Genomic DNA, 72089 nt, shown 5'->3' with positions numbered 1-72089 from the left:
ATGCTCTATTGGGTTGAGATCTGGTGACTGTGGGGGCCATTTTAGTACAGTGAACTCATTGTCATGTTCAAGAAACCATTTTTCCAGTCTTCAACAGTCCAATTTTGGTGAGCTCGTGCAAATTGTAGCCTCTTTTTCCTATTTGTAGTGGAGATGAGTGGTACGAGGTGGGGTCTTCTGCTGTTGTAGCCCATCCGCCTCAAGGTTGTGCGTGTTGTGGCTTCACAAATGCTTTGCTGCATACCTCGGTTGTAACGAGTGGTTATTTCAGTCAACGTTGCTCTTCTATCAGCTTGAATCAGTCGGCCCATTCTCCTCTGACCTCTAGCATCATCAAGGCATTTTCGCCCACAGGACTGCCGCATACTGGATGTTTTTCCCTTTTCACACCAGTCTTTGTAAACCCTAGAAATGGTTGTGCATGAAAATCCCAGTAACTGAGCAGATTGTGAAATACTCAGACCGGCCCGTCTGGCACCAACAACCATGCCACGCTCAAAGTTGCTTAAATCACCTTTCTTTCCCATTCTGACATTCAGTTTGGAGTTTAGGAGACTGTCTTGACCAGGACCACACCCCTAAATGCATTGAAGCAACTGCCATGTGATTGGTTGACTAGATAATTGCATTAATGAGAAATAGAACAGGTGTTCCTAATAATTCTTTAGGTGAGCGTATATATGTGTATGTATTATATATATATATATATATATATATATATATATATATATATATATAATCTCTATCTATCTAGCTATCTCTTAGGGTTATTCCTGCAGTATGTAAATCTTTTGCTAGTAGTAGTTGTGTGTGTGTAGATAATGTGATATTTTTATAGAGCAGGTCGTAACGACGCGGCGATACCTAATATGTCTATTTTTTAAATTTTATTTTGGATTTACACAAAAAAAAAATTCTAATAAAAATCATGTTTTTGTGTTTCCATTTTCTGAAAGCCATATTTTTTTTTATTTTTTGGGCGATTGTCTTATGTAGGGGCTCATTTTTTACTGCAAGAGGATGGTTTGATTGGTACCATTTTGGGTCACATGAATTTTGATCGCTTGGTATTACACTTTTTGTGTTGTAAGGTGATAAAAAAAATGGCTTTTTGGCACAGTTTTTATTTCATTTTTATTTTTACGGCGTTCACCAATCGGGTTAGTTCATGTGATATTTTTATAGAGCAGGTTGTTGCAGACACGGCGATACCTAATATGTATTTTTTTATTTTTATATATTTTGGTTTTACACAATAAGAGAATTTTCAAAACAAAAGGCTAATTTTTTGCGGGTTAAGATGATTGTTTGATTGGTACTATTTTGGGGGTACATATCACTCTTTCGATCACTTTTTATACCATTTTGTGGGAAGTGCGGTGGGAAAAATTGCAATTCCATCATAGTTGTTTTTTTTTTTAATGGCATTCACCGTGCGGTAAAAGTAACCTGATCCTTTTTTTATAGATCAGGTTGTTACTGACTCGGCGATACCAAACATGTTTAGTGTTTTTTATTTTTTACATATTTAACAAATTATATGTGCGAATATAGGAAGTTAGATTTTTTTATACTTTTTTTTTTTCTTTACACTTTTTTGACTCAGACCCACTTGGTTCTTGAAGATCCAGTGGGTCTGATGCCTCTGCAGTACACTGTATAGTGTACTGCAGTGTATTGTCATTCACAGTAAGCCTGATCAGGCTCAGCTATACCATGGCAATCCGGATGCCTGTGAAGGCATCCAGTTGCCACGTTAACCATCGGGACGCTGTTACAGCAGCTCAGCGGCCCGATGGGGGAGGGAGCTCCCTCTCTGTTTACCCTTCAAGCATCAGGAGGTTATCCCCTCCATGCTGCGGTCCCTAAGGACCGCGGAATGGAAGGGCTTAAACAGCCGACATCAGTGCCAGCACCGATGTCGGCTGTTTCAAGCAGAGTGTCTGCTGTATGTTACAGATAACACTCTGCCCCGCTGCCGCTCTGCTAACCTTGACTTGAGGGGGGAGGCGAGGGGGGCTTGTTGCGTTGCTAGCCATCCTGAAGGAAAGTGGTGGGGCTTGTTGCAGGCCTGCAGCGTCGGCCATCCTGAAGGTGGGGGGGGGGGGGGGGGGGGCTTGTTGCGTTGCCGGCCATACTGAAGGAAGGTGGGGGCAAGTGGGGTTGTTGCGTCGCCGGCCATCCTGAAGAAAGTTGGGGGCAAGGGGGGTTGTTGCATCGCCAGCCATCCTGAAGGAAGTTGGGGGCAAGGGGGGCTTGTTGCGTCACCGGCCATCTTGAAGGAAGAGGGTGGGGCTTGTTGTAGTGCCGGCCCTCCTGAAGGGGGGGCTTGTTGCCGCGCCGGCCATCCTGAAGGAAAGGGTGGTGATGGCTTATATGGAGGGGAGGACGGCCATCCTACATGGCGGGTGAAGGCGGGGAGGAGAGGGACGGCATCGGGCCGCTGCCACAGCAGAGCAGCGGCCCGATGGTTAGCCCCTTCCATACAGCGGTCCCTAAGGATCATGGCATGGAAGGGGTTATGTCTGCATTTTGAAGCAGACTGTCAGCTGTATGTTACAGCTGACAGCAGAGGTCGCACTACATTTTTTCCAGAAGAGTAAAAATACTATTAGCCGAGGAGGAGTACAAATTTTGCGGTAATTCACATATATAATGCATAGGCTCACATAACGTTATGAGGCTGTTATTTCTGCAGGGAAACCATTGCTAGTGTCCCATGCATTAATAAATGTAGACAATTTTACATTTATCCAACATCATACACTAAACATAAGACCACTGCTGCCATACACAAGGCCCACCTGACACTACTATATACATTATTACATACATAGCTCTGCTAGACAGAACTACAGTGTGCACATTACACACAGAAAACTGTACAATAGACTGGTTACACTGACATAGCCCTGCTTTATACACACCTTCCATACATAAAGTACCTCTGCATTTTCCACCAGCACAGTCCTACACAGAGCCTGTGTTCCCCTAACTCCTCCCACACACATGGCTGATCACATGACTGTGACATCACCACAGGTCCTGTAACCACAATGTAGTCTGGAGCTGCTCCTGGTAAGAGAGAAGTCCGTGAGGGGTGGGACTTCTCAGGAGAGGGGCGGGGCTTCATGTGTGCCGGACCTGACAGCTTCTAATGCGGGGGAGGGAGGCAGTGCGCGCTCCCGTGTGCACACAGGAGGAGTTACAGAAAATCCAAAAAAATAAAAATAAAGACAACCAATTGGAGAAATGATTTTTTTTTACAAAGGTGTCCATATCCTTTAAATATTGCTACAACATCTGCTGCCCTGTTACAAGAGAGTCTATCCATTACTGAGCTTAATTTCCTCAGTACCCATGGATGAATGCTGTCTGGTCGAGGGGCTTTATCAATATTTAATTTTCACAGGTGCAGTTGTACTTGTGTTAAATTAGTGATATTTGGTGGAGAATCTTGATTACTTTCATTCTGGGGGCCCACTGCCTGGCATACCTCAGTACTTAGACTTCCCAGTTTATTATTATAGACGCATTGGTTGGCTGAAATGACTTCTGTTAGACTTTCAAATCTCTTATACGAACATAGGCTCGTTGAGATGGTGTATGCTGCTTATCTATATGTAGTGCAGTCAGTATAGTGGGTTATGTGCTTCTTGCGGAGGGGGTGGGAGACTAGGGGCCCACTGGGGGATTCACTTGTTCCCCTGTCGACCAGTCCGAGCCTAATACATGATATAACTGCAGATATTTGTAGAATTGGACAAAAGGCAAGTCAAAGTCTGATTGCAAGGGGCATTCACGCTACCGTATCCTTTTTGCAGTTTACAAATTGCGATTCAGCACGTCCTACTCGTTCCTAGAAATGCCTATTCTTTTCCACAGTTCGGACAAGAAAAGAACAGGGTCTATTTTTTGTCGCTGTCTGCATCTTTTGTGGTCCTATTGAAATGAATGGGTCCGTATCTGATCTACAAAAGATATGGATGCGGACAGAAAATACACAGTAATGTGAATGCCCCCTAAGGGCTCATGCACACGACCGTATCCATTTTGCGGACCACAAAAAAATTTCAAGTGCGTGCCTTTTTTTTTTTTTTTTTTTTACTCCTGGAGAAATGTCCTAAGACTCCTAACATTGTGAGCAGAAGTATAGGACATTTTCTTTTTTCTGGGGCCGCAGAACGGACATACAGATGAGACAGCACACGGGTTCGCATCCAATCCGCAAAAAAATGAGGATTGAATGTGGACTGAACTTATGGTCGTGTGCATGAGCCCCAATTGCCAGAATGATTTTAGTTGTATTATTTGCTCTAGACATCTTATACAGTGGATATAAAAAGTCTACACACCCCTGTTAAACCCACACACCCCTGTTAATGTGATGTAAAAAAAGAGACAAAGATAAATAATTTCAGAACTTTTTCCACCTTTAATGTGACCTATAAACTGTACAACTCAATTGAAAAACAAACTGAAATCTTTTAGGTGGAGGGAAGAAAAAATATAAAAATAAAATATGGTTGCATAAGTGTGCACACCCTTAAACTAATACTTTGTTGAAGTACCTTTTGATTTTATTATAGCACTCAGTCTTTTTGGGTATGAGTATCAGCATGGCACATTTTGACTTGCTAAGATTTGCCCACGCTTCTGTCACGGCCTACGGTGTATGCCGTGAAACTTTTGCCACACTTGCTGTTGCCGGTGGCATGTTGTGGCAGTGTCACAGGTTTTGCTGTGTGCGCCGTGACTTGCTTGGCCTTCAGTTGCTTCTTCCTTGTGTTTGGTTAACTTGGGGTTAATGTGTGTTTTTGGTGTGGTCGCGGTCGCTTTGGGCTATTTAGCTTCTGCTGGATACCTGTGGCTCAGTGTTCCTCCAGGCTTGGTGTGTGCTGGTGCTTCACTGTCCTGGCTTTACCATCTGTCCAGTGAGGGCCACTCTTGTGGTCATACTGTCACAGTGGCGGGGGGTGGCGGGGGGGCGGAGACTCCTCACCGTATAGTGGATACTGTTACTAGGCCAGACTACAGTGAAGGGAGTAGGCCACAATCTACAGCCGCCCTAATCCTGACCCTTATCTCCTGACCGCATTAGCGAACCCTAAAGATGGAAGGGCTCATGCACTGGAACCTGGATCCTGCTGACCCTGACGGTCCCTGGCATAGGGGTCAGGAATAGGAGACAACTGGTTCTTCAGGGACTCAGATGAACCGTAGTCTCCAGCTGCCTAGTAACAGGTGGAAGGGAAAAGACCATATGCAGCAACTGGATCGGCAGGTAAGAACACCGGAAAACTCAATTACCTGCCGCTGCCACCATGACTGGAATCTGTGCATACGAACCAGAGCCCACACACCAAACAGGGCACAACACAAACAACGCATAGAGGACACCAGCATACCAGTTACTGCCTGGACCCCCATGCAGCAAGGTGCACGGCAGCCCCAGACATACAGGCTTATGGTTCACCCCTCCGGAAAACCAGCCCCCTCACGGAGGTACAACATACAACAGGGGAATATCTAGCAGACATGCTGGAAACATAAACAGACCAGACAGTCACAACACACTAGACATAAATACACCCTGGACAAAACCCACACTAATCAACAAAGGGTAGGATGGGAAGGAGACACCAGGAAGACCTGGATGACCCTCACTGGACAGCTGGTAAAGCCAGGAGCAGTGAACCACCAGCACACACCAAGCCTGGAAGAACACAGCTACAGGAATCCAGCAGAAGCTAAATAGCCCAAAGCGACCACACCCACACAAAGAACACACATTAACCCCAAGTTAACCAAACACAAGGAAGAAGCAACTTAAGGGGAATTGCACACACAAGCAAAAGGCCACAGGTTGCCGCAGGCAACAGCATGCGTGGCAAGCAAGTCACGGCGCACACAGCAAAACCTGTGACACTGCCACAACAGCAACAGTGTCACAGCGTACACCATAGGCCGTGACATCTTCTTTGCAAAAACACTCCAAATTTGTCAGATTGCGAGGGCATCTCCCGTGCACAGCCCTCTTCAGATCACCCCACAGATTTTCAATCTGATTCAGGTCTGGGCTCTGGCTGGGCCATTCCAAAACTTTAATCTTCTTCTGGTGAAGCCATTACTTTGTTCCGCTTCATGTTCTGCTTTCTAGCAGAGGCCTGAAGGTTTTGTGCCAATATTGACTGGTATTTGGAACTGTTCATAATTCCCTCTAGCTTAACTAAGGCCCCAGTTCCAGCTGAAGAAAAACAGCCCCAAAGCATGATGCTGCCACCACCATGCTTCACTGTGTGTATGGTGTTCTTTTGGTGATGTGCAGTGTTGTTTTTGCGCCAAACATATCTTTTGAAATTAAGGTCAAAAAGTTCAACCTTGGTTTCATCAGACCATAACACCTTTTCCCACATGATTTTGGGAGACTTCAGATGTGTTTTTGCAAAATCTAGCCTGGCTTGGATGTTTTTCTTTGTAAGAAAAGGCTTTCGTCTTGCCACTCTACCCCATAGCCCAGACATATGAAGAATACGGGAGACTGTTGTCACATGTATCACACAGCCAGTACTTGCCAGATATTCCTGCAGCTCCTTTAATGTTGCTGTAGGCCTCATGGTAGCCTCCCAGACCAGTTTTCTTCTCGTCTTTTCATCAATTTATGAGGGACTTCCAGTTCTTGGTAATGTCACTGTTGTGCCATATTTTCTCCACTTGATGTCTTCACTGTGTTCCATGGTATATCTAATGCCTTGGAAATTCTTTTGGACCCTTCTCCTGACTGATATCTTTTAACAATGAGATCCCTCTGATGCTTTGGAAGCTCTCTGTGGACCATGGCTTTTGCTGTGGGATGCGTCTAAGAAAATTTCAGGAAAGACCAACTAGAGCAGCTGAACTTTATTTGGGGTTAATCAGAGGCACTTTAAATGATGGCAGGTGTATGCTGACTCCTATTTAACAGGATTTTGAATGTGATTGCTTAATTCTGAACACAGCTACATCCCCAGTTATGCAACCACATTATTTTAGTTTTTTTTTGTTTTCTTCCCTCCACCTAAAAGATTTCAGTTTGTTTTTTAATTGAGTGGTACAGTTTATAGTTCACATTAAAGGTGGAAAAAGTTCTGAAATTATTTATCTTTGTCTCATTTTTTTTACAGCACAGAAACCTGACATTTTAACAGGGGTGTGTAGACTTTTTATATCCACTGTACCCAAAAGTCAGAAGCTGTCAGATTTCAATTGTGGCAGCCACGCAGCCAGGGTTGTCAACCAGAATTTTAATTACCACCAAAATAATATAGTCAAGTACCGCCAGCCTAAAAAAAAATAAAAAATCACGGACACGTTTTTTTTTTTTTTTTTTTTTTTACAGACGCAGGAAAAAAAAGTCACCTATTTCTAAGGACTGTCCAGAAATTTCTTGACGGTTGGCAACCATGCACGCAGCGTCTCATATAGGGTTATACGGTGTAAATCCCTGGATGCCCTGTGACTGTCTGGGGTCATTATTAACTCAAGTTCCTTTTTAACCGGCTGTGTGAAAAATATCTAGAGACATGGCCCATTTCACACCACATTCGGCAGTTGGGCATTTACTAACATTTACGTCTGTAAACAGGTGTAAATGTTGTGAAAAACTATGCCTGCCAGGGGCTTGAGTAGTTTTTTCGCCAGGCGCAAGGACTGCCATAGATGCCTACAATTTATAATGAGTTGCATGCCTCTTCATAAATTAGGTGCATCCTTTTGGCGGTTTTTTTGATATGCTGTATCTATAAATATGTACCTTTCTGTTTTTTTATTGTATCATTATGAAACCTGATGAAGGGGAGTTTTTAATCCCCGAAATGCGTTGTTTCTATTAAATCAAGAATAGCTTTTTGCATTAAGATCGTCTACTCCAGTGATTTTGCGCCGAGGCAGAAACCTCTTCTTTCTCCGTTTTTCTATCTTCATAAATTAGATGATTCTTAACGGCAGCGCAAGGGGAAAACTAAGAGCAGTGTAATTGTGCCCCTGTAACTTTTCACCAAACTTTGTGCATAAGTGACATTGAGGGTATTATCTCCAATGCCTTAAATAGGTGGGGGGACCCCCAGAAAATGCTTGGGTACTACAGAGCTGCTGTCTCCCAAATCACTAGTGTCCCATCCTCTAAAATGTTGCATCTGATGCGAATACATATTAGGTTTGGGGACTGCCAGCCCTCCCTCCTCCTTTGCCAGCTGCAGAGTCTAAAGATTGACAACCAGATGGTTTCTGCACCAAATCAGACTCCTGAATACCTCGTGATCCAGACTGATGAATTTTAAAGTTTGTACAGTAGCTGAGGCATCCGTTAATTACAGCTGACTGTCCCATTCAAGTGCATGGGAGAGGAAGCCGAGATTACACTGCACCATGGTAGACGGCGCAAAAGTAAACAATGAAGAGGACACGGCACTCCCAAGAGTGCCGCTAACCCATTAGGGATCAGGAGTACCAGGTGTCAGACCCCACCAATCTGGTACTGATGTCCCATCCTGACCTGTCACACCGACCTGTGTGTGACACCAGTCTTATTCAGACAGATTCCCCTGCTTAAAGGGTTTTTCCAGAAGTAAGATATTTCCAACCTACTCTGAGGATAGGTCTTCAATATCTGATCAGCGGGGGGCAGGAGGGTTGTCCAACTTCTTGCAACCCTGCTAACCAGCTGTTTGAAGAGACAGTGGTGCTCGGCTGGGCCGTCTTCCTAGGCCACTGACATCAGGTCCCTTGGTCACATGACCTATGGCAATACCAAGCACAGCAGCTACACAAGGTGCTCTGTACTTGGAGTGCGGTGAGGAGGCCGCGGCACTCACTGGAAACATCTCAAAGGGGATCAAGTGAAATCGGAGGCCCCCGGAGCAAAATATCAAGTGTTATAGCAAAGGGTCGGAATACTTATGTCCATGCTAAATTTTAGTTTTTCCTTTTAAATAAATCTGGAAGCATTGGTAAAATTCTGTTTTCACTTTCTCATTATGGGGGGGATCAGCCCCTTGATTGACAGTGTAAGACATCTAGCCTGGCCCTGTCAATCTTGTGCCTGCGCTGTTGCTCCAGGTCATGGTGCAGCACAGATGCTTACTGTGCATGCGCCGCTACACTTTCGGGTGTACCCATACATAAGTGGTGCATGTACACAGCACAGCCTCTGAGCTTGTTCCAATATTCAGGACGACAGCGCAGGCGCAATATTGACAGGTATTGGATAGAGGTCTGGCCCTATCAATCAAGGGGGAGAGGAGAGACTCTTGAACAGCAGGACCAGTCCCTGATTTTTTTTAACAAATTAGATTTGTATAAATTGATATGCTCATCACTACTTCCTATGAATATTGTCCCGATTGTGAACACCATCGTGGACAGGGACTTTAAAGTGATGGCAATCTCTCTACGGCGCTCTCTATATTGAGGCATATATTAAAGCTTTATTTTTCTCAGCAATGAGGAGATATGAATATGGGACCAACACAGATGCCATCAGCTGCCAAGTGCACATGTAACAGGTCAGCTGGTGTCCGAGGGAAAAAACTGCTGACAGATGCCCTGCTTGCATTTCATACATAGTGGTTGGACAAATATGAAGGGTGGGGGTTAGTTACTTTCTCAACACTTTGTATGAGGAGTGAAGAACCTGTGAATAGATGTGATCACTGTGGGAACTTGCAGCTGTTGGGTTTTGAAGTAAGGTCTGCGGGCGAGAGAAAACACTTGCCACTTCCCACACTGCACCTGTTCTGGAGATAAGCTGATTTTGCATGACACGGTGTTTACCTCTCGTGCTGGCAAAGCTGTTTCACGCTAAGATTTTTCATGAGCTGCTTATGCTGCCAAAAAAAATAAATAAATCACATTCAATTGTTTTCTGAAGAAAATGAAGCTAGGTTACTTCCGTCAATAAGACAATGTTCACACTTTTGCTGTCCGCCATTCATAATGTAAGGCCTCTTTCACACAAGTGATCAGTTTACGTCAGTGTTTTAGGTGCAGATAATCAGAATAAGGGCTCATGCACACAAACGTATTTTCTTTCCGTGTCCGGTCCGTTTTTTTTGCGGACTGTATACAGAATCATTCATTTCAATGGATCCACAAAAAACCACAGAAGTTACTCCGTGTGCATTCCGTTTCTGTATGTCTGTATTTCCAATCCGCATTACGGACAAGGATAGTACTGTTCTATTAGGGGCCAGCTGTTCCGTTCCGCAAAATAAGGAATGCACACAAACGTCATCCGTATTTTTTACGGATCGCAAAATACATACAGTCATGTGCATGAGCCCTAAGGGCCATTCGGGCATTGGGGACCGTAATTTGCAGTCCACAATGCTCAGGCAACATCCGTGCGGCTGCTGCAGACGGATCCGTGCCTCTGTTCCGTACCGCACCTTCTGGATTGCAGACCCATTCAAGTGATGCGGGCACAGCCATGCAGCGGTCTTATGCATGAGGCCTAACACATAGTATCTCCTAGCAATCTCACACAGACGCCGTCAGGGACAGATGGTCAGTGAAAACCAATGCTCATGTGCACGTACCCACTGAAATGAATGGGTCAGGGTTCAGTGTAGTTGCTATCCATTTTATTTATTTATTTTAAATAAAGGACCACTTCTGGGTGGAAAGATAATTTGTGTGAAATAAGGCCTCATGCGCATTGCAGCCGGCCGTGTGCATCACGGATGCGGACCCATTCACTTGAGTGCTTCCGTGGTGTTTCTTTCCGTTGTTCCGCACCACAAATAAATTTGACGTCATATTTTTTTGGGGTGCGGACAGACCACGGCCCATTCAAGTTGAATGGGTCTGGCCCGCTGCACGGATGCTGCCCATGCATCGGGGACCACAATTGCGGTCCCCAATGCACGGAACGGTCGCGTGCACGAGGCCTTAGTCTTAGGCCTCTTGCACACAAACTTTTTTTTTTTTTCCCCGTTTACGTTCCGTTTTTTGCGTTCCTTATACGGAACCATTCATTTCAATGGATCCGCAAAAAAAAAAAAGGAAGGTATTCCGTATGCCTTCCGTTTCTGTATTTCCGTTCAAAGATAGAACATGTCCTATTATCGTCTGCATAACGGACAAGGATAGTACTGTTCTATCAGAGGCCAGCTGTTCCGCTCCGCAAAAAAAACGGAATGCACACAGACGTCATCCGTATTTTTTGCGGACCGCAAAATACTGAAAAAGCCATACGGTCGTGTGCAAGAGGCCTTAGGGCTCATGCACACAACCGTATGCATTTTGCGGTCTGCAAAAAACGGATCTGCAAAAAATAACGTCAGTGTGCATTTTACGGAACGGAACAGCTGGACCCTAATAGAACAGTAGTATCCTTGTCCGTAATGTGGACAATAATAGGACATGTTCTATTTTTTTGCGGAACGGAAATACGGACATACGGAAACGGAATGCACACTGAGTAATTTCCGTTTTTTCCGTCTGCAAAAAAAAATTGAACAGAAAATGCGTTCGTGTGCATGAGCCCTTAGCCGGACCCCGTGTACAACTGACCCAAATGATTCATGGGATTTAGTGTTAATTTCACAGCGAAAAATGCGGACAGCACACTGTCCGCATTAGTATGCCTAAAACAGACAAGAATAGGACATGTTCTATTTTTTGGTAGGGTTACGGAACAGACATACTGATGCGGACAGAACACAGTGTGCTGTCTGCATATTTTGCGGACCCATTTAAACGAATGGGTCCGCATCCCATCCGCAAAAAAAACGGAACAGACATGGAAACAAACAACGTTCGTGTGCATGGAGCCTTATACAGTTAAAGAGGTTGACTGCTTTATTTATATTGAAGATCTATCCTCTGGATAGGTCATCAATATCAGATCGTCAGGGGTCCAGCACCCAGCTCCCCCCGCCGATCAGATGTTTGAAGAGAAAGCAGCATTCGTACCAGCACCGCCTTCTCTTCTCTGTATACCTGCTCGCCGTTGCAACTGCAGTGGCAAGAAGGTGTAATTCCTCGACCCATGATCTCTTATAAGCCCAGCAGGCTTGATGATGTCACTGCATCTCGCAAACAGAGGAGAGTACATTACGGTCCAGATCTTGCCTGCCATTGGACACCAACAGTAATCATTACTACTGTATGTGTACTGGCAGGCAGGGCCTGAGCCATGCAACTGCTGGCGCTGTATCAGCCATTACAGCGTTGGCTTTGGTTGAAAAAGAAGGCTTAGTTTAGGTCTTTTTAAAACAGACAGATTTAGTAGGCAATTGTCAGGAGAAAAGAAACTGTACCCAAGAATTGCCTGATCATCAGGGAGATGAGAGCTGCATTTACATGCCCATGTAAGAAATAAACTTTATTGATTATGCAAAGTATAAATAAATTGATGAAAACAAAAGCAATTTGAGGGGCTCTCCAGGATTTTCACACTGATGGCCCATCTTTGCCGATCAGTTGTTCGAGCAAGCTGCGGCTCTCACCGGACCTCTGGTGAGCACTAAGCCTTCTCAGTTTACCAAGCACAGCACAGTCGATTGGATGGCAGTTGTCCTTGGTATTGCAGCTCAGCCCCATTCACTTGACAGGGACTGAGCTGCGCATAGCCCATGTGACTGATAAACGTGACATCACAAGGCCTAGGAAGGAGAGAGCACCACAGCCTCTTCATACAGCCGATCTGCAAGGGGACCGGAAGCTGGACCCCAGCCAATCTGAAACTGATGACATTTCCTGAGGATTAGCCATAAATATCAACATTCTGGAGAACCCCTTAAAGATTGAGGAGGACAGTCAAGGCCAGAATCAGTGAACACCAATCTCCAACTACATGACTTGTTATAGAGCTGCCGGGGATATATGATTCATTATAATGATCAATGTGTATACACATCAGGGAACACGCATGAGATTGATGCTTTTTGATTCTGAACCCTCCCCACTGTTAGGGCTCATGCACAAGACCGTCGCTCGGCCATGCCCATATTGCGGCCCACCATATACGGGCCCCGGCTATTTTTGCACTAATCCAGAAGGTGCGGAACGGAGGCACAGAACCCCATTGAAGCACTATGGAGTGCTTCCGTGGGGTGTCTCTCAGTGCATCCGCACCGCAAGAAACAATAATTACGCTTACCGGTAATTGTTTTTCTTGAAACCCATGACGGCACTCATACGACTAGGACCTCCCATCCAGGACAGGAAACCTGAAGAGATAAAATGGTTCAAACCCCCACCAAACCTCAGTGATTATATTAAACAGACAACCACCAAGAAAAAGAAGGTTGAAAACAGAAATCAACTCACAAAGTGGCAAAGAAGAGAACCAATCTGGTAAGTTATATCCCTTCTAATACTGTCATGGCTGTGTCATGGTCTGGTATTGTGGACCATGACACTTTTGCCGTGCATTCTTGTTGCTGGTGGAAACATGTTGTTTTTGCATGTTTTGACACTTCCCCTTTAAGTTGTGTTTCCCTTCCTATTCTGGTGTGCACGGAGTTAAGGTGGGTTTGCTAGGTGTGGTGGGTGGGACCTCAGGCCTCCTTATATGTTGGGGTGGTGGAACCTGAGGTCAGTTTGATTTTGGTCGTCAGTCTGTGTAGGAGCTCTGCTCCCTGGCTGTATGTTTTAGTCTGTGTGAGCCACCCTTATTTGTTATATTGTTTCCCTTGCTCTGTCTGTGTGTCCCCTCCGGCGTGTTTCTGTTTTCCCTCTCCCACCTGGTGTATGTTGTTATGGTGTGGGCCTTGTTTGGAGGTTATTGTGTTGTGGTGCGTTTCCTCCGAAAGGGGGTTGCTTTCCCGGAGGGGGTTTAAGCAAACATCTAGACAGTGCGTTTCCGGTCCATCTCGTCAGCGGCAGGTAAGTTCTGGTAACCTAGGTTGTCTGTTGCCTTTTGTTACTTACCTGTCGTTCGGCTGTGAACCCTGCCTAGTTAGTGGCCAGCTGCTGGGCTTCTGGAGACACCATGCATCCGTTGTGTAGGATGAATGGGTGGTCTCTGCCCTGTCTTCAGGCTTAGGACATAGCAGGGATACCTAGGGTTCTAGGTTGGTGAGCATGAGCCCCCTTACCTTCTGAGGTGGCTCATGCATTAGGAGTTTAGGGAGATCTTCAGGGTTGCGTTAGGAGGTGACCTGCTCCCTGTTATCCGACGTAGCAGCGACTGATATTGTACAATGGGCGGTTTCCCCCACTCCCCGCCATGACAAATACCTTCTGCAGCTACTGTATATTTGGCTTGAAAAAGGCTCTAGTACTGAGCCGAAACGTTGCACCGCATGGGTGATTAAAGGAGTTCTTACTTTTTCACTATACATTGGAGTGCTGTTCATTTTTCTGGACTATAATTGGGGTAAGAAACCTATTCCCTCAGGAACGTGCACCCAGATTTGCTCATTGGCCTGTGCCGCTATATATATATATATATATATATATATATATATATATATACACACATACATACATACATACATACACACTGCTCAAAAAAATAAAGGGAACACTTAAACAACACAATGTAACTCCAAGTCAATCACACTTCTGTAAAATCAAACTGTCCACTTAGGAAGCAACACTAAGTGACAATCAATTTCACATGCTGTTGTGCAAATGGGATAGACAACAGGTGGAAATTATAGGCAATTAGCAAGAGACCCCCAATAAAGGAATGGTTCTGCAGGTGGTGACCCCAGACCACTTCTCAGTTCCTATGCTTCCTGGCTGATGTTTTGGTCACTTTTGAATGCTGGTGGTGCTTTCACTCTAGTGGTAGCATGAGACGGAGTCTACAACCCACACAAGTGGCTCAGGTAGTGCAGCTTATCCAGGATGGCACATCAATGCGAGCTGTGGCAAGAAGGTTTGCTGTGTCTGTCAGCGTAGTGTCCAGAGCATGGAGGCGCTACCAGGAGACAGGCCAGTACATCAGGAGACGTGGAGGAGGCCGTAGGAGGGCAACAACCCAGCAGCAGGACCGCTACCTCCGCCTTTGTGCAAGGAGGAACAGGAGGAGCAAAATGACCTCCAGCAGGCCACAAATGTGCATGTGTCTGCTCAAACGGTCAGAAACAGACTCCATGAGGGTGATATAAGGGCCCGACGTCCACAGGTGGGGGTTGTGCTTACAGCCCAACACTGTGCAGGACGTTTGGCATTTGCCAGAGAACACCAAGATTGGCAAATTCGCCACTGGCGCCCTGTGCTCTTCACAGATGAAAGCAGGTTCACACTGAGCACAGTGACAGACGTGACAGAGTCTGGAGACGCCGTGGAGAACGTTCTGCTGCCTGCAACATCCTCCAGCATGACCGATTTGGCATTGGGTCAGTAATGGTGTGGGGTGGCATTTCTTTGGAGGGCCGCACAGCCCTCCATGTGCTCGCCAGAGGTAGCCTGACTGCCATTAGGTACCGAGATGAGATCCTCAGACCCCTTGTGAGACCATATGCTGGTGCGGTTGGCCCTGGGTTCCTCCTAATGCAAGACAATGCTAGACCTCATGTGGTTGGAGTGTGTCAGCAGTTCCTGCAAGACAAAGGCATTGATGCTATGGACTGGCCCGCCCGTTCCCCAGACCTGACTCCATTTGAGCACATCTGGGACATCATGTCTCGCTCTATCCACCAATGTCACGTTGCACCACAGACTGTCCAGGAGTTGGCAGATGCTTTAGTCCAGGTCTGGGAGGAGATCCCTCAGGAGACCGTCCGCCACCTCATCAGGAGCATGCACAGGCGTTGTAGGGAGGTCATACAGGCACGTGGAGGCCACACACACTACTGAGCCTCATTTTGACTTGTTTTAAGGACATTACATCAAAGTTGGATCAGCCTGTAGTGTGTTTTTCCACTTTAATTTTGAGTGTGACTCCAAATCCAGACCTCCATGGGTTGAAAAATTTTATTTCCATTTTTTTATTTTTGTGTGATTTTGTTGTCAGTACATTCAACTATGTAAAGAACAAAGTATTTCAGAAGAATATTTAATTAACTCAGATCTAGGATGTGTTATTTTTGTGTTCCCTTTATTTTTTTGAGCAGTGTATTTGGTTTTCCCCTCACCATTGACGAGAATAAACTATAAGATAAAGAAGTTAGGGAGGGACTACAGCTTGTAGCACTTTTCTCCCAAAGGCTGCATCCGAGTCAAGATGCAGTTTATGATGTCTAAAAAAAAGGTATGGGGAGAGCTCCAAGTAGCAGCTCTGCATGTCTGGGCCAGAGACGCATCCGCTTTCTCTGCCCAAGAGTCCGCCACAGCCGTAGTGGAATGAGCCCCAAACCCCGAAGGGGGAGTTAGGCTAAAGGGAAGAATAAGCCGGAGAAATAGAATTCTTAACCCATCTAGCTATAACACTAGTAGAGGCTTTGCAACCTCTAGCTCTACCCAAAAACTGAATAAAGGAGATTCTTGTCTATTCTCCAAGATGATGTGGAGTCTAGGTAAAAAATTAAACACCTTCTGATGTCAAAGCAATAGATTTTTCCTTCCAACAGATTAGTTGGATTTGGACAGAAGGAGGGTAGAATCACATCCTGACTTCTATGAAAATCTGAGACCACCTTAGGACTGAAAAAAAACATTCCAAACTTTGTTATATTTTACTGAGGTAACCACCGTCCTACTGTTCAGCATAGTAGAAACTACATTGGTGGATAATCCCCTTCTAGACCAAACTTCCCTTTCAAAATCCACACCAAAAGATGGAGAATTTCTGGGTTGGGATGGACTAGCGGACCCTTGTAAAGGAGATCCTCCTTCAACGGAAGGGTCCACGGAGGCTCTACTGCCATCCTTAGTAGACTGGAGTACCAGGACCTCTTTGGCCACATTGGAGCTATCAGGATAACCAAGGCCCCCTCTCTTTCTATTTTCTTGAATACCTTGGGAATAAGGCAAAAGGGAGGGAAGGCATACCCTAATTCCTGGCTCCAGTCCTGTGCTAACCCGTCTATTGCTAACGGGCTGTCCAAATGGTTGAGGGAGAAGAACCTCTCTACTTTTTTGTTGGCTCTTAAAGCAAAAAGGTCCACTGTGGGAAGACCGTACCGCAAAAAATGTCTTTGTTTAGACACCATTCCCCTTGTTTTAAGGGGACTCGACTTAGGAAGTCTGCTATGACGTTCTCCTTACCCTTCAGATGCACTGCTGACAGAATAAGCCTTCTCTCCTCCGCTATATAAAATATTTTCTGGCATAGAAGTAAAAGGGAAGGGACTCTCGTTCCCCCTTGACGGTTTATGTAGACCACTGCTGTAGAATTGTCGAAATAAAAGACAATCTTCCTGTTTTTTACCTCTGGTATAGCCAACTTTAGTGCCATCTCTACTGCGTTTAACTCCTTAAAATTGGAGGATGCTTTTCGTGTGTTCAAGTCCCATCTCCCCTGCCAGCTCCTGTTCTGGGAGTGGGCCCCCCAACCCCAAGGGCTGGCGTCGGTGGCAATTATAGCTGGGTCCAGAAACGTCCTAGGAACCCCTGCGGATAGATTCTCCAGAATTGTCCACAACAGGGAGAGTCTTGTCCTTGAAGAAAGGTGAAAACTCTGATGCAAGGAATAAGGGGAGCCGTCCCATGATTTTAGAATGTTTGCCTGAAGCTCTCTAGAGTAGATGTGTGCATAAGGTACAGCTGGAATTGCTGATGTCATCTGCCCAAGTGCTGCCATTGCTTCCCTGAAAGTACACTGGTAAGAAAGGAAGACTGACCATACTTGCTCCCTGATCAACTCCTTCCTTGGAAGCGGAAGAAAACTTCTTTGCAGACGGGAGGCCAGCTGAATTCCTAAGAAAATGCAAACCTGAGAAGGAATCGGGTATGATTTTTTTCCAGTTTATTTTCCATCCTAGATTTTTCGAAGTGGAGTAGAGGAATTTTATATCTTTTTTTAGTTTCCCTTTTGACTGAGATGAGAGACTATTAGAAAATCATCCAGATAGGGCACTAGCGTAATTCCAGACAGTCTTACAAAGGCCGCTACTTCTGCTACTACTTTGGTAAAGACTCTGGGAGCCTGAGAAACCCCAAAGGGCAGTGCTCTGTATTGGAGATGCAGTAACTCTCCCCTGACCCAGACTGCTGTTTTTAAAAACTTTTGGAAGGAAGCATGGATTTGAACATGGTAATATGCATCTTCCAGATCCAAGCTTGCCATCCAGCAATCCTGGAAGAGGAGATCCACCCTTGATTTTATCATCTCCATACGAAATTTTTTGTAGACCAGAGATTTGTTTAATTTTTTTAGGTTTAAAAATCACTCTCAATGTCCCATTTGATTTTTTTTACCAAAAATAGAGGGGAATAAAACCCTTTGCCCCTCTCTGTATCGGGAAACGGATAAACTACCCCTTCGTCCAAGAGGGAGAAAACTTCTAATTCTAAAGCATTTCTTCTTTCTGGATTTTTGGGACACGCTGTCTGGGCAAAAAAATCTGGTGGATGAGAAAGGAATTCCAGCCGGAATCAGTTTTCTATTACACTTAGGATCCATTTGTTCCAAGAAATGGACCTCCAGGCTGGGAGAAACTGAGATAGTCTCCCCCCCCCTTCACCTGAGATCTGGCGTCACTGTTTGTCCTTTGGTCTATTGTCCTGGGGCTTGAACAAAACCCCCCAGATCTTTTAGGAAATATTTACCTGTTTCTCCTGTCACTCTGCCTACCCCTTCTTTTAAAACTGGCCTGGGATTTACTAAAAAAGGAAGTTTTCTGAGGAACCGAGAAACCCCTCTTTATCTGAGGCCCTCTCTAGGATGTCATCAAGCGAGGAACCAAACAGCCTAGAACCCTTACATGGAAGAGAGCAGAATCTAGACTTGGAACCCTGGTCCCCCTTCCACGATTTAAGCCAGATAGCCCGTCTAGCAGCGTTAGACATGGTAGCTGCTCTGGCATAAAAACGGATCGCATCAGTAGAAGCATCCACCAAGAAATCTGCGGCTTTAGCAAAAGTAGGGAGGGAAGATAGTACCTAGAGAAGAATTACTTTCTCCTTGATATGAACCTCCAGTTTATCTAACCAAAGCCTTAAAGGACCTGGAAACCCAAGAGGCGTCAATGGCCGGCTTAAGACTTGTTGAAGCAGACTCCCAAGCCCGTCTAAGATAAACGTCTGCCTTTTTATCTAGAGCAGTGGTTCTCAACCTTTCTAAAGCCGTGACCCCTTAATACAGTTCCTCATGTTGTGGTGACCCCCAACCATTACATTTTCCCATATGAGCCGCTGACGCGGCTGGGTAGGACATAGTTATGGGGGATCTGTGGATGGCGCTGAGTTGTGGGGGATCTGTGGACGGCGCTGGGGATCTGTGGATGGCGCTGTGTTGTGGGGGATCTGTGGAGGGCGCTGTGTTGTGGGGGATCTGTGGAGGGCGCTGTGTTGTGGGGGATCTGTGGAGGGCGCTGTGTTGTGGGGGATCTGTGGAGGGCGCTGTGTTGTGGGGGATCTGTGGAGGGCGCTGTGTTGTGGGGGATCTGTGGAGGGCGCTGTGTTGTGGGGGATCTGTGGAGGGCGCTGTGTTGTGGGGGATCTGTGGAGGGCGCTGTGTTGTGGGGGATCTGTGGAGGGCGCTGTGTTGTGGGGGATCTGTGGAGGGCGCTGTGTTGTGGGGGATCTGTGGAGGACGCTGTTATGGGGGATCTGTGGAGGACGCTGTTATGGGGGGGGGATCTGTGGAGGACGCTGTTATGGGGGATCTGTGAATGGCACTGTTATGGGGTGGATCTGTGGAGTACGCTGTTATAGGGGATGTGTGCTATGACACATAGGGTCATGAGGGGGGCCAGCATAAGACATATAGCATCTTATGCTGGTCCCCCTCATGGCCCTATGTGTCCCCTCATGTGTCCTAAACTGCGCACATAACTGTCTTTGCGTGTAAAGTATGTTACTCCTGTGTGAAACAATCTCTCTCCTATTTGTAGCGTTATACTACCCTACCTCGTGAGATTTCCCTACCTCCTGACTTCCTGTCGCACTGCTAATGACGTGAGGAGGCGTTCCTGAGTTTTGACGATCTGCGGCATGCGCAAACTGACAGTTTATGGAAAATCTCAGCGGAGTTCAGCTTTACACCGGGACACTGCGCATGCGCAGGAGAGCCTTAGTAGGGAAATATTACGGCCCAGTGCACAAGCGCGGCTAACTCCGGCCGGCGCATGCGCAGTGTCCCGGTGTGAAGCTGAACTCCGCTGAGATTTTCCATAAACTGTCGGTTTGCGCATGCGCAGATAGTCAAAACTCAGGAACGCCTCCTCACGTCATTAGCAGTGCGACGGGAAGTCAGGAGGTAGGGAAATCTCACGAAGTAGGGTAATTAACGCTACAATCGTGCAGCCCTAATAGGAAGCCTCAGGCGACTCCCGGAAAGGGCCGATCGACCCCTAGGTTGAGAACCGCTGATCTAGAGCATCTCCTAAGGAGCCTAAATCATCGAAAGGTAGAGCCGATTTTTGGGCTATTTTAATTACCGAGGCATCTACCGTGGGGGCTCTGTCCCAGATGCCAGCTACCGAATCCTCATAAGGATATTTTCTTTTTACAGTATTAGTAATGAAAAATTTTCTATCAGGATTTTTCCATTCTTTTCTGATAAGGGCTTCCTTATTTTTATGAACGGGGAAAACTCTATGGTTTTTAGGGCCGAGCCCCTCAAAAACCTTGTCACCAATAGATTTAGGCTGTTTTACATCCTCTAATTGCATGGTGGCTTTAACGGCTTTAAGTAAAGGCTCAGTATCTTCCGGTGGAAAAAGAGCCCTCCCGCTGAATCCTCATCTGAAGAGAAGAAATCATCTGATAAAGCCTGGCCGGATTGTCTATTCTCATCCTCCCCAGAAAAATCTGAATCAGTGTCCTTATAGCTGGATCTTTCAGGGGACCTTGGGCGACTTTGACCGAGTGCTTTAATAGAAGATTTAACTTCCGACCGTACCAAGGCCATAATATTTTTAGATAAGCTGTGAGACTCCTCCATAACCAACTTATCTATACAAGATTGACATAGTGGTTTAATAAAAGGGGCTGCTAAAGCTACTCTACATCCTCCACATTCTTTATGTTTAGTCTTTCCGGATGATTTCTTTGGTGTTTTTGCTACCTATAACAATAAGGCAAAAATAACACCCAAAATTAATTAGGAGAGGATAAATCTCACCCATAGTAGAGTCAAGCTTCCCCGCTCCTCAGGAGCAGGCTTGTGGGTCTCGAGGGCTCCAGAGGGTCGGCACGTCCTGCATCACCTGGTTCCGACATGCTGGTAGAAATACAGATCCTGCACAGCACTGTGTGCCACAAGGCTGGCTGCCTTTTCCGGCTGCCGATTTGTAAAGCGCGCCTCGGCTCCTTTTAACCCCTAGGCCCAAAAATGCCTAATCCAATAAAGGGAGGATACCCACACCCCTTCTGGCCCGGCGCCCGGAGATGACATCAATGAGCCGGAAGGGGCCGTCCCGGCGAGCATGAGCAGAATGCAAGAGAAGCGCATGCCACCGTCTTGGAAGCGGGACGCCGGGGATCCTGCTGCAATGGACCAGGAGCCGCCTGAACACGGCCACAGCGGCTCCCCACAGAGGCTTGGAAGGAGGCATGAAGAAGAGCAGGCTCAAGCAGTGGCTCCCCAAGGAGACTGACGCCACCAGGGATAGGTCCCTTTACGGTATAGTAGACCCGGACCTCCCCAGCCTCCCGAGGCGATAACCAAAATCACGGCAGGAGCCAGAGCTCCTGAGGTAACTCCTATCCGGAGGACAGGAAACCTGAACTGAGGTGTGGTGGGGGTGTGAACCATTTTATCTCTTCAGGTTTCCTGTCCTGGATGGGAGGTCTTAGTCGCATGGGTGCCGTCATGGGTGTGGGGAAAAAAATAGAACATGCTCTATCAAGATGAATGGGTCTGAATCCATCTGCGGCAGCCGCATGGATGGTGTCCATGCATCCAATGCACGCAACAGCCATGTGCATGAGCCCTGCGATCCGCAAGAGATGGTCCGCACTGCAAAAAAAGGACAGGTTTTATTTTTTTTGCAGTGCGGAGGTGCAAACCGAAATCCCACAGAATCGCTTTGTAATGCTTCCGATCTGTGCCTCTGCACCGCAAAAAGATAGGTGAAGTCCTATCTTCGGTCATATCTGGCGGATGCGGACCGCTTGTGTGCACTAGCCCTAAATTGCGTTTAATTGTTGATATCAATTTTCAGACCGTGTGTATGATCAAAGTTACTATTATTTTTTCTTTATTCATACATCAGGGTGTTGTAGGTATTTTGAACATTATTTCTGTTTATTTGGGCTTTGATCTGCTTGTAGGTGTTAGTATTAAGACAAAGCATAAATCTCTCTGTATAGAATCCGGTGGGAGTATGGAATTCCAGGTATGCCAGCATCATTCTACTGTTCATGTGCTGTGTTGCTATGCAGATACCCCTTTTGTAGGAAACATGCATAATTTACTTGCAGCAACATGCTGCTTTAGTCACGGGTTTTACCACCTTAGGCTTCCTGCACGTTGCAGATTATGCACAGTTTTTGATATGGAAAAACCGCAGCATAATACAGTACCAGTAAAGTACATGTTGCGTATTTTATTGAGCATATCAACTGTCCAGATTTTTGCAATGCAAAGAGAGAGCGGGGCAAATCTGCATTGAAATTCGCAGGTAACACGTGGATTTTGGTGCAGAAACGTAGAGAAATCTGCACAAAAATCCATGAGGAAAATCTGTTTGTAAAACCTCACCTGTATACAGGTAGCACATGAAACCTGAACTGGTACCATCACAGGGAGCCATGATTCTGTTAAAGGGGTTGTTTTTTTGTTTTCTTTTTATATTGATGACCTATCCTCAGGATAGTTAATCAATATCAGATCTCTGGGGGTCCGGCACCCGACACCCCCACAGATCAGCTGTATGAAGAGAAAGCAGCGCTTCTGTTTCTTGTTTACCGGCTTGCCGTCACAAGCGCAGCAGTGAGCAGGTGTAAAAACTACACCATCCCATTCACCTCAATGGGACAACTCCTTCCCATTCACTCCGTCTATTAGAAGCGAATGGGACACCATAGGTGTAATTACACTGCTCACCGCTGCAGTTGCGACAGCGAGAAGATAAACCGAGAAGAAAAGGCAGCGCTGCTTTCTCTTCAAGTAGCCAAATCGGCAGGTGTGCTGGGACTCGGACTCCTGTCGACTTGATATTAATGACCTATAGGTCATCAATATAAAAAGCCATTTAATTAGGGTGGTCAGATCCAAACTGGCCTAAGGGTGGATTCACACAATATTTTTTTTTGCATTTTTGTATTGGTTTTTCAATTTTTGGTGCTTTTTTTTCTGTCCACATTTGTTATCCAAAAAACACCAGCTCCACATTTCTATGGAATATATTAGAAGCAGGACAAGACACCCTTAGGGCTCATGCACAAAACCGTGTTTTTTTTCCGCATTTTGTGCGGGCCCATTCGCTTCAACGGGGCCGCAAAAGATGCGGACAGCACACCATGTGATGTCAGCATCGATATGTCCGTTCTGAGGCCCCACAAAAAAAGATAGAACATGTCCTGTTCTTGTCCGTTTTACAGACAAGGGTAGGACTGTTCTAGAGGGCAGGACGTTCTGTAAAATGCGGAAGGCAAAGTTGCAATTTGCAGACTGCAAAACAGGCTACGGTTGTGTGCATGAGCCCTTAAGGTGCTTTTTAAAAATAAAAAATAAAATGTCAATTGTGTCTTTTTTTGTTTTGCAAATCACAGCATACTATGGGTTTAGCATTTTAGGGCCACCTGCCTTAAAATGGGGAGATGCAGCGGCGGCCGAGCGGGTATCGGGAGCGATGCGGGTGTCGGAGAGAGGGGTAAGTGTGACCTGTATGAGGTGCCGGGCATTTTGGGTGCATTATAGGTATTGAATAACCCCTCTAAATAGTAGGCTAGGCCAATGCACACAATAACAATGCAGTCCTGTATATCTAGTCTGCTTCTTCCTGCAAGTAAGCCAGAGTTCACACACCGCCTGCGGCATGCCTGCTGCTGTACAGACAGTATCTGCAGCGCCTGCCTCTGTGACACTTCATCATCTTGCTCACCCTCTGAAATAATCTACAGAACTGTAAGTTTTACATCTACACTGGATTCCAAAATATTATTCAAGTGAAATATTAAAAGGATTTCAGTAAAATGAGCATTTAGGTTTAAGTTGTTTTTTTTATTTATCATTTATTTGGATGTCTGGTATTCATCTTGGTTAAAGGAAAAGTTATTTAAAGAGATTGGGGGTCATTTACTAATAGCGTTTACATCAGCTTTTGGTGTAAAAAAAAAAAAAAAAAAAGCCACAAGACTCCTGTTTGTGACTTTTTAAACACTCATGCAATAATATTTTATTATAAGAGCGTTTTTACGCCATCCTCACCATGTGGGAGTTGTGGAGACCGGGTGTAAAACAGGAGTGAAAACTACTCCAGTCAGGGGCTGGCGTCGTTTTCAATCCATGAGCACGGACTGCCGGAGGTGCGTCTCGTCATAAATTACTGGAGTGTATGACAGAAGTGATCTAATGATCACATGTTCAAGTAAACGTCATATTCATCACCACATGCGAAAAACGCCCATACTAATAAAATATAAAACTACACTGCTCAAAAAAATAAAGGGAACACAAGAATAACACATCCTAGATCTGAGTTAATTAAATATTCTTCTGAAATACTTTGTTCTTTACATAGTTGAATGTGCTGACAACAAAATCACACAAAAATTAAAAAATGGAAATCAAATTTTTCAACCCATGGAGGTCTGGATTTGGAGTCACACTCAAAATTAAAGTGGAAAAACACACTACAGGCTGATCCAACTTTGCTCAGTAGTGTGTGTGGCCTCCACGTGCCTGTATGACCTCCCTACAACGCCTGTGCATGCTCCTGATGAGGTGGCGGACGGTCTCCTGAGGGATCTCCTCCCAGACCTGGACTAAAGCATCTGCCAACTCCTGGACAGTCTGTGGTGCAACGTGACGTTGGTGGATAGAGCGAGACATGATGTCCCAGATGTGCTCAATTGGATTCAGGTCTGGGGAACGGGCGGGCCAGTCCATAGCATCAATACCTTCGTCTTGCAGGAACTGCTGACACACTCCAGCCACATGAGTTCTAGCATTGTCTTGCATTAGGAGGAACCCAGGGCCAACCGCACCAGCATATGGTCTCACAAGGGGTCTGAGGATCTCATCTCGGTACCTAATGGCAGTCAGGCTACCTCTGGCGAGCACATGGAGGGCTGTGCGGCCCTCCAAAGAAATGCCACCCCACATCATTACTGACCCAATGCCAAACCGGTCATGCTGGAGGATGTTGCAGGCAGCAGAATGTTCTCCACGGCGTCTCCAGACTCTGTCACATGTGCTCAGTGTGAACCTGCTTTCATCTGTGAAGAGCACAGGTCGCCAGTGGCGAATTTGCCAATCTTGGTGTTCTCTGGCAAATGCCAAACGTCCTGCACGGTGTTGGGCTGTAAGCACAACCCCCACCTGTGGACGTCGGGCCCTCATATCACCCTCATGGAGTCTGTTTCTGACCGTTTGAGCAGACACATGCACATTTGTGGCCTGCTGGAGGTCATTTTGCAGGGCTCTGGCAGTGCTCCTCCTGTTCCTCCTTGCACAAAGGCGGAGGTAGCGGTCCTGCTGCTGGGTTGCTGCCCTCCTACGGCCTCCTCCACGTCTCCTGATGTACTGGCCTGTCTCCTGGTAGCGCCTCCATGCTCTGGACACTACGCTGACAGACACAGCAAACCTTCTTGCCACAGCTCGCATTGATGTGCCATCCTGGATAAGCTGCACTACCTGAGCCACTTGTGTGGGTTGTAGACTCCGTCTCATGCTACCACTACAGTGAAAGCACCGCCAGCATTTAAAAGTGGCCAAAACATCAGCCAGGAAGCATAGGAACTGAGAAGTGGTCTGTGGTCACCACCTGCAGAACCACTCCTTTATTGGGGGTGTCTTGCTAATTGCCTATAATTTCCACCTGTTGTCTATCCCATTTGCACAACAGCATGTGAAAATTGATTGTCACTCAGTGTTGCTTCCTAAGTGGACAGTTTTATTTCACAGAAGTGTGATTGACTTGGAGTTACATTGTGTTGTTTAAGTGTTCCCTTTATTTTTTTGAGCAGTGTATTTATTCTATACAGAAAAAAAATCCAGAAAATCCCCCAAAAAAATTTATAAAAAGTGATCAAAAAGTCATAACACCCCAAAATGGTATAAATGAAAAGCACAGATCACCCCAAATTTTTTCCCCTCACACAGCTCTGTAGACATAACTACAAAAAAGTTATAGAGGTCAGAATATGGCGATGAAAATAAAAAATTTATATTTTTTTTGTATTGAAACCCAAGAAAAACTATATAAAATGTGGCATCGCTATAATCATACTGAACCGGAGTATGAAGGGAATACGTCAGCTTTACCACATAGGGAACGCCGGGTAGAAGCAGTACACTACCCCCTGTGGCACACTATGCGCGGGCCCGGCGGTGATGTGCACAGGAGCAGGATTTCGGACACAGGGCTGGCCGCAGGATAAACAGGTGAGGAGTCAGCCACAAGTAGCGGCGGGGGGCTTGGGGCAAAGACACCACAGCCCCTGAGCATTTGGGATTTCTCATCTGTATACTTCAAACTTCATTTTTGATGCTTTACAGCCTTGCAGAGGCCAAACACCAGTGCCATCTGGGTCCCACAGAGCAGTATGAAAGGTGTCAGATTGGTGACAGGCTCCCTTTAAAGGGGTTTTCTGAGATTTTAATACTGATGAGCTTTCCTCTGGATAGATCACCAGTATCTGATTGGTGGGGGTCCAAAGCCCGGGACCCCCGCATATCAGCTGTTTGAGAAGGCTCTCACAGTAGCGCTGCGGCCTTCTCTCTGCTTTCCCTAGGCCAGTGAGGACATGTTCATCAGTCACGTGGCCTAGGAGCAGTGAATGGGGCCGAGTGCGATACCAAGCACAGCCACTATATAATGTACGGCGCTGTGCTTGGTAAGCACTTAGAAGGCCACAGTGCTTACAGGAGCGCCGATGCCTTCTCAAACAGCTGATCGGCGGGGGTCTTGGGTGTTGGACCCCCACTGATCAGATACTGATGACCTATCCAGAGGAAAGGTCATCAGTATCAAAATCTCCGAAAAACTCTTTTAAATATTGATGACCCATCCTCAGTATCATTTGGGTGTACTAGCTTCACAGTGGGAGAGCTCTTCTCGGGAACGTGTGGCGCATGTGCAGTGAAGCCTTGAAGCCAGGGGCTGTACAACCAAAGTCACAGGACATGCATCAGAAAGGCGACTGAGCAGAGCCTGCGCAGGATCTGAGGAGGCCAGGGGGTGACGCTCCCCGAGCTAGAGGTCAGGCGGGTAAAGCTTGGATTCATGGAGGAAAGTGCCAGCCTCCTTGACTTGAAACGGCTAATTTGCATACGATGAAGACAAGGATTAAAGTTGATTTTCTGCAGATCTACAAAATTAGAAAAAGGGAACAAAGTCACTTCTGGAGCGCCACGAGATACTGCAGGCATGTTGTATGACAAACGAGGAGACGGGTTCCCTCTAAAGAGCTCAGGGACTTTAAAGGGGTTGTCCCACGAAAAATATTCCACAAATTTTTAAACCAGCACCTTGATCTAAATAAATGTATAACTGCATGCAATTAAAAATGTAGCATACCCACTGAGTTATTCAATACAATATCCATATAGCGCCACCCGCTGTTTGAATAAAATATCTGTATAGCGCCACCTGCTGTTTTGCTCTTTTTCCTATTTCTTTGTCCTGCTCACTAAGAAGGCCGCACATGCTCAGTTTCATCCTTCACCCGCTCCCTGAGCTGTGATAGGGAGAGCATGGACACGCCCCCTGAGCTGCAGCAGAAAGGACACTCCCCCTGAGCCATTAGCTTGATATAAATCTAGTAGAGCAATGAATGGGGAGATCTCTGGATCCATGTGAGGTACAGGGCTGGTTCTAGCTTTGTTAGAAAGAGATCGTCATGTACTATATAATGTCTGATTTATATTTTTTACATTAATTATGGGGCAACCCCTTTAAGCATGGCACCGTCAGAGGATGCTACCTCTGCCAAAAGTCAGTTTGGGACATTCTCCTGAAGCTTCCCCATGAACAGTAAGTGCCTTCATTATGAAGCGAAAGTGTCAAAGTAACAACATCTCAGCCACTGAGCGGTACACCACAAAGCCTGGCAGAGCGGAGCCGCCCAGGGCCAAAGCGTGGGGAGTGTGAAAACCACCAAGAGCTGTGCTTCACAAAAGGGGTTTCTACGGTCGAGCGGCGGCATACAAGCCTACCACCTGCATGCACAATGCCGAGCATCGTCACTGGTCTCAGAAGCAGCGGAAACTGGTTCTCTGCTGATAAGTTGGATTTATTAATATCACAACAGACAAAATCTCATCATCATAATAAATGACAGGCGCCGCCATAAAGACTAAGGAAAACAAATGCAAGGAAAGTTGTTTAGGAGTTGCCCATAGCAACCAGCTTCCACCTATCACCTATGAGAACAGATGTGATTGGCTATAGGCAACTCTCCACTTTAGGCACATTCTCATAACACTCCCCAGCGCACGGCAACCAATCAGATCACACTTATTATTTCTTAACCTGCAATGTGAAAAATGAAACCTGGAATCTGATTGGTGCACTAGCTTTTACACGGCCGGTACTATAGACTATCACGGCGGTACATACTTGAGGAGAAGGCCCGGTAACATACCTCCCAACTTTCCAAAAAGGGACAAAAGTAACAGCGCGAAGCGCGTGGCAAAATATTTTTAGGTAGGCCAAGCCACTTGTACACACCCATTTCCGCACCCACTGATACCAATTCACACCCTGGTTTCTGTTCCCTGCCTTCACACCGTATCTTCCAGACTGCGGACCCATTAAAGTGAATAGGTCCGCATACCATGATATGCCGATGCCTGTATATTGCGGAACTGCAATTTGTGGTCCGCAATACGGGCATAGATGAATTACAATCATGTGAATAGGGCCTTAGGCTACTTTCACACTAGCGGCAAGGACCTCCGGCGGGTGAACAGCCTGGCTGATCCGTGCTGCCGCTAGTGCACGTGTGGCCCCGGACTACCGCTCTGGCCCCATTGACGGAGTTCTGGCAGCAGCACGGCAAACATGCTGAGAGGCGGCCGGAATAAAACTAAGACATGTCAATGTATATAGTCAATGGGGCCGGAGCGGTAGTCCGAGGGCACGCGTGCACTAGCGGCAGCACGGATCAGCCAGGCTGTTCACCCGCCGGAGTTCCTTGCCGCTAGTGTGAAAGTAGCCTTAATGATGGGGTTTGCTGTCATCGCCGTTCCCAGTCATTGCAGTCGAGTGTGTGCTGTTTGGTGCAGCCAGCACCTGCTGTGTATGGGGCAGGCTCACCGCCACAGTCCGCATTGTCTCAGCGCCACATAGTGAGTGGGGCACAACACCGCCTGCGTGGTCCGGCTTATCATAAAACCCAGTGACAGCTCATCCTTTCTATATGGGCCCCTTCTCTCTCTGTACAGGGAATGAATGAGTCATTAGGTAAGGACCTTACTAGATTGAGGACAGGCCAGCAGTCAGTCAGGGACCAACTCTGCAGTGATGGGAGAAAGGCAGGAATAGCCTCACTCTCACTGAGTGGTCACAGAAGAACCCGGGGGCTGGTCAGGAGCACGGAGCACTGTGTGAGCAGGAGGCGGGGCCAAGGACGCAGCATCGCAGACTGGCACAGTGAGAGGCACGACACTGCATGGCCGGGCTAATCATAAGGCAGCCGCCCGGGACAGCGGTGAAAAACCGGGACGGTTGGGACCTATGCGGTAATGTCTGCGGTGTGAACGCTCCGCTGTGTGTGTGCGGCCGCGGCAGCTCCCCCCCATCCTCTCCCTCCGGCTTCGGGGAGGAGCAGTGAGGATAGGCGGGACGGTACAGCAGCAGACACCGCCCGGAAACCACCAAGGAAGACCCAGGGTGAAATCCTGAGATTGCCCGGCACTGGCGCAGGAACTAACGGATCCCGCCCGGCAGAGCCCTCGTTGTCCGGCCGCATACTCCGGCGCCCCCGCCCTACATGACCCTGGCCGCGGTATAACGCGCCCCGCTGACCTGGTCACCCCCGCCCCATCAGCCACCATGTCTGCCTCCAAGAGCCTCCAGCAGTGGTGCTCCCAGCAGTGTGCCGGCTACCCCGGGGTTCGCATCTCCGACCTCAGCTCCTCGTTCCGCGATGGACTGGCTTTCTGCGCCCTTATTCATCGTCACAGGCCTGACCTCATGTAAGTACCGCCCCTTCCTGGGTCCAAGAGCTTACACTCTATCCCAAGTCATGCTCCCATAGCTGGAGACTGCACTGCCGCGCTATAAACTAGGTAACTGCTGGTGACAACCGTTCCTGTACAGTCAGCAGAGGAGCTGCTCAGGGCAGGTTGTCAGAGGAGGCACTAAGATGGTTCTAGGTCAGTAGTAATTATCCCTCTAATGTCCGAGTTCATTGTTTTGTCTGGACAACCTGCCGGCATGTGACGGACCGGCGTCGGAGCGCGGGGTCTGTGACGGACCGGCGTCGGAGCGCGGGGTCTGTGACAGACCGGCGTCGGAGCGCGGGCTCTGCCGGTATGCCGGACAGCCTTATACAAGGGGTTGGTGACTATACCAGGAGATCACCAGTAAGGTTGTGCTGCAGATCTGATTGCGATTGAGCCCCTAATACACATGCAGACACCCACCGCAGTTACTGTACAGAAACAAATCTGTAGCGGTATGAAGGGCATCATGTATTCCTGTTAAAGGGGTTCTCCAGTTTCAGGGGGACCCTTGGGATCCCTCTGCAATAAAGAACTGGTAAGGAACCTACCTAGTGATTCCTGGTTCTTCTGGCCGGGCTCTGTTTACTTGGCTGCAATGGTGACATCACAAGACCACTGCAGCCAGTCACTGGCCTCAGCTGTGCAGCCATCACATGTTGACGACATGACGTCATCACTGCAGCCGGGTAAATAGAGCCTGACCGGGAGAACCGGATTGGAGGTGTGAGAAGCTCAGTACATAGGAATGTATACAGTTACCACCGAACTCTGTGCAAGCTGTAAAAATCTGACAACTGCAGTAAAATGCTATGGCTTCATGTTGGAAGCAGGAGTAGGAGTTCAGCACCAAGCTCCTGGTGAGGACTCTCCTGACATTGCCCCGTGCCAGGCTGTGTAGGAGCACATTTCTGAGACTGGTATGCTGCTTTCAGTCACTCATAGGATCTTTAGTAACTTGCAGTTTTCCTTTTTTTTTTTCTCTTGAGGAACATTCAATATGACTTTATTACGAGCGCTGCTCTGAAGGCCGCATTATTTACTCACTTGCTTTCATGTATTTTTTTATGTCCTGATCGTTATTTTGCTTAATAAAGTGATCATTTTGTTTCTATTTGTCACTGTGATGGATTCCTTCAACCTAAGGACCAGAAGGTCACACCAGACCACATGTCACAAGTCGGTCATTATTCTTTTCGCCGTTTCCAATATGAGATGACCCTCGGGACCAGGCTTATGAAAACAGCCGATCGGACCTGCGCTCTGCTGTTCCTGTAACTCCCATTGTGGAGAATCGAAGCTACGCAGACGGCGCTGCTTCTGTAACGCCTGGTCAGCGGTTTCCGTAATCCTGGCCACTAAGGCCGACGCTCAGTCCCTTCTCGCTTTAGAAACGGCGAGGTGGGACAGTCCCTTTAAAATCCATGAAAACCCCTCAAAAAGAATAATCACTGATTTGTGATATGTGGTATGGCCTGAGTGAGCATGACGTCCGAACAATTCAACACCGCAGATCAGCAGATTCCACCGACATATCTGCCCTTGGTAGGGGAACCTGTCAGCAGCGACCTCCCTATTGAACTGTCTGCATGGACACGGACCGGCGCCGGCCTCTACAGAACTTTGGTTCTAAATGTAAGGCGGCTTCCTTGGTGTCTTATGTGTAGACCATTTTCTGCGCCTAAACCAGGCGTAGAAAATGATGAATGAGGCAGGCGTGCCGGCCCTTCCCCGCCCACGAGTGAGCGAGGAAGAAGTCATGGCGTGTAACAGAATCTTCTCCAGGCGTGTATCTGTTCGTAAATGGCCCCCATAGCTGTGGATCTCCTGATTAAAACATTGTTTTTCTTTTGTTGATGTGAGGCCCCGTTCCCGAGTTATGACACTTTTTCTTAATATGCAAATTAGGCCTTCGGTGCAATGAGGGCGTCACCTTTTCTCTGGTTGCATCCAAGCTCCACTCATTTCGATGGCCAGACCCTCCCTGGCTGCTTTGATTGACAGACCAGGCAGTGGCAAAGCACCCAGGGAGGGGCTGGTTATAAAAATGAGTGGCGCTTGGGTGCAACCAGAGAAATGGTGACGCCCTCATTGCACCGAAGGCCTAATTTGCATATTAAGAAAAAGTATTCTAACTTGGGAACATTTTTAATCAGCTAGGTGTCTATACAAACAGTTGGATAGGAAGGTCGCTGGTGACCCTTTTAAAGGGGTTGTCCCTTCTCTTTAGTGCCGCTGGGGGGCACTTCCTGGCTCTTCAGATTGGCAGCACAGGCAGGCGATGTTGTGATGACGTCATTCCGCTGCCGATAATGAAGTCTCATTTCTATGGGATGTATCCATTGCAGGGTATGAGTGTGATTCACGCTTGCTGTGCGCAGTCATACATGTATTTATAGTCGCCACACGCATTATCTATGTGTCATATGTTAGCTATGGCTGTATTACCAGTATCGGGTGGGGCTCATCTCCCTTTACTACATTGTAGACTATTTCAGATTGCTACAAGACCAGCATCTAGATATCTAATAGCTTCATGGGGCAGGTGTCCTGTGGGCAAAAAAGTGGCGATCGATCTTGTGACGTTCTTTGACACAAATGGACGTCTGCCAGTTGTGATTTATTTTATTTTTTTCGCAAAGTTGGCGCCGCACGGCCCTGGCTCGTGCGCAACGACCATATTGTGGTCCACAAAGTATACGGATCGCTTCCATGTGCATTTCTTATCTTTCCTCACTCCCATCGATAGAAAAGGGCTGTTCTTGTCCAATGTAGTGACGGGTTCCACATGAAATAAAAGTCAGTTCACACCGACACTCATGTCACCAGTCAGGTCAGACTTCCCGGTTTAAATTTCAGGGTGGTCAGAAGTGAAATAGCAAGAAATTCCCATGTAGCAGCAGAGGAGAAGAGGCACAGCGGCCCTCAGCAGTCCACCTATATCTTCACCTTTATTGTCCGGAGCCATGTCTCTATGCTGAGGTTCTTCTAAGAATGAAGTAAAGGATATCCATTTTACGGACTGCGGAGTGCCGCGGCACACGTCTTCTCTGCTGTTCCTTTGTACTGGCATGTGTTTCTCTCACTGAGGAGTGTGACCCATGTCTAGATGGAAACCACTTTCAGAAAGCCTTACAAGACATGTCAATGCTGAAGACCTGGGTGTACATCAATCCAGACAAATTATCTAGAAATGGATAAAATCCAGGACTGGTGCTGCTCTCCCGAGACGTGGCGGTCCGGTTAAAGGGAATCTGTCCACTACAAAACACGTAGGGGTACATTTATTAAGGCCGGCGTTGTAGGCACTGGTTTTAATAAAGCCCCATAGCTAGCTGAGGATCCACGGAAGTTATGAAGAAGCACAGGCCTAAGGCCCCTTGCAGACGAGTGTGAGCGGATTAGATCCGGATGCGTTCAGTGAAAAATGCGCAATTTCGCAAGCAAGTTCATTCAGTTTTGTCTGCGATTGCGTTCAGTTTTGTTTTTATCGCACGTGTGCAATACGATTTAATGCAAAAACGGAATGTTTTTAAGGAAATTTCATCTACATGCTGAGGAAAATATCAGCGCGGGTTTTAAAGGGGTTGTCTGGGTTCAGAGCTGAACCCGGACATACCTCCATTTTCACCCCAGCAGCCCCCTGACATGAGCATCGGAGCAGTTCATGCTCCGATGCTCTCCTTTGCCCTGCGCTAAATTGCGCAGGGCAAAGGCATTTTTAGGAGTTCCAGTGACGTACCGGGGCTCTCCATGGGGCTGACAGGAACCCCGGTGACGTCACCGACACTGATGGGCGGGATTTAGCGCTGCCCTAGCCAGTAAAACGGCTAGGGCAGAGCTAAAGCCCGCCCCTCAGAGCCAGTGACATCACTGAACACACTGCCGGGCGGAAGTTACCGCCCAGCAGTGTGTTATTGAAAACAAAAGAGCCCGTGCCCTGCGCGATTTAGCGCAGGGCACGGGAGCGCATCGGAGCATGAGATGCTCCGATGCTAGGCTCAGGGGGGCTGCTGGGGTAAAAATAAGGGTATGTCCGGGTTCAGCTCTAAACCCGGACAACCCCTTTAAGTGGCAATTGTGGTGCAGATATTAAATCCCTTACAGGCAGATTTCTGCTGCGGGTTTCGCCCTTTGCAGTGTTCATGGTGAAATCCGTGGCAGATCCACAGCAAAATCCATGATAAATCCGCATGTAATTCATGCATTTTGGCTCATGGATTTTATTTTGGGGGTTGGGGGAGTGGGAGGTGAAGTCTCCAGATTGAAGTGGTCGTAGTATAAGTAGTGTGACATCCTTCTGGCTGACACTCATTTATTCTCTCCTCTCTTCCTCAGAGACTTTGATTCACTGTCAAAAGAGAACGTCTTGGAGAACAATCGCTTGGTGAGTTGTGGGCTGGACGTGGAGGTCGGGAATGAATTGTCAGCACCGTGACCATTGGTCCTGTCACACGGTTCTCTACACATGTGACCAACATCTGTGATTAGATGTGATTACCATCTAGAGTCAGTCCCTTCCTCATTCATAAACTAACCCCTATATGACTAGTGCATTCCGATATGTAAGATCAGTAGATGGGAAGTCCGTAGTACTCGCCCACTGATCTGAGCTGGTATTACCCAGGAGACACTCGGTCACTGGCTGTTCACATCCTCTGATGTTTTTAGTAAGGTGGTTAAGGGGGTTCTGTATTTTCCCAGTGGTTTATATGGAGGTCAGTGTCCCTTTGGTGCATGTACACTGCCTGTCCAAAAAAAAAGTCGCCACCTGGATTTAAGCAAATAGTTCTGAGCCTCCTATTGGATAATTACTGCATGAGCGATTATCTTTCAGCTGGCGACAAGTTATTTAACCCCAACTGGTGCAATGAGTTGCTTCTCATTTCTTAAACAACCATGTCGAAAGACACATCTCGTGGTCGTGGAAAAGATGTTAGTCTGTCTGAGAAGGGTCAAATCATTGGCATGCATCAAGCAGAGAAAACATCTACGGAGATTGCAGAAACTACTAAAATTGGGTTAAAAACTGTCCAACGCATTATTAAAAACTGGAAGGATAGTGGGGACCCATCGTATTTGAGAAAGAAATGTGGCGGGGAAAAAATCCTGAATGATCGTGATCGGCGATCACTTAAACATTTGGTGAAATCAAATCGAAGAAAAACAGTAGAGCTCAGGGCTATGTTTAATAGTGAAAGTAAGAGCATTTTCACACGCACACAATGCAAAGGGAACTCAAGGGATTGGGACTGAACAGCTGTGTAGCCGTAAGAACACCACTAATCAGTGAGGCAAACCAGAAAAAAAGGCTTCAATTTGCTAGGGAGCATAAAGATTGGACTCTGGAGCAATGGAAGAAGGTCCTGTGGTCTGATGAGTCCAGATTTACCCTGTTCCAGAGTGATGGGCACATCAGGGTAAGAAGAGAGGCAGATGAAGTGATGCAGCCATCGTGCCTAGTACCTACTGTACAAGCCTGGGGGGGGCAGTGCTATGATCTGGGGTTGCTGCAGTTGGTCAGGTCTAGGTTCAGCAACAGTATGTGCTCCAAGAATAAGGTCAGCTGACTACCTGAACATACTAAATGACCAGGTTATTCCATTAATGGATTTTTTCTTCCCTGATGGCACCGGCATATTCCAAGATGACAATGCCAGGATTCATCGGGCTCAAATTGTGAAAGAGTAAAATAATAATATAGACAAACAGCTCGCCCCTCTCACAATTCTGGAATGGGTGCTCTAGTCTCGATTGAGTCACTCAAATCAAAACAAAGGGAATATAAATAATGTAGTTTGAGACTGGCACTCCCCCGTATGGGATAAATATCAATCGTAACAGTATTATCTGAGTGGTTCACAATATTTAATATATTACATAAGATACAATCTCAATATTTAATATATCACATAAAATTCCAACATATACTGAGACTCAATAATTAATACTTCATAATTGCTGCAGCAAAAAAATAATTAAAATAATCCCTAAAAATAACTAAAAGGTCTAAAAATCCAATAAAAAATCCAAAAGCAAAGGGAACCATAAATCCTAGGTGGGAAATAGAAAAATGTCCTGCACAGACTAAAGGATATGGTGTAATTTGTCCAATCAGTATATTTCCGGTGCTTATTTTCTTATAAATAATGAAGCAAAACAATCGTTCAAAACATCTTTCTCTAATATTCGAAAGTGTCCGATTTAAACACTTAAATCTGGTTTTTACTCACGGTAACTTTTTAGTTTTTCCCGCGGTTCAAATGTTCGGCGTCCCACTTGGTCACTGATGCCTCTCGATCGCTATCAACAGATCTCGAATCTGTTCATGTGACCCAGGTGTGTAATCGCGAGAGGTGAACTTGTGCTGACCGGTTTAGGTAGCTGATCTTCCGGACCTTTTCTTTCTGTGTTGGAGCGCTCCAATTTTTTTAATTTTTTTTTGTAAATTCTTTATTTAGCATTTTCAATTTTCAGTTATCAAAGCCATGGAGCAAATATTAACAAAAGTTCACATGTAGCAGAGAACAAATGGTCAGGTAAAAAATCACCGAACCCAAAATAAGAAAATCTGAACCACAGACAGATGAATCAAGGTAAAAGGGAAGAGGGGACAGGGATGAGAAACGAAAAGAAGAAGGGGAAGGGAAGGGGGAAGTAGGAGAATTAGCAACAGACCACGCACTCACTCACGAGATAAGAGCGCCTTACAATCAGCGGAGTCGTAAAATTCCAACCAGTGGCTCCAGGTCTTGGTAAACCTCTTCTCAGAATGTCTCAATGTCGAGGTGAGGTCTTCCATTCTCATGGTCTCCTGGACTTTGTTAATCCACATGGCTACTGAGGGAGCTGATGGGTGCCTCCAGAGACCCGGGATACAGGTCCTTGCGGCGTTGACCAGATGTCTTATCACAGAACGTTTATAAGTAGAGAGAGGAATCTCGCACTGATGTAGCAGGAAGAAAGCAGGTGTCTTAGGGAGGGTGTATGAGGTGAATTTAGACGTTATCAACCACACTGAGTCCCAGTAACTCGAGAGATGAGGGCAGCTCCAGAACGTGTGCAGAATAGTGCCTCGCTCAGAGCTACAACGCCAACATAAAGGCGAGACCGTTGGGAAAATTGAGTTAAGTCTAGTAGGAACCCTATACCATCGGGACATAAGTTTGAAACCAGCTTCTTGGACATTGCTGGCAATTGACGTTTTGTGGATGCATGTATACAACCTCTGCCTTTGATCCGAGGACAACTCTATATCTAAATCTGTTTCCCATTGAGTGATATAGTTGGGGGGAGATTAGTCAGGTGGAGAGAGCAGCGAAGTGTACACTCGAGATAGGGTATGTCTAGTCACTCCAGATTGGTCACACAAGAACTCGAAGTCTGTCTTGTCACGGATGTATGTCTCTGCTGGCGGGAGAGTGGCCATGAAATGTTGAAGTTGACGGGACTGCCAGGGGTTAATGACAGGAGTATCAGACATCTCTGAAATTTGTTGGGGTGAGAGCCACGAATTTGAGGCGATCAAATGATGGGCCCTGAATTTGTTGCATTTCACCAGACCACGAAAGGGACCACGTTCCATCCCAAAAATGACTGTTCAACTGAGATCCATTGCTTATAGGCCCTGTGACGACACCCGTCTACAATTCTAAGGAGATGTGATGCCCTATGATAGGAGAGGAAGTCTGGTAGGCCTAGTCCTCCTTCCAGTTTGGGGCGAAAAAGTGTCGACCTGGCTATTCTGGACGGTTTACCAGCCCAAATAAAATGGGTCAACATTTTCAAAAGATTATGAAAAAAGAGTCTTGGGATATGTACCGGCAGAGCTTGAAAGAAAAAAAGGATTTTTGGCAAAACGTTCATCTTAAAAATAGAGATCCTGCCGAACCATGAGAACGTGTTCTTATGCCACCTAAGTCTGTTTTTATGGCCCGAAGAAGAGGAGGGTAATTAACCTGGTACAGGTCGGAGAGAGTAGGGGTCAGGAGTATGCCAAGATATTTTAATGACGAGGGAGCGCTCCAATTTTTATATATGTCTGGATATTAACGCACGGACATCCAGTGGGAATATCTTGTTGGAGATGTACTTGGTAGCACCAAACGCGTTTCGGGAATCTCTTTCCCCCTTCCTCAGTGGTCACATCCCAAATTCCTGTGATCCCTTTCAGGACACATACAAAATCTGGTCTGGAGTTAGAAAAATCGCAATTTCGGTTTATATGCGTTTTCTATGCGTTTTTCTTTATAAAGATGCGTTTTTGGGGTATGTTGTGCCCAATGGTCTCATTAGCCTAATCTATAAAGGAAATTTTCCAAAAAGGTTGCTTTATAGTAGAAAATTCATAAAAATACCATACACAATAAAACTCAATGCACATAGGTCTAGTGTCTATAACAAAGATATCCTGTAGAACAATCCGTTCTAGGTTCTCTACAATAGTGTTCATCTAACTATGAAGTGTATACATTACATAATATGAAATAATAAATATTAATGAATAAATATGATAATAAATGTGTAGTAAAAAACAATATACTAAACTAAATATATTAAATAAATAGTGTTTATATAATATACAAATGTTTACATGTGATGGTAACAATTATAATATAATGTAGATCACATGTTCAGTGTTGAATGGTGAGTGAGCCCATCACAGAGGAGGGGTCGCAGTGCTGATAGACAGCCAGACATGCGACTCCTCATCTGTTGAGGGGCACACCCACCGGAATCTACAGGAATCCAAAAACTCTAGTTCTGCATTAAGGCCTTTTGGAATAAGGCTTCCAAATTCGTAAATTTTTCTTGATTCTGCTCTAGACATGGTCTCCACATGTTTGCCTCCTCGCCAATTTTTCTCAATCCTTTCTAGAGCAGTAAATGTTAACCCCTTACATTCTTTATTGTGGGCCTCCTTAAAATGTCTAGAGAGAGAATGTTTTATATATCCATTTTTTATATTTGTCAAGTGTTCCGAAATCCTTGTTTTCAAAGCCCTTTTAGTCTGGCCTATATACTGTTTTCGGCACGGACATTGTATCATATAAATTACACTGGTAGAGTCACATGTAAGAAAATGTTTAATTTCTACCGAGATTGAATTTTGGGTTGAAGTCACTTGAGTGTTTTTTTTTTTAGGAAATGTCGTGTTTTTTCTAAAATTTGCATTATTAGATATGGTTTGTTGTATTTTTGGTATAAAGAAAGTTCTTCTGGGTATACTTCTTACTTTCTCAAGTGCTTCCTCTATAGTTTCGGATGGATACTCTTTTTCAAAAAAAAATTCTTTCATGATGGATGCCTCATTCTCAAATTGTAAATTCTCCGTACAATTACGTTTTAAATTGTGAAAGAGTGGTCCAGGGAGCATGAGACATCATTTTCACACATGGATTGGCCACCACAGAGTCCAGACCTTAACCCCGTTGAGAATCTTTGGGATGGGCTGGAGAAGGCTTTGCGCAGCAGTCAGACTCTGCCATCATCAATGCAAGATCTTGGTGAAACATTAATGCAACACTGGATGGAAATAAATCTTGTGACATTGCAGAAGCTTATCGAAACAATGCCACAGCGAATGCGTGCTGTAATCAAAGCTAAAAGCGGTTCAACAAAATATTTTTGGTGGCGACTTTTTTTTTTGGACGGGCAGTGTATAAAGGTGCTGAGAACCTTCACTTCCATCAGAGCATGCTTCTAACCAATTTAAAGCTGTTTTCTGGCAGTACAATATAGATCACCTGTACTCATGTACTATGCATTAAAGGGGTCATCCTAGATCTACAATGCCCCCCATATGCCCGGGCCGCTCACAGAGGTTGTACTTACCTCGCTTCCTGACAGCCGCTGCATCTCCCTGTCGTGCGGATGAAAACATCCATCCGGCATGGGAGGGGGGAGGCACAGCCAATAGCAGGCCGCGACAGGGATGAGCCTCCCTAACATCATCCGCGAGGCTAGGGAGGCTTGTCCGCGTCGCAGCCTGCTATTGGCTGCCCCCCAACGCCTGATGTTTTTATCCACGCGACAGGGAGATGCAGCGGCAGCCGTACCGGTATAAGAAGCGGGAAGCGAGGTAAGTACAACATCTGTGAGGGGCCCGGGAATATGGGGTATCACAGATCTTGGATGACCCCTTTAAGTCTCATTCACACTTCAGTGTTTTGGTCTGTGATTTCCATCAGTGATTGTGAGCTAAAACCAGGATTGAAGCCTCCACAGATATAAGGTATCAGGGAAAGATCTGCACCTGTTCTGTATTCAGGGTCGCACCTGGTTTTGGCTCAAAATCACTGATGGAAATCACTGACCAAACACTGATTGTGAATGAGGCATAAATCTGGCAGCTAAGGAAGTGCTGTAATGTGAAGGAGACCTTCCTGGGAAACCCGTGCTGAGTGTGGACGAGCATTATCCTGCCATGAGAGACGACACATGGCGGCCGGATGTCCTGCAGAGCAATGGCTCCCCAGATCATCACACCAGCAGTTAGGGCGGTGTGTCAGACAACAGCAAAGACGTTCCACGCGAGGCTCCAACCAGCATCGGATCCCAAACAGAACCGGTTCTAGGCCATAGACAATGGATGGCGTGACACCATATTTCCTTCTGCTGCGCTCCTGGAGATGGTGGTGTGTGGTGAAGGTGCCACCTGTGCCTGGATGGTTGACAAGGAAACTGTGATCAAATGATCCTCTCTACTGGTGGTCTGTCTGGGCCGCCCGGAGTCTTTTCGCCATGTGTGCGTGCCCTGATGACTACCACTGCTCCCAGAACCTCACAACAGCCTAGATGGCAGCCGGGGCAAGATGGCAGGACCCCATTATATCTAATCAGACATAACTGCCTGAGACATAACTGCCTGCTGAGACGTACAATAATCTGACATTTCTATCTGATGTATATCACCGATTCACAAACACATTTTTATTATATAGACCTCAGTGTCCTGATTTTAAATTTTCTTTCCAGTCATAGCAATAAACGTAGCAAAAAGTCTGTGCAATGTGTGGTCTGGCAGCATATTGGTACGGCCGGGTCCAGCTGCTGTGGATCATTTCTGCCATGAATCCATTGCTAATTCCCAGAAAACCGGTGGCAAAATCTGTAATGTGCTACATGCGGATTTTGCTGCATATTGGCCCTGGATTTCAGGATGTACACCGCCAAGTGTGAAATCAGAATGACCGTGCTACAGATATTGCGCTCTGTGGACACAGTTTTGATAACCCATCCACTTGTACTGTACTGTAAATTACATTTCCAATGTGGAAACTTCACAAATTAGCAGCATATCCACTGGATATGGACACAAAGCTGAAACTGCCTCCGTGTGTCATCAATATATCATCCGAATTGGGCCTCGTGCACACGACCGTCTGAAAAACACGGATCTGCAAAATAAGCATGACATCTGTGTTGCACCATTATTTTTTATTTTTTTTGCAGCCCAATTGATTCTATAGGTCAGTGGTCTGCATTTTACGTGCAAGCATAGGACATGTTCTATCTCTTTGCAGAACGGACATACGGATGCATCCATTGAAGTCAACTGGTCTGTAAAAAAAATAAAATAAAAAGATGCAACCCGGACGTCATCCATATTTTGCAGATCCTTGTTTTGCGTACTGCTAAATACATATGGCGGTGTGCATGAGACCCCACAGGTCAGTACTATTGATGGGCTGTCTTCTAGGGAAGAATTACAGTTAGTACATAAGACAGCAATATCCCATACAGATGCCTCCGAATTCTAATCACTCTCTCTCCATAGACTTTAGTGGGCATTTTCCATGCGCAAAATGGAAGCAAGTATTTAGTGTGCCCTTGTGGGTAGCGTTTAGGAGGCATTTCTGCTGAGAGCTTTCCATATTCCTATTAGGACAGCCCTAAATGACTGACAGCACCAGCATTTACTTGCGTTTTCCAGAGCGCTCACCCAGCTGTCCCTGCAACCACCATAGAAAGGTTTGGAATGGCAGCGCACAGCTCCTGGCCATCGTGAAAGCGCCGGTGGGGTGGGGCAGGACAGACGGGTCTCCTACTGTATGGATTTTGTGGGGGTCCCGGTAGTCGCACTGATCTAGCATTCCCATGGAATGGTGACGCGTGTTCACAACTGAATACTCCTTTTACATGACATTTACTCAGGCCATATACATGTATATACACGTAATGACTATCCCTAATGTGTCAACCTGCTATACTTTGTGTCACACACTGGCGCGGTAAAGCACACCAGCACCAAGCCGAATGTACAATTTTCCAGTTAACCTGAGAAGCAAAGCAAGCTGGCTATACACATTACAGGTACAGTATGTTGGCCGAACCTGCCAACCAGCTAATGTGTATGGGGGCCTACCTGCTCCCATCGATGGCAGTTGTAAAGGGAGATATTGATTGGGCAAGTTGGCTTTCAACTACTTGATCCTTTTGTTCTCGGGGAGATAAGCCGCTGCCAGAGGAGTGTGGCATCTGCTTCCTTCCCCTACTTTTACTGAAAACACATGCTTGCTCGACTGAGCCGATCGGGCATGTATATCAGGGATCCGGAGAGATAGTTGTCGACTGTACAACCATTCTTATGTGTATGGTCAGCCTTAAGGCCCCTTTACATGGCTTGACTGCTCGTCAGTGAAGGAGATCTCTGTATTTACATGCAGCACTCTCCTCCACAGTCTAGGGAGGAATGATCACTAATGCCATCGCTCGTCCCCATACAGAATCAGTGTTTGCTGGCAGCAGAGGCTGTTTAGATGGCACGATCTACTGCCGCCAAACGATGATTTAGGTAGGTGACCACACCAACATTCCTATTACCCGATGAACAAACTTTTTTTTTTTACTCGTTCATCAGATAATTGGCGGCACCTTTACACCGAAAGCTCGTTAGTGATCATCTGCCCGAACATTGGGCAGCCTAAAAGGGCCTTTAGTTTTGCTAAGAGCCATTAGATAAGTAATATCAGTGACCGGTATAGAGAGGAAGCAGGGAATGATATGGTCTCCCCGGCTTCCTCCCTGTTATTTCCTGTTGCTTATATAGCATTGACTTGTTTCGTAGCACGGTAGTAGATTAGAATCCGTCAAATCGGTCCCTGTACCCAACAGGGTTTACAACAACATACCAGGCCCAGCTTTGTAGGAATCCATTTAGCCCATCGCAGTGGGAGGGACCTGGAGAACCCTGTTGAGATTTGAACCCAGGGCCACTGTGCCTCACACATAATGTCACAGCTTTTCACGACCGTTAGAGATTTTAGTGGCATAAGGGCTCATTCAGGCGGCCATGGTGTTTTGTGGTCAGCAAATTGTGGATCCGCAAAACACGGATACCAGCCATGTGCGTTCCGCATTTGTGGACAAGAATTAGGACTTGCTCTATATTTCTTGCGGGGCCGCCGGAATGGAATGCGGACAGCCCACGTTGTGCCGTCTGCATCTTTTGTGACCCTATTGAAATGAATGGGTCCGCACCCGTTCCGCAAAATTGCATAACAGATGCGGACCCATTCATACGGTCGTCTGAATGAGCCTTAACACTAGGTATTTCCGTTCCATGTTACAATTGTAAAATTAGATTGTCACCCTGTTAAAGGGGTTGCCCAGCAGGATACAATTTTTATGTAATATCTAAGGGGCAGAATGGGTTAAAAAATAATTGATCATTAGTCACTTCCCCCATTCTGACACTTACCAGGTCCTCTCTGGACTCTGCTTCCCGGCTTGATACTCAGGAAGTGCGAAGAGATGGCTGGTCAGCCAACCACTGACAGGTCACCGCTAATGAGTAGGCATCTCCCACCATTTCTGGTGTGTCTAGCTGGGGACCAGGAAGTGGGGTCCAGCGGGGACCGGATAACCATTGGGACAGCACCAGTGAAGGGATCAGTGAGGTGAGTAATGTCGTGGTGTTGTTTTTTTTTAGATATATAATATATATACCATTATATAAAAATAAAATTCAGGCTGAACAAGCCCTTTAAGTACAATGTGCTATTAAAGCAAAGTTCTATTTGTATTGTGGATGGAAATTGGTTAAATAAAGCAGTAGAGTCGTGGTCTTCACACACCGAGGAGGTCTCAAAACTATGATTCCATTGCCCTTTATATTTCATTTTGCAGTTTTTTTGAATATGGAAGCAGATAGAAGAATATTCAGGAAAGTTTAGACTGTGATTGCTTCCGCTTTCATGCACACTTGGAAAGACAGGTTTTTTGGCAGCCGCCTGGGTGTGTCTGCATGAGACATGTATCCAAGCTGGAAAAGGCAGGATTTGCCAAGGGCATGATATCACAGATGAAATATGACACTCATCCCGGCAGACATTCCGAAATTCAGAGGAGTGGGACGAAACGAGTCCCAGACTTTCTTTTCCCTCAAAGCTTGTCATTGTTTAATCTGCTTTATTGAATGTTTTACATAGGAAAAACCAGAGCAGAAAGTAATAACCAGACATGTACAGAGGTACAAAGGAGCGGGGAGTAAGATAACAGAGGTGTAGGATGTGCCAGAACGTTCTGATCAGTGATGATCCGATGGTGCCCTCACCGATCCTGAGAAGGCAGGGACCCAGCACGGTTTCACTGCTGCAGCCCCTTCCTGGTCTTTCCTGCATAGGGCTGTGCATGCACAACTCCCTTCTAGTGACCAGGGCCTGCTGATGGGCAGGTGTGAATAGGCAAATAGAAAAAATCCTGAAATCAGTACAAACCTAAGAAGACAAAAGCATGAATTGTAATTTCATAGCAAACAACGAGTTGAGGTGGAAGCTATCAGCAAGGAGGCAACAGCATCAGTCCAGAATGATGGCTGTGCTGATGATAGACCAAATGAATGTATCGTCTGATGTATTAGTGCAGGGGTGAACAAAGGCTAAAGGTCCATTTACATCGACTGATAACTAGGCCAGGGTTTGGGGATGAGGGTTTGTAGAAAAGCTCATGTCTGATTGGCCAAGTAAGCGTCCGTTCATCTGGTGATCGTGACTTTTGGCTGACACCTGCTGCATGTAAATGTAGCTCTTACCTCATCTGACAGGCAATTATTGGGAACAAATGGATAATTTCCTGTAACATTGGTCCGTGTATAAAGGACCATTAGATGATCTTCAAGTCAGTCTGATTGCAGAAGAATATTTAGGCCTCTTTCACACGGGCGTCATGTTTTTGGCCCAGATAAGATGCAGGTGCGTTGCGGGAAAATGCGCGATTGCAAAACATTGTAATGCGTTTTGCACGCGCGTGAGAAAAATCGGCACGTTTGGTACCCAGACCTGAACCCGGACTTCTTCACAGAAGTTCGGGTTTAGGTTAGGTGTTGTGTAGATTTTTTTTTTTCCCTTATAACATGGTTATAAGGGAAAATAATAGCATTCTTAATACAGACTGCATAGTACAATAGGGCTGGAGGGGTTAAAAATTTTTTTTTTTAAATTTAACTCACCTTAATCCACTTGCTCGCGCAGCCGGCGTCTCTTCTGTCTTCATCTTTGAGAAATAGGACCTTTTGATGACATCACTGCGCTCATTACATGGTCCATCACATGATCCATCACCATAGTGATGGATCATGTGACGGACTATGTGATGACCGCAGTGACGTCACCACAGGTCCTTTTCCTGTGCACAGCAAAGATGAAGACAGAAGACAAGCCGGGCTGCGCGAGCAAGTGGATTAAGGTGAGTTATATATTTTTTTAAAAAAATTTTAACCCCTCCAGCCCTATTGTACGATGCATTCTGTATTCAGAATGCTATTATTTTCCCTTATAACCATGTTATAAGGGAAAATAATAATGATCGGGTCCCCATCCCGATCGTCTCCTAGCAACCGTGCGTGAAAATTGCAGCGCATCCGCACTTGCTTGCGATGCTTGCGATTTTCACGCAGCCCCATTCACTTCTATGGGACCTGCGTTGCGTGGAAAACGCACAAAGAGGAGCATGCTGCGATTTTCACGCAACGCACAAGTGATGCGTGAAAATCACCGCTCATGTGCACAGCCCCATAGAAATGAATGGGTCCAGATTCAGTGCGGGTGCAATGCGTTCACCTCTTGCCCGTGTGAAAGGGGCCTTAGTATGGCAAGTTCATTCGCCCAGATTCTGAAAGAGGCCTACAGAAATGACTGCAGAAACCATCCAATTCAGATATATGGGCCTCTTTTTTATTTGCAGAAATCCCTGTGAAGAATGTGCCTCACTGATTATAATGGGATCCGGCGGTGCGTCGGCTTCTTTCCGGCATAACTGCTGTGCATGCAGGACTTTTTGTCCGTCTGTAGCTGGCACTTATGCAGGAAAGTGGCCGGATCCTATTATAGTAAATGGGGTCCGGTGGTGCACGGCTGTGCCGGACCCAGTGAAGGCCGTCAGGCCGTTGCTCTGCCAGATCAGTTAAACACAGATGTGAATTAGCCCTTAGTAGATGTAGCAATGAGAGCCCCTTCAGGCAGCTGATCAGTGGGGTGCTGTCAAGAAGCCACTAGCACCACTTATCTCAAGACAAACCATCGGAAGTTCAACCTGTCTGATCCCCCTTATAGGGTGGTAATCAGAACGCAGCTTTTATTTTTTTAAACAGGGTGGAAAAATGGAACCTAATGAAATAAAGTGCCTGTGGATCTGCTGTGTTATTCAAACTGATTTGGCTTAAAGGATAACTGTCGTGTGTGTGTGTGTATATATATATATATATATATATATATATATATATATATATATATATATACACATTTTTTTTTTTGGAGTATTGGATTGTGGTGATTAATATCACCTTGGTGGCCCTATTTCAACTTTTCACTGTGTATTCAATTACCCCTTAATTCCCCATTTTTGTTCCCTGTACTGCCTACTTTTACCTGTGCTTAAAATAGGGTTGCTAGGCATGGTCCGTCTATCTGTTGAAGGACGGAGGACGCAGAAGCAGGCTGCGTGCAGGCTCACATTACTGACAGCCAGGGACTGTAAGTAAATGACTAAAGCCAGGTCCTCCCCAGCAGCTGATAACAGTGCCTGGGCTGTGTGCACTTCTCCCTGTCCCTGCGCTTGGCAGACGCTCCCTCACTCAGCAGAGCTGGAGAATGCAGAGTTGAAGCAGCGCAGACCAGGGAAGGGAGATCTGCCATCTGCTCAGTGTATAAATGAAAGCAACATGTGGTAAGAGGACCCCTTTGTGCTGCCGGAGATTAACCCTTTAGGGGGGAGGGCTCTGGTTACTGACACTTTGGGGGGGCTATTGTTACTGGCTAGTAAGGGCAGGCGGGATTAGCCTCAGGGTGAGGGCAGTGGCGGCCATCTTAACTGAATAGTGAAACTGCAGTTTTATGCAGACTGGTTGCTAAGGGCTGAATCTTATTAAATATGGGGTAATTCAGTCTAATAGTAACTGATTCTGGAATATCATGTTATTAGTAACTACATAAATTAAAATTAGGGTCTTGCTTTAACCCCTGAACATTGGCACTGCAGGGGACCCACTAGGCTGCTACTCCTTGAAATAGTCTTTTTTCAAGTAACTGTTGACCCATAAAGGTCGAGACACCAGTGTGGAGCACCGAGGGATCAGGCAAAACTGTAGTCGGGGCAGGCAGAGTTTGTGCAATCTGATAAACAGTCCAAGGTCAGGGTGGGCATCTCAGGGTCAGTACGGAGATCAGGCTAGGGTCAGATCAGGCAGTAAAGGGCCAAATCCAAAAGTAAGGCTACATGGACACGACTGTGTTTTGTGGTCTGCAAAAAAACATGATGACATCCGTTTTTGTTTTTTGCAGATCCATTGTAACAATGCCTAAAACGGACAAGAATAGGACATGTTCTATTTTTTTTTTTGCAGGGCTACGGAACAGACATACTGATGCGGACAGTACACGGAGTGCTGTCCGCATCTTTTGCTGCCCCATTGAAGTGAATGGGTCCGCATCCGAGCTACAAATACTGCGGCTCGGATGCGGACCAAAACAACGGTCGTGTGAATGAGGCCTTAACTTCAGGCGTATTTTAATGTAGGAACTCATGAATTTTACGGACAGATGTTTTTCTGCATCTTGTGGATGAGATTTGTTAAAAGGGATTCCACAATTTTGATTTTGATGGCCTATTTTCCGGATAGGTCATCAGTATCAGATTGATGGGGGTCCAACTTCTGGAACTCCCACCAATCAGCTGTTTGAAGAGGCCACGGCGCTCCTGCAACTGCTGTGGCCTCTTCGTGGGCCAGCGATGTCATGTTCTCTGGTGTCATGTCATCAGCATGTCTTACTAGCACTACTGCAGACTGGCAGGTGACAGAACCACAAAAAGCCAAAACATATATATATATATATATATGGCACAGCATATTTGTAAAAGAACATTATCAAATGCCATTGGAGGTGCCTGTTTATTACCTTATTCAGTTTCCCTGTTCAGTTTCTGGGCTAGAGACAAGTACAGCACATGGTATTTTCCATTAATCTATAAACCTGACAAACAGGGATTAAATTATGTCTTGTAGTTTCACAGTGAAGTGAAGCATGCACAGAAATAATTCTACTCCTGCAAGTGCCCTGGAGGTGAAGTGCTCTCTGCATTGAGCTGCTTTACAGCCCCTCCCCTCTGCTCTGAGTGACAGCTATAGCATCCAACCAGGATCGGTCACAGTGAAGATCTGTCCAGGGCACTAGCAGGATCAGAATCTGGCAGAACAAAAGTTCATATTCCCACTACTCCTGATGATAAAAGCTCTGCAGAAAGGTTGTTTATTCTGCTTTTTCGAGTCCCTACTGAATGCAGTCAGCAGTGTTGCATGGTCAAAACTGCTGACAGATCCCCTTTTATAAGGGTAATAATAAGAGTTTCTATAATCTGCATTGCTATATTGCACTTTTGCATAGTAGACCAGGGAGAATGCCTGTTTCATGCAGCGCCCCTTAGACCCTAGTTAATTAAAACTAGCTCAAAGGTGTAGCGGTCTATCCGATTGCTTCAGGTTTCATAAATGTCATCCTGGTATTAGTTCTGCCTGGGATTATTCTACATTTTATCAGTAGCACCTTCTCTATTTTGCCCATCCATCTGTATCTAAGGGGATGTTCACATCGGTGGCAGCATATCCGACTTTCCTGGTATGCAACGTTTTTTGTCTAGCTGGCATTTGTGCTGGATCAGGCATGCCGGACATGTGAATGTAGCCTTACAAGCAGATGTATCAGACCAAATGAACAGACAGGTACTAAAGGGATCATTTGTGAAGAAAAACATGCTAACGCCACTTTTCCGAGGTAGCGGAATAAGGGGGCGTGGCGTGGGCGGGCCGGCCCGTCTCCTTTACCATTTCCTATGCCAGTTTATGGGAAGGGAACAAAAGAGCTGGCGTATGTTGCAGGGCTGCCGGAAACAAGTGCCAAAGTTATGAAGAGGCCTGCACCTGTACATAACTTTGGCACATCCACCGCCATTGAAGGGGATTTAAGACCGTCGTCTAAATCACCAGTCTTAATAAATGACCGTCTAAGTGAATAAAAGTGTAATTTACAATACTACAGATAAATGTAGATTCTGAGAAGCGCTACCATGCCTTTTTTTTGTGGGGGGTAGTCAAACCATTGAAACTTAGAAAGCCTTGCTATAGATATGCATAGAAAGGTTCAGATCCAGACCACTGTCGCTAGGATATGCCCCCATTGTCTATATCGAGAACTGAGCCCCAAAAGTGAAGGAGAGCACACTGCGCATGCGCAGCCGCCCTCCATTCATTTCTATGGGGCCCCCGAAAATAGCCGAGCGCTGGCTCGGCTATTGCTGTCTGCCCCATAGAAATGAATGGGAGCATGGGCCGCGCATGCGTGGCACGCTCCCATTACCTTATATGGGAGAGGCTGGGTCTAGCGCTTGGTGGTGGACGGACCCCGGGAAATCTGGGGTCCTCCAGCCACAGCGCTCCCTGCTCCGTTCTCGATATAGGTGCGGGTCCCAGCGGTGGACCCGCACCTATCAGACAATGGGGGCATATCCTAGTGATATGTCCCCATTGTCTAAGATGGGAATACCCCTTTAAATTGCAATTCCCCAAGTCAGTGATAACATTGTTCAACATATGTGTTTAAGGGATTGTCTTTAGGAGAATTGTCGTGGCCATGCCTAAAACTTCTCGTCAAGGGGCTGTACATTTACTGAACTCCTTTCTTCATTGCATGCCTATGCATTGCAAGCTTCAGCTTCAAAAGTGATTAAAAAAGTCAATGAAAATTATCTTACCATTGTTGAGGTAAATTGTTCAGAATCAAGATGAGGATTGCTACATCTGTACATAACATGACCAGTGCGTATATTGAATGGGCGCACGTTACTTATTAAAGACAGGGTGGGTGTTGTATGAGGGGGTGATGGGATTGAGAAGTCACTGCTAGCAATGTGCTGCCTATTCCAGCTTTACATGATGCCCTAAAAACAAACTCAACTGCATTTTCCTGTTTTTCCAAGTCGGCAGATTTGTAGAGCTCAACAAAAGATGCTTGTGTGAGGCTACAGAGCGGGCAGGATCCCGAGCCTCGGAAGGGAAATATTAGCCCTGTGCTTTAAGGGAAATTGGACGACGTGTCAGTATGAATTGGGCCATTGTGTAAAACTCACAATCCTTGCACTTATTTTATGAAAATGTGACACACAGTAGCAGTTCATCTGCTGTAAAATTCCTTCCTGACATACGGGTCTACAAGGAAACAAACTGCAGCAGTAGAAAAGGGACCGATGGGTGCAGGATCAGACTACACACAGGTTGTAGTCTGTAACCATGGAGACGCATAGGTTTGCATCGAAGCTGTATCCACAAAACAGCAGAATAATTGTAATCAAGGCTATCTGCATAGTTGATTCATCTTTACAGCATTTTCTGTATCAAGTGTGGATATTATAGGTAAGATTTTCTTAATTTTTTTAGTTTTTTTTAGGGGGCTTTTACTTCATATTACTAAGGCCTCATGCACACGGCCGTTGTTTGGGTCCGCATCCGAGCCGCCGTTTTGGCGGCTCGGATGCAGACCCATTCACTTCAATGGGGCCGCAAAAGATGCAAAAAAAAATATATAACATGTCCTATTCTTGTCCGCACTTTGCGGACAAGAAAAGGCATTCATATTGACTGCCCCCCATTCCGTTCCGCAAATTGGGGAAGGCACATGGGCGGCTTCTGTTTTTTGCAGATCCGCGGTTTGCGGACCGCAAAAAAAACAGAACGGTCGTGTGCATGAGGCCTAAATCTTCTGTTTGTATGTGATATCACATTAACCCCTTTCAGACCTCAGCTTTAGGCCTCATGCACACGGCCGTTGTTTTGGTCCGTGTCCGAGCCGCACATCGTGCGGCTCGGACGCGGACCCATTCACCCCAATAGGGCCGCAAAAGATGCGGACAGCACTCCGTGTGCTGTCCGCATCCTTTGCTCCGTTCCGCGGCCCCGCAAAAAAAATATAACCTGTCCTATTCTTGTCCGCAAAACGGACAAGAATAGGCAGTTATATCAATGGCCACCCGTTCCGTTCCGCAAATTGCGGAAGGCACAAGGACGGCTTCCGTTTTTTTGCGGACCGCAAAAAACAGCACTGTCGTGTGCATGTAGCCTTACATGTATGGCAGAAGTCCAGCATTTGAACATGGAGCCTGCTCAGAAGCAGGGCGCTCAGACACCCGGAGCTAATGTCTGTGATTGGCAATGCCAATCAGTTGTGACCACGGCATTAGACAGGCTTTTCCCAGTCAGTGATTCGCTCCAGTAAAACGCTGGAAAGTTTCAATATTTTTGCAGAAATTGATGGATGCACACACAAGTTTTAGGCCAGTTTTCTGGTGTAAATGCCATAATAAATCTCCCTCCCCAAGTGTTGCGTGTAAATAAAGGCACACAAATATTAACATAATGGGGTAGGATCATGCCTCTAGATTCCATCGTCGTCCGGCTTCCTTCCTAATGTTTCCTGTATACCTTAAGTAAGGGCGTTCTCCCCACTGCGCAGAAATATATATCACTGTCTTGGGAGACACGGTTTATACAAAAACAAGCTTCAGGCTGGATTTGCCGACTCTGCTGTCCTTAGAATTTCTTGCTCTGTGTTGTCCGTTATCTTATTACTAAATTCCGTTTATCCCAGTCTTCCTGGGTTATAGTTTATTGTCAAGTAGACATAATATGTGTGATGTGTTTTGGCTCGAACGGGATGCATGTTTGAAAAAGGCTTGTGTTAGAGCTGAAACGCGTCACATGTGACCATAAACTAAGAAGATTTGCAAAATATAGTGAGTGTCGATCTTTGTTACCTATTATTGTGTGGGACGCCGTCCCTAGGCACCAGCACCACGCCATTGTAAAGCGGAGTGCCCCTTAAACAATTACATAGTCTTCCTAGGTTGTCCTTTTCATATTGTCTTTCTTTTATTTTTCAGGCTTTTGAAGTGGCAGAACGCGAGTTGGGAATCCCAGCGTTACTCGATCCAGAAGACATGGTGTCCATGAAAGTGCCAGACCGGCTTAGTATCATGACCTACGTATCCCAGTACTACAACAATTTCCGTAACTCTAACCCAGGTGATGGCATTGTAGGTGACGATGGGTGTGAGGGCAGATTATCGTCCATGATCATTAATGACTTTTTCCCTCTACACCAGGACTCCCTCAGCTAAAACAAACTTCCCCAGCAGAACCTGTACATGGCCAAGACATGGCTCCCCAGGTAAAGCAAAGGGTTTGCTTCTGACACCATAAAACATGGCACTGCATGCGGTTTTGCTCTAATGTCATCAGTTCTGGGAAACTATGACTGTGAACTAATATATATGGTTTTGACTTTGTAACTAGGATAAACTGGAACCTACCAGTGCCGCCACCCGTGTGGCTCCGAGCAGCACCTGTGCCTTATGCCAGCAACATGTGCACCTTGTGCAGCGTTACCTGGCAGAAGGAAAGCTTTACCACCGGCAGTGCTTCAGGTATGTGTCATTCTTTGTTCCTGTTTGTAGACATAAGATTTCTATTTTCTGTAGGTTTGCATTATTACCAGCAGTGTTTGTAAGAGGTTGAGGAACTTTTCTATGATTGTGAACTTGTCCATTTTATTGACCTCCAATGATCAACAGAATGTAACTCTCACTGGGGCACCACGGCCTATTGCGGACCCATTCATTTCTATGGGGCAGCACGATGTGCTGCCCGGATACGGAATTGCGGATCCGCACTTTCGGGTCCGCAATTCCGATCCTGAAAAATATAGAACATGTCCTATTCTTGTCCGCAATTGCGGACAAGATTAGGCATTTTCTATTAAGTGCCGACGATGTGTGGTCCGCAAAATGCGGAACGTACATCGCCGATGTCCGTGTTTTTTTGGATCCGCAAAACACACACAGACGTGTGAATGGACCCTCTCTGTGACCTCTACAGCACCCCGCCCGCTTAACTGTGACCTCCACAGCACCCCGCCCGCTTAACTGTGACCTCCACAACACCCCGCCTCCTTAATAGTGAAGAAAAATGTCTGAGTTGTTGTGGAAACTTGGTGTAAAACTGTGTGTATGTCAGTGAGGTGAAGCTTGAAGCACCTTCGAGCTTCTATTGGCTAATAAGGGTTATGTGAGCATGTGTATGTCAGGTAGGATATGAGTAAAGCAGCTGCGGGCTTCTATTGGCTAATACAGGTCATGTGATGGTGCCGTATTTGCATTTTTGGGGGAATATCTCAAGAATGGTACGACCTAGATAGCTGAGACCTTTACAAAAACCTTCCCAGACACCTGATGTACCTATGTGCCAATGTGGTGTCCAATGGTTCAGGCGTCTGGATGCCTTTAGAGGACGTTCACTTGTATGCCATTCAGTTCAATTACTTGGTAACTGGTTTATTTGTTTCAGCAGAAATAACATACATTTATTTGGATTTCACATATTTCTAGGTGTAAGGAATGCTCTGGTACTCTACTTCCGGGTTCATACCAGCCTGGTCCTGAGACTGGCACATTTGTGTGCACCCATCACTACCGACCACGGGCAGGCACCAGCAGTCCTGAGTCTGTGGAAAAAGGCTCTGTGGAAAGCAAGGTCTTGTCTCCACCAAAGCCACGCTTACCACCAAAGCCACCTCTTCCCAACAAACCACAGAAAGAACCTGATGTTGACTCCATATCAGACACACCACCAGTGCCAGCACCAAGAAGAAGTGATGTAAACCCGCAACCTCTGCCACGAGCTCGATCTGGTAGGATAATAAAATATGATTACCGTGGTGTATCTGAATCATTGCTCACCTGAGACCTTCAATGTATGTTTAAGTACCATTTTTTTTTTACTTTTCTTATTCCATGAAGGTGACCAGCAATTGACTCCACCAGTTCCTAAACCAAGAGGCAGACGAAGGTCTTCAGATGGGTAAATAGCTATAGATTTGGAAGGAAAGGTTAATGTCAACCAACTTTAAATGTTGAAATTTAAAGGGGTATTCCAGTTTTTTTTATGTATTTGTTTATACAATAGGAAATCATAAAATTTTCAAATATACATGTATTTAAAATTCTGCATACATACCTTACTTATATCAGGCAGTTGAACCCTATATTCAGAAGAATGGTAAAGCCCATGTATCAGTCCTATGTAATGTATCCATGTCCTAACTGAAACATGGCAATAATCATGTGACACCCTACAAATTATGCAATTTGTAAAATGGCAGCCTGTCTGTAGGTGATGTTATAAAATGGCAGCCTGTCTGTAGGTGATGTTAGAAAATGGCTGCCTGTCTGTAGGTGATGTTAGAAAATGGCTGCTTATCTGTAGGTGATGTTAATAAAGTTTAGTGTTAAAAACATACACAGATATGTTTCTACACAGACACTGACACATGATGAGATACTACTGCAGGTAGTATTACTGTATATACTGTAAATGTTCTGCTGCTCAATATTCTACTATTCACCTGTTAGATACGTTAACTGAACACCAGGTCACATGATACTTGGTAGGATCACATGACTGATGCCATATTTAGTCCTATCCAGCTCTCCTATGAATGCATTTTAAAGAACTAAAATGGGCCGTAACATTCTTTTGCTCTAGGGAAAGGCTACTGTATGCATATAATAAAGGTCTACAAGCAACATTTTAGATACATGTATATTAGATAATTGTTCAACATCCTATTCTCTAAATAAATAAATGTCATCATTAAAACCAGATTACCCCTTTAATTCTTTACAGGTTGCACGTCAGGAGGGAGGCGTTCAGGCTTACCTACAAGATGACCATGATGGGTGACATAGTGGATGTGGGAGTTTGTGGGGGGTGGGTACTGCCAATAAGATTGAAAATCACAAAGGAAACGATCCATCTCCTCTCTCTTTTGTATCCATATCTTTGGCTCAAAAACGGTATCAGAAAGTGCGTGTGTGATTCCAGACTAAATGGTATGGTAGTGAGGAAAGCGCTGACAGTCAGGCGGTCGGTCTATTTTGTATGTCTGGAGGGAGAAGTGGAGAAATGGGATGTATAACCAGGTGAACGCTGATGATAAAATTAAGGGGAAGCAGACTAGAGAACATATACATCCCATACCCTCTCAAAATGATATATACATGTTTTAAAATATGACCAGATGTGTTGAGTGTAATTATTGCATAGCTCATTACATATCTGTGATGTGTCTTTCAGGGACGAGGAGGGAAAACGACATAAGGATCCACCTTGGATTTCCTTGGTAGCAGCATCTGAGCCTAAAAAACGAGCTGCCCCACCTCCTCCGCCCGCAGTACGAAAGCAGGATGATTTGGAACAGAATGCCAAGTCACCACAAGATAAAGCCAACGATTGCTCTTTGACGTCCAAACACTACAATCCATTTGAGGAAGAAGATGAAGTAGAAGAGGAAAGTGAAAATACTTTAAAACCAGGCCATCCCTGGTATGGAATTACCCCAACCAGCAGCCCAAAGAGTCGAAAAAGGCCAGCACCTAAAGCACCAAATGCTTCTCCTTTGGGTAACAACGTCTTAATTTTCCTTGTTTTCCTAATAGCCATCTTTGCTTCTATTTGGTAAATGGCATCTTTTTATGTGGTACGTGATGGTCGAATCACCATATACTATTCTTTTTTTCTGTCTGCAGCTCACCATTTTGGTCATCTTAATTCTCGGCTGTCTCATTCAGAGCCTCCTTCAAGCAGCCCTTCACCAGCTTTAAGCACAGAGAGCCTTCCTACGGATCCGTCCACAAAAGATCATGAGTCAGAAAGTGTCCCTAAGAGCTCTTCAGAACCAACTATTCACTCACCCACTACATCTGGACCACCAAATGGAGGGAGCTCAGATTTTCTCAATCATTCTACAAACCATAGCCATGATGATCATAGTCATTTATCAACCAACACCAGCCTTTCCTCGTCAGGTGACCTAGCCAGTACTAGTGAGGTACATGAAAGCCTTTCCCCCGAAAAGAGAGACTCCTCCTGTGATAGTCTCCGAACCAGTCCAAGCAGACCAGCCCCACAACCCCCCGATCCAGATAAAAGTACAGCTTCAGAAGCCAAACCGCAACCAAAGGTATAGTTATTGATCATATATTCACTGCAGTACTGAAATAAAAATGTTTTCTTTGCAGCATGGGGAGGAGCGATAGCTATGCCATCGCTCGTACCCATACTGTCTAGTGGTTTGCTAGCGACAGATCACTAATAGACAGCATGATCTACCTCCGGCAAGCGCTCATTTTCAAGCATGCTTAAAAATCTGAATTACCCGATGAACACATAGAGACATGTACACCTCCATAGGAGCTTTAAATACTAAACTTTAAAAGTTGCTTAATTTTTTATTTTGGATGCATTGGAGATAAAACTGTGTTTAGACATATAATCCTACAGATTCCTGATTTCATCTGTTTCTACTGTAGTGGTAGCAGATGGAAAACCTTGCTATAAGTGGTATGTCCACATTACTGTGACAGGCAACCAGTGGGTGTAGAAGGTATTTTTAAGTTAAACGCCTCTATCATAAAAGTAATACACATAATTTATGCACATCAAGCAGCAGTTCTTTGACGGAAATCAGTTTTCTCAGTACTGACTCTTTTTTTCCAGGCTTCATGTAAAGAGAACCCCTTCGATAGAAAGTCCTCTCCAGTCACCTCTCCGGCTATCAGAAAAAGCAAGAAAGGTCCAAAACCTGCTCGTCCACCAGCTCCAGGACACGGCTTCCCTCTTATCAAACGCAAGGTGAAGCATAAAATAGTATATTCTTTACACAGAACAGTAGCGAGCTACAACGTGTATCTAACTTGATCCCTCCCGACCTTCAGGTTCAGGCTGATGACTACATCCCAGAAGATGAAATTCAAATGGAGATGGAGGCCATTGAGACAAGACTAGATGCGCTTGAACTTAGAGGAGTGGAGCTTGAGCAAAAGCTTCGCAAGCTGGAGGCAGGTGAGCAGGGGCAAAGTGTGGTAACAAAATATTAAAAAGATGTGAAATTGGGTATGCTTTGTAATTTGCTCTTCTTTCTACAGAGTCTGAAGAGGACAGTTTGTTGGTGGATTGGTTCAAACTTATCCAAGAGAAGCAAACACTGGTACGCCGAGAATCTGAGCTTGTGTACACGTGAGTATATAGGTTGTGATTCTCTTTGTTGAGTCATTGTCTATGAGAACATCAAAGCCCTCATTTCTATGTAGTTAGTGAGGGTTTTTTTTAAGACCCAGGTGGTTGTTGGAAAAACCTCCTCTTGGGGGGGCATCAGAAAGCAACCATACTTCTAATATACTTGCATAGATAGTCTGTGCTCTATTACCCTATAACAAATTCGATTTTAAATTGTACCATCATAGAATGTTAGCGAGGGTTTTTCTTAGGCTACTTTCACACTAGCAGCAGCCTTCTCCGGCAGGCTGTTCAGTCGGGTGAACAGCCTGCTGGATCCATGTGTGCCGTCGGAGGTCCGCTCCAGCCCCATTGACTATAATGGGGGCGGGCCAGAGTTCCGGCGGCAGCACGGCAAACATACCGAGAGGCGGCCGGAATAAAACAACGACATGTGAAACTAGCCTTAGACTGTTTTTGAGACACCCTTTTGTGCAGAATCCTTGTAGTCAGTAAGAGTAGGTTGTGGGCAGTAGTAAAGGTGAACAGAAAGAGATTAGCATTTTTAATGGGGTTTTCCATATTGATGACCTGTCCTCAGGATAGATTTTCAGTATCAGAAAGTGTATCGACCAAGGCGGGTTACTGCACCTCAACTTGAATTCACTGCAATGAAAGCTGAACTGCAATAACATGGCACGGACAGTACACTTTGAATGGGGGGGTGCTTCCAGCTCCATTCTCAGTAGTGGTTCCATTGCTGGTGTCTGCAGGTAAAAGCTGATCAATGGGGTGCTGGGTGTTGAGACCTCACCGATCTGATACTGATGATCTGTCCTGAGGATAGGTCATCAATATTGATGGTCTGGAAAGCCTCTTTAAGGCTATTTCTGTTTTATCCTTCTTAGCATGAAGCAGCAGAGTCTTGAGCAGCGTCAAGCTGATGTTGAATATGAACTTCGTTGCCTTCTCAATAAACCAGGTAAGTCTCCATCACTAAAACTCCAATTGTTTATTTCTCACAGTCTTCCCTAGGTGCATCTGTACTGATATAAAAAAAAAAAAAAAACTTGCATATGTTTATGTGAATTTTCATCTTCTCTTAGACTCTGTTCATACTATAAAGGGCCGTTCACATGACGTTCTTTGACGCTGCAGTACATGTATGCCGGAGGCTGTGACATTTTCCTAACAGTGGCATCTGTTATCCAAAGGGGCCAGGGAAATCAGTACAAACATACGATTTGTGTAGCTTTTCTCATCAGATGTAGTGAGAATATGAAGTTTTATTATGCTAGATTCTACTTTCCCAATTGCCCAGTGTGGGGCTTCATTGTGACGTGCTCTCTACCCCCCCCACTGTGCTGTGAATGAGCTCCATTCAGAGAGCACTTCACAATGAAGCCTCGACCTGGGCACTTGAGAAAGTAGAATCTAGCAGAATAAAACTTCCTATTTACACTACCCCAATAATAAAAAAAAGGCCACAAAAGGTATGTTGTCCTGCTCTCCCCAGCCCCCTAATTAGTGCTGTCAGCAGTTTAGCATGGTCAAAACTGCTGACAAACTTCCTTTACAATAAATATTACACAGAGTTTGTGTATTAGTGAGAACTAGCCCTCGTAGAATCTTTTAAGTAAGTATTTAAATGGGTTGTCTCAGATATTGATGGCATATCACTAGATGGCTATCTCCAAAACAGGCCCCTGAAAGTGAAGTAGAGCGCACTGCGCATCCACTGCGTGCTCTCCGTTCATTTCTATGCAAGTTCCAGCATGCTTTGGCTATTTTCGGAAGTTCTATAGAAATGAATAGAGTCTGCACCGTGCGATCGCTCCATTTAACTTCAATGGGACTGCCGGAGCCAGCGGAGCCAGCGCTTGGCTATTTTCGGTAGTCCCATAGAAATGAATGGAGGGCCGTGCATGCAAGGCTGCTCTCCGCTCACTTCCGGAGTCCCATTCTGGACGCAAACAACCCCCTTTAATTGGTCAGGTAAGACTAGCCTACAGGTTCAAAGAGTAGAACCTAAAACTGAAGCATTACAGCATTATACTAAATCATTGACCAAGCACCACTAGCAGTTTATTATTTGGCGCATCTATTTGTCTTTCCTCATGTTCTGGTAGTGTACGTGCCTGATACACACCCAGAGGATCTGCTCTTTATAGGTATCCAGCACCAGTAAAGCAGTTTGTAAACTGTTCCTTGGCTGTTGTATGTAAAGTAGTACCTTTTTAATATGTTGTATAGAACTGTAGGCTTTTATTGAGCTGTATTACAATGAAATGATATGCTCCTTTGGCCAAGTTGCTACTAAAACCCAGTTACTCTCTACAGAGAAAGACTGGTTGGATGAAGATAAGGAAAGAGAGCGGGTACTAATGCAGGAGCTGGTGACGCTCATTGAGCAGAGAAATGCCATTGTCAAATGCCTAGATGAAGACCGGCAAAGGTATGGATCCTAGTATCCTACATGGAACTGTGGGGGGAAGTTGCACAAGCAACATTTTGCACAAAAAATAATGCTAATTTTGCCTCAGCCCAGTAAAGAATAACCTCAGTTAAAAGGGGTTTTCATGACTTAGATATTGATAGGTCATCGTTATCAGATTGGTGGGGATCCACCGTGTAGTTTCCGCTGGCGTTGCACTGCAGCTCAGATTCCATTCACTTGAATGGGAGCTGAGCTACAATGCCTCGTCATGGCCACTGTACAGTGGACAGAACCCTGTGCTTCCAGTTCTGTCCACTGTATAGTTTCCGGAGCCAGTGACTGTCGGAATCCGCTTATGGCCTTATGCACACGACCGCAAACCGCGGATCTGCAAAAAAACGGAAGCCGCCCGTGTGCCTTCCGCAATTTACGCAACGGGCGGCCCATTGTAGAAATGCCTATTCTTGTCCGCAAAATGGACAAGAATAGGACATGTTCTATTTATTTTTTTTGCGGGGCTACGGAATGGAGAAACGGATGCGGACAGCACACCGAGTGCTATCCGCATCTTTTGCGGCCCCATTGAGGTGAATGGGCCCGCATACGAGCCGCGAAAACTGCAGCTCGCATGCGGACCAGAACTACGGTCGTGTGCATGAGGCCTATCGGTGAGGTTGCCTGGTGCAAGACGCCCACCAATCTGATATTGATGTCCTACCCTGAGGATGGGCCATCAATATTTAAGTCCCCAAAAGCCCCTTTAACAACTAGCCACATGTTCTACCATTCATTCTCCCACATAGTCAATTCAATAAAATGAATGCAGGAGTATTGATATGTGTATTGATATTTGTAAAGCTGTTCATATATACTTCAGCCCTTTACCTTGATTCTCTGGTAATAATAGGGCATTGGAGGATTGTAAATGCTTTGAACAGATTGCAACTGGTTAGGTCTTTGCAAGTCATTACTTGCTGGTAAATGTAATGAGTAATCTGGATTTCCTTTGTAATTTAAGGCTACTTTCACACTAGCGTTTTGGCTTTCCGTTTGGGAGATCCTTTCAGGACTCTCACAAGTGGTCCAAAACGGATCAGTTTTGCCCTAATGCATTCTGAATGGAAAAGGATCCGTTCAGAATGCATCAGTTTGCCTCCGTTCAGTCACCGTTCCGCTCTGGAGGCGGACACCAAAACGCTTCCTGCAGCGATTTTCTGTCCATCCTGGGATGCGGAGCGAGACGGATCCGTCCTGACACACAATGTAAGTCCATGAGGACGGATCCGTTTTCTCTGATACAATAGAAAACGGATCTGTCCCTCATTGACTTTCAATGGAGTTCATGACGGATCCGTCTTGGCTATGTAAGACATAATACTACCGGATCCGTTCATGACGGTTGCATTATTGTAACGGAAGCGTTTTTGCAGATCCATGACGGATCCGCAAAAAACGCGAGTGTGAAAGTAGCCTAAGATATAAATGTTGAATCATTGGAACATTTTTAATAATATGTAATTATTCAACTTTTAAGTGTATAGATCATGGCAAGAAACTGACTCAGAAACTGTTCACTAAGGGCTCATGCACACGACCGTATGTATTTTGCGATCCGCAAAAAATACGGATGATGTCCGTGTTCATTCAGTATTTTGCAGAAAGGAACAACTGGCCCCTAATGGAACAGTCCTATCCTTGTCCGTAATGTGGACAACAATAGGACATGCTCAGTTGTTTTTTTGCAGAACGGACATGCGGACATAAGGAAACGGAATGCACATGGAGTGACTTCCTTTTGTATTGCTGACCCATTGAAATGAATAGTTCCGCATACGGTCCGCAAAAAAACTGGAACAGACACAGAAAGAAAATACATTCGTGTGCATGAGCCCTAAGACAGTATCTGGACATTTCACACACCTCCTAGTTCAAAATCTATGAAAATTTGCCTTGAGCCATGAATTTTCTATTATGGGGCCATATTTCCTATGGAGGGTTATTTTCGAATCCCATATTTTGGCATTTCAGTCTCCGTGGTCTAATATACTTGAAATCCAGCGCTGTGAAATGTGTCTTCTGGTGAATCCCTGGGAGAGGACATTGTTACAGATGTGCTAATCTTTACTATTATTTGGAGGCAGCGGTAGAGAAAACATACATGATGAAACGTGCGAAACTCGTATGATTTACCTAAGTTACATGCTGGTGTGATTCCTCTGCAGGGAGAAGGAGGAGGACAAGTTAATAGAAGCAATGATCCAAAGGAAAGGTGAGAAAGCAGCTGTGTATATTAATTTTGAAGAAGACATGATATTACATAAGCTTTAGACATTTACATGCAAAAATAAAACAAATTCATGCATGTTTACTTTACTTTACACGGTTTTACAATTTTTTAATTGACTATGCGTTTTTTACAGTCATGGCCCAGATTTACTAATGTATCTGTGACAAAAATCTGTCTAGTGGTGCAATTTGCCACATCTAGGGTTTCTACACTTTTCCCCCTTGACAAGGGGACAGGGCGTAGCAGAAAGGGGGCAGAGCTTAATGGGAAAGTGACGGGGCAGTGGAGTACATAGAGAAGTAAGGGCCCCATAGCAAGGATCAAACCCGGCCCCCCACACAGGACAGAAGGGTTTCAGCCTAAACCCTTTTCAATCACCCTTGGGCCATTTTTTCCACTGCCTCATTTGCTAATAGTTGTTCCTTTAGAGAGTAAAGTCCTGACCAAGTTTTCACCTCCAGTAGAAGAGACCCCCACCGATCAGATACTGATGACCTATGCAGAGGATAGGCCATCAGTATATAAGTCTCCAAAAACCCCTTTAACAAGGTTGCAGTTGTGGAAAAAACACATACAATTTACAGTTTGTTGGGGGTTTTTTATGCTGCAATAGGCATTTTTCTATGATGGGGCCGGCTACATTCACATGGCCGGTATCCGTGTTTTGCTGATCCGCAATTTGCGGACCGCAAAACACATATGGTCGTGTGAATGTAGCCGGAGTGTAGAAAACCAAAATATTGTCAACTGGAGCACCTATCACTAATGTGTGGACACCTAAAAGCCTCTCTACCAAATCACATAGACCACACATGTAATATAACAAAACATCACTTTATTGAAACCCAATGTAACAATGACAATAAACACATATATAAAACCATGCGGATGAGTACTGTGATAGAGACCCCACTTGGCCAGTAAAGTGCATCCGATATTAGATAAAGTGACCAGTGCAAAATGGCGAGAACCAGGAATTACTGTAGGTAAAACAACACGGACTACCAACTGAGTAAAAGGTTGAACCCACATTAGGCTGGCCCTGTGTGTATATTTTTTATTTAAAGGATTCCTTATTGGTATTAGACTTCCTCTATACCCAGGGAATTATAGAGTGGTATCCACTCTCCTGGGATGAGGGGACACAAGGGTTAATAGGCGATAACATGCGTTGCCCCAGTACCCGAACATGTGCTCATCTGCATTCCTGAGAATGATGTGGGTGGGTTCTCCTGATCATGTGGGTTGGTCACATGACCAGGATTACAGTCATGTGAGCAGCCACGTGACCATGATCACACTGAAGGTCCTGCTGTTTATTTATTTATATGTCGGTGCAGACTTTTTATTTGCAGCGTGACCCAATTGGACCTAATATAGGAGTTCTCGCCCCCTGGATACCAACTGGTCCCATCTTTTGAACAATTTGTTCATTTGCACCCCTGAGAATGATGTGTATGTGTCCTTCTTTCGATCATGTGGTTTGGTCACATGACCGGAATCTCGGTCATGTGAGCATCCACGTGATTATGATGATACTGAAGGTCCCGCAGACTGTTTGGGTGCCTGGGCAGATACTTTACTTGCAGTGCGATCCAATTGGATCTAATATAGGATACCCCGCCACCTGGACGCCGATTGGTGGTCACTTGATTACACAGGTGGGGCGATTATCTTCAGCTGGGTGGGGGGTATATAGGACTAACTTTTAGAGACCTGTATCCCTTTGAAAAAGCTTTGTGAGGCGAAACGCGTGTCAGCGAAACTGCTTCCCCCCGGGTTAGTATGGCGCATTAATTTATGTCTATTTTTGTATTTATGCATTGATTCTGGCTGCACCAGTAGACTGTATTGATCACTATTTGGATTCTGATACCCGTATGGGCCAAATAATGTGGGTCCAACCTTTTACTCAGTTGGTAGTCCGAGTTGTTTTCCCTACAGTAGTTCCTGGTTCTTGCCATTTTGCACTGGTCACCTTATCTAATATTGGATGCACTTTACTGGCCAAGTGGGGTCTCTATCGCAGTACTCATCCGCATGGTTTTATATATTTACATTGTGTCTCAATAAAGTGATGTTTTGTTACATTACATGTGTGGTCCATGTGATTTGGTAGAGTGTGTTGGCATACATCTCCAGCTGGTAACACCCAGTTGTCAATTAAGGCCTTACGCACACAACCGTATGTGTTTTACAGTCCTCAAATCCAGATCCCAGCTATGTGCAGGCTGCCATTTTTTAAAACTCCTGCAGAAATGTCCTATCCTTGTCCTCAAAACAGACAAGAATAGGACACGTTCTGTTTGCGGGCCGGCAGAACAGACATACGGATGCGGATAGCACAACTTGGAAATAAATGGGTCCGCATCTGATCCACAAAAAATGTGGACTGAAAATACTGTCGCATGCATGAGGCTTAATTGAAGCATTTCTAAGATGAATAACATAGGATTGCCCTTATATCCTTAACATGAGAACAAATAGAACACCCTGAATGGCAGCCCACCTCTCTGCACCCTATACGTAGCACAGCAGACCGCTCACACTTCTAGTCTTTTTACTTTTTTTTTACTTCATTTTTCAGATTTTCACAGAGATTGTTATAAGAAGAAGAAAGGTAAATTCAAACCTATGAAAGTCCTAAAGCTCTTGTCTCCAAAGCAAGAGGGAAAAACAAAGAGCCCAAAGGACAAAACAAAGAGCCCAAAGGACAAAACTCGGGAGCAGGAGGAGGGGGCCAAGAGGTAGATGAGGATTGAAGTGGAAGCGGAGCTGACCAGCAGGATGCTGACTCCATCTTTGTTGTGCCATCCCTTCCATTGTGCGGACTGTCTCACAATGCTTGGTAAAGGAGTCTCCTCATACCACGGGACCTAGAACCCCACTGAGTCATTATTTGGCAGATGACGCAGCGTGGAGGTGGTAATAAGTCACATACAGTCATGTGCAGCGACTGCCTACCAAAAACTGCTTCTCCACCCTTAGACCTCGATTCTTTCTAGAGCTTGAAGTAAAGCGAGTTGGCACTGCTTAGAGAACAATCCTTCTATAGCTGAGATTTCCCCCAGCACATCTCTACATTTCTGTTCTTGCTTAGAAAAACGGAATTACTACAGAAGTGAATAATTTCAATCTTCAATTAATTTAAGCCGTAAAAGTTGATGATTGCCACATAAATGTGTCCCAGTTCCAACCGCAATTCTTTACATAGACCAAAAAAAGCTTTACTCCCAAGTCGCGTCCTGCTAGTCTTCATTACGTTGCGCTCATTGATCTCAACCGGTTGCCCGAGAAATACATTGGCGCGCTGATGGGTCAAAAAGGAGAGACGTTGTTTGCCCTGGTAAATAAAAGGCGGTCATGAGCCTTCAAATTTCCTTAAGGCATATGGAAAGTGGTTGTCAAAAAACAGTCCCTTTAATTACTACCTAGAGATTTATCATATCCCTTAAAAAGTCGCAAGTTGTGTGAATGCGACTTATTTATTTTTTTTATTAAAAAAAAGTCACAAGTGCCTCTATTTACGCCGCCCTCAACACTTCTTTTCCAAAAGGGACGTAAAAGGGCTGAGAATTTTAATTTTTTTTCTTAATTTACGCCATTTTTCTGGTGCAAATGAAGCCAGAAATCTACGGCAGCTCTGAGTGCGTACGGACTGCAGGAGGATGCGCCTCGTCATAAATGTGGTGCATTCTCGTGCAGGGGATATCAAAACTGGCGCACAAATTGGGGGAGATTTATCAAAACTGGTGTAAGGGAAAACTGGCTTAGTTACCCACAGTGACCAATCAGATTCCACCCTTCATTTTCCAAAGGAGCTGTGAAAAATTGATTTCCTTTGCACCAGTTCTGCTAAATCTCCATTATTTGTATGGTCAATTGGTTGTACTGCTCAAGCTATTGGTCTGTCTATGGTGGCCTCGGTTTGTGTAGATAGAAGATTGCATGCAGATTCATAAAATGGCATCACAAGACTGGTGACCTCTAGTAGTAAGTGCCAGCAGAACTATGATCAATAGGGGAAAACTGATGGTGTAAAGTCATGGCTTTCTCTGTTGCCATGGGAATTAAAATGATAACCGCACTTCTGACTTTTTATAGTGTGAGATCCCTATTTTATACATTCCTTTCATCTTTTACTAAATGTATTGCGTCATTCCACATAGGCTGCCACGATCAGTGTGTCCTATAGCCGACGTGATTTGACCAGCTTACGTGTAGGGTTTCCACATCCTCCTCGTGTTCACATGGGTTTCTGCCTTGTACTCGAGTGTTCTCCCACAGTGCCTAAATGCCTAGGTCACTTGGCTTCCTGTGAGTGCTTGACGTACCCTACAGGGAAATTTCCCGGTGGGCCGATGCCCAGGTTGCCTCCCGAGTCCTGCTCACAGCTGCCAGCAGGGCACATAAAGATCAGATACTTTCAGCATTAATTAATGCTGCTTTCCTGAACTCAACTGTATCAACCTCCTCAGGACGGTGATAGAGAGGAATACTGTGGTGAGGGTGACAGTATTTTGTGCAGCACTGTGGTAATTGGTTCTGCTAGGGCGGTATTTTGTGCTGCACTACATTGCAGGCCCCGCTTACTTGGGTTGTCCTGCCTTCTCTGAATTTGGACCTGCCTACCACACGGGTCCACTTTTAGGTTTATTTCCAGGGCCACTTTAAGTTCCCAGTCCACCCATGGCCGATCCCCTTGCAGAGAGGGACTGATGGGCGTTCTGCAAGGGGATCGCCATGGGTGGCGATCCTAAGATCTTACACTAGAAAAATGACAGGTAATAAAGATGAACGCATGCTGTCTCGGGTACATTGCTGCCGCCATCTAGTACACGCTGCTCGGATATTAAACCGTTTGCCTTATAAGAGCTTAGGAGAAGCAAGCTTTTTCACAAGTGGTTGGCCGTAAGCAAATGTAACCAGCTGAAATACCGTAGGTTTCTGCCGCCTTTCTCTAGACTGCTGTAGTAAAGGAAACAAATAAGTTACGTATAACAGGCTTCACCAACACTGGGAGAGCATGCCTCCTAAAATATCTGCATTGTCCGGTCTTCATTGGGGCGCAGACCCCTTCACTCTGTGCCATGTCATTTTACTTCAATCGCCCTTCTTATGAGAGCTGTACCAGAACAAGTTCTGCTGATCGCTGCTTAGCTGGAGCTGCCTATGGAAAAAGTTGAGGCTAATTTAATGATAGGTTATGGAGCCAAATGAATAATGAAAAGCTGTGTGTACCGCAATATGGCTGCACTACGGTTCCTCACTGTGAAGGCACAGCCATGGCTAAACATTAACATTTGCTCTGTGAGCACTGCTTCTTTAGCCACAAAACTATGCATTATTCATTCCAGAGTCAGCATCCACAGTTTTATTTTCTTAAAAAAAAGGGTCTGCATTTTGCCAAAAACAGCACACTCGCCCTTGAGTTGCATCTGGTATTGCGGCTCATTCCTATTTACTTGGATTGCACTACAATACCAGGCACAGCCTGTGGGCAGGGGTGGCGCTGTTTCTGGAAAAATTGCAGACATCTGTTTCTTTTCCAATCCCGGACCATGAAACATTACAACATTAGAATAATTTACCGCATTTTTTTTAATTTTAAGATAGTGCACAGGTTTTAATAGCTGAGGATGTAGCTTTTATTCGCGGGATTGGTACCTTAACTCAGACTTCATTGTTCAGTGCCAATATATATTTGGTATGTGACAAATGAAAGTTGTCTTGTCATATCTGCCCAGGCCTGCAGGGCTCGTCTCCACCAGTGCCATTAGTACGTGTACATTGCCTATCTCCTTCTCTCTGTGAGTCAGCCTGTAAGTGCCAAGGATGCTCAATGTGAAAGAAGTTCCTCTCTGTCATCACTGCCCAGCATGCAGTGATGCCCCCTTCACCAGCTTGTGGTAACACTGTATGGCCTGGCACTTAGCTCTGTTACACTGACCTTGCTTTGTTGCTGCCTGTTTGTGGTTATTTTTATAATTATTAAATTATTGCACTGTTTGTAACTGTTTGGAAAAAGAGCCTTCTGTATCAGAATAAAGAAACCCGCTATATAGTGAGTGTACTTGTGTTACTGTGTCTTGATGCCTATCCAGACAGCATGCAGATTGGCATACCGCCTTACTGAGTCATAAAGCAACAGCTGCATATCCTAGAAGAAGTTTGCTTTACAAAAAAAAAATGTACTAAAGGGAACCTGTAATGCAGTCTGTAGGCAGTGTGTTATAGATCAGGAGGAGCTGAGCAGATAGTTTTATGGGAAAAGATTCAGTAAAACTTGTACTTTATACCTCTACTATTTCTGATTTCATTGCTCACTGGGAGGTGACATCAGTGACTGACAGCTCTCTATGTATACACAGACAGAGAATGCTATCAATCACTGAGAATATCGCCCCTGTGTACAACTGAAGCTGTAAAGAGCAGAGATATAAATGTATAAATTACAAGGTTTCTGAAGGTTGTGCCATAATACTACAGATCATGCTGCCTGCAGATTGCACTGCAGTTTGTGGTGACAGGCCTCGTTGACAAATGTTCTCCACAGACCGCACACGTACCCATTGAGTTTAATGTTTGTTCACACTTTGGGTCAGTTGAAAAACCACCAGAGCATGCACTACGATGCGAACCAAACACATCTGCACATCTTTTGTTCTGTAAGAAACCACAGACACAACGCGGATGGCATCCATGTTCTGTCAGTGGTGTTTCACAGACCATTGGTAGGAGATGCTATGGAAATACATTTTCAGCTGAGCAGTGGCCGTGGAATATGGAGACACACTGCTTCTTCAAGGACATCTTCACGGATAAAACACAGATTTTCAACAGACATCAAACAGAAACGTGAATGAGGCCTAAGGCAAATAAAATAGCTGAGTTCAATCATTTTAACCTCTCAAGGCAGACATTTTATTAGTTCAAGAAAGACAATCAGTAGCAATTAGTGTTGCCTCGATGTCTCAGGGACGCAAAAGGACCACTGGAGAACCTCTACATCAAGACAGCAGAACCTCCAGTGCTATTATGTGTTTTGACCATGACTGCCATTCTCTGCTTTGGGTACAAGGGGTACTCCTATTTAAAACATTTATTGCATACCCACAAAATATACCATAAATGTCTGACTATTGGACATTCCAGAGAAGAAATGAGGTGGCTGGGCACACGTGTGGCTTTCTCCATTGTAGATTATGGGAGTTGTGAAACGCCCAGCTGTTTTTAATACCCATAAACGATAACAAGCATACAGTGGATATAAAAAGTCTACACACCCCTGTTAAAATGTCAGGTTTCTGTGCTGTAAAAAAATGAGACAAAGATAAATCATTTTAGAACTTTTTCCACCTTTAATGTGACCTATAAACTGTACCACTGAAATCTTTTAAGTGGAGGGAAGAAAACAAAAAAAAAACCTAAAATAATGTGGTTGCATAAGTGTGCACACCCTCTTATAACTGGGGATGTAGCTGTGTTCAGAATTAAGCAATCACATTCAAAATCATGTTAGATAGGAGTCAGCATACACCTGCCATCATTTAAAGTGCCTCTGATTAACCCCAAATAAAGTTCAGCTGCTCTAGTTGGTCTTTCCTGAAATTTTCTTAGTTGGATCCCACAGCAAAAGCCATGGTTCACAGAGAGCTTCCAAAGCATCAGAGGGATCTCATTGTTAAAAGGTATCAGTCAGGAGAAGGGTACAAAATAATTTCCAAGGCATTAGATATACTATGGAACACAGTGAAGACATCATCATCAAGTGGAGAAAATATGGCACAACAGTGACATTACCAAGAACTGGACGTCCCTCCAAAATTGATGAAAAGACGAAGAGAAAACTGGTCTGGGAGGCTACCAAGAGGCCTACAGCAACATTAAAGGAGCTGCAGGAATATCTGGCAAGTACTGGCTGTGTGATACATGTGACAACAATCTCCCTTATTCTTCATATGTCTGGGCTATGGGGTAGTGGCAAGACGAAAGCCTTTTCTTACGAAGAAATACATCCAAGCCAGGCTACATTTTGCAAAAACACATCTGAAGTCTCCGAAAAGCATGTGGGAAAAGGTGTTATGGTCTGATGAAACCGAGGTTGAACTTTTTGGCCATAATTCCAAAAGATATGTTAGGCAGAAAAACAACACTGCACATCACCAAAAGAACACCATGCCCACAGTGAAGCATGGTGGTGGCAACATCATGCCAAGGGGCTGCTTTTCTTCAGCTGGAACTGGGGCCTTAGTTAAGCTAGAGGGAATTATGAACAGTTCCAAATACCAGTCAATATTGGAACAAAACCTTCAGGCTTCTGCTAGAAAGCTGAACATGAAGAGGAACTTCATCTTTCAGCATGACAACGACCCAAAGCATACATCCAAATCAACTAAGGAATGGCTTCACCAGAAGAAGATTAAAGTTTTGGAATGGCCCAGCCAGAGCCCAGACCTGAATCTGATGGAAAATCTGTGGGGTGATCTGAAGAGGGCTGTGCACAGGAGATGACCTCGCAATCTGACAGATTTAGAGTGTTTTTGCAAAGAAGAGTGGGCAAATCTTGCCAAGTCAAAATGTGCCATGCTGATAGACTCATACCCAAAAAGACTGAGTGCTGTAATAAAATCAAAAGGTGCTTCAACAAAGTATTAGTTTAAGGGTGTGCACACTTATGCAACCATATTGTTTTATTTTTATACTTTTTCTTCCCTCCACCTAAAAGATTTCAGTTTGTTTTTCAATTGAGTTGTACAGTTTATAGGTCACATTAAAGGTGGAAAAAGTTCTGAAATAATTTATCTTTGTCTCTTTTTTTTTTTACATCACAGAAACCTGACATTTTAACAGGGGTGTGTAGACTTTTTATATCCACTGTATTTACAGCCACCTCGCCCTCTTGTGGTGGCAAAGTGCTACTGCAAGTAGCTACCAAGCACTTGAAAAGTAGGGTTGCACTTCTGGAACTCCCACTCCAAACATCTAGGGCATACATTGTAGATATATCTCAGATGGCAATACTTCTACATTTTATTGCGGACCTTGAAAAAGGTTCAGTCTGACAATCTGGTACTGGTACCAGAAAAGGTTGGGGAACCATACTGTACAGTGTCAGCAAAACAAGCCTAGAGAACAAAGGCAATGTTAGATGCAGAGTCCTCCTCCCAAATCGCGACCGTGCACGGAGACACAGCTGGGTCGGCATCCTGTGAATAGTCCAATATAGAAGCAGCACAGGGAAGTAGTAGATATATAACATTCCCATATTTGTTTTTAACTATTTTTTCCATGGACGAATAAAGAAATGTTATATTTCCTGGATGTCCTATGGCAGCACAGCCATGGATGGGTTTAAAGTGACTGTGCTGCCTATGGACGACAGGAAATAAAA

At 45.4% G+C, this 72089-nt stretch overlaps 1 protein-coding gene across 1 annotated transcript; it reads left to right on the top strand.

Moving 5' to 3' along the window:
* The first annotated feature begins 29686 nt into the window (after positions 1-29686).
* MICALL1 (MICAL like 1) lies at positions 29687-65446 on the top strand. Its single transcript, XM_040408476.1, has 16 exons — positions 29687-30349; positions 34715-34763; positions 52802-52943; positions 53024-53088; positions 53214-53344; positions 54305-54606; positions 54716-54776; positions 56052-56377; positions 56504-56937; positions 57474-57608; positions 57692-57818; positions 57902-57992; positions 58880-58953; positions 60312-60426; positions 62631-62677; positions 65283-65446. The coding sequence occupies exons 1-16, from the start codon at positions 30207-30209 to the stop codon at positions 65444-65446; spliced, it is 2406 nt and encodes an 801-aa protein (XP_040264410.1). The 5' UTR covers positions 29687-30206.
* The last annotated feature ends 6643 nt before the right edge of the window (positions 65447-72089 follow it).

This window comes from Bufo bufo, chromosome 9 (genome assembly GCF_905171765.1).
Source record: "Bufo bufo chromosome 9, aBufBuf1.1, whole genome shotgun sequence".
NCBI classification, from domain to species: Eukaryota; Metazoa; Chordata; class Amphibia; order Anura; family Bufonidae; genus Bufo; species Bufo bufo.
Note: the sequence above shows the minus strand (reverse complement) of the source record. Positions and strands in the feature narration are given on the sequence as shown.

Excerpts from the sequence above, each read along its gene's own strand:
- MICALL1 (XM_040408476.1), top strand. The coding sequence starts at position 30,207 with ATGTCTGCCTCCAAGAGCCTCCAGCAGTGGTGCTCCCAGCAGTGTGCC. Across the intron at positions 30,350-34,714 it reads CGTCACAGGCCTGACCTCAT|AGACTTTGATTCACTGTCAA; the intron begins GTAAGTACCGCC and ends TCTCTTCCTCAG. Across the intron at positions 56,938-57,473 it reads AAGCCAAACCGCAACCAAAG|GCTTCATGTAAAGAGAACCC; the intron begins GTATAGTTATTG and ends CTTTTTTTCCAG.